The following is a 71,777-nucleotide window of genomic DNA, read 5'->3' as shown; positions in this document are numbered from 1 at the left end:
TATTCTCGCTTAGGGCATTACATGCCGTAAATTTAATCCCGGTGGTCCACAACTTCTCCCAGTCAGCAAACATGATATTATATCCTATATCTTGTGCCCATTTTACCATTGCAGCAGCACCAACACTTTGAATTGTGCTTGGAAACATACTGGAAGCCACTATAGGTCTTTCAAGACTGGTGTTATGTGGTCTTGGCAGCTGCTCCCAGTCACCAGTCTAGCTGCCGCATTCTGGATTAGTTGTAGTTTCCGGGTCACCTTCAAAGGTAGCCCCACGTAGAGCGCATTGCAGTAGTCCAAGCGGACTGTTGGTTATGGACATAAGCTACATTTGTGTAGCCAGTTGCACGTTTCTATGAGTCAAATGAGAAGTGCAAGCTCAAATTTGAGTGAAATTCCTTCTGGGCGCCAAGGAGTCCCAGGGGCCCAGCCAGGAGGTGAGCCCTTCTCTATGGTTCCTCTTGGCTCTGGAAGCTAATAGTTTGGCCTGGCGGTAGTAATCTGGCTAAGTACACCCAACCACAGCTCAGAATTTGGCCAGAATATTCCTAGCCATTAAGACACCTCCTGATGTAATGTTTTCAGAGATGTTATCTTTCATGCCAGGCTCCTCCTTGGCACAAGCAGCTGCTTTGATTTATTTTGGCTCAGCTTCATCTGGGATGTAATTTGTGTTCCTTTCAATGGGATTCGTCCCCAAATCCTTCATGCTTCTGAAGGGCCACATTTGGAGGGGAAGTCATGACAGTTACCGGCACACTCTACCTTTCAAGCCGATTTCACCCCCGAAAGAACTCTAGATTGATAAGGGTGCTGGGAATTGTAGTTCCATGAGGGGAAACTACATGCCATTTTAGAGCAGACGCTCCTTTTCTAAACAGCCTTTTAAGCGAGTACCTTTATCCCATTCTGTTTTGGATTTGAAATGGTTTAGGATGCCTTTTAATTTGTCGAAGGTTGAAGTCCAACAGATACCCTGTACATATCTTGCCCGATCCTGTTACCCAGATGGTACAAGTGCTAAAATGTTGTGTTGCTGTTGTTGGGCCTGATGATGACGACATTTTAGAAGCCATAACTTCTAGTCCTAATTCCTAATTGCAACAGGGTGGCCGTCCTTAGCCTTTTAATTACCTGAAATGAAAGCGAGTTAATTGGCTCCAAGTAGGGAATGTTCTCCACAGACTCTCCTGAAGGCAAACTGCCTCCTCCAGAACATTCCACCTTCGCACTTAAAGCCCTCAAGACATTTTCTCCAACAGCACAATAAGGCTTTGGCCTTCCTGGTTTTCCAAAGGCCTTTGGTTCAAAGCAGCAGGAGCCTATCGATTTGAGTTCACACTTACAAAGAGATTCATGAATGCCAGGCACTTCCAGCCACAGTAGATTACACTACGCGGATTCTGCGAGGCATTTGATTCACCTCAGTCGAGGATACCTGACTCCTCAGCCTCACATTTGTAAAGCCAGGTTTAGCTATTTGTCCTGTTTGGATTTTCTGCCACCACCACTCCAGCTCACTCTGAATGCTTTCCAAACCTCCTAGAAGTTGGTAAAGAAGTCTTTGGCCTGAGCTGAAACAGGGCCGTCTTACGTATATCTGGTGCGTGGTGCAAAGATCCCTCTGGCACGCTGCCCTTTCCCAGAGTTGCTGACCTTTTTACGGTGCTTCTGGCAGCTTTGTGGGGCTGGAGGAGGTGGGCAGAGGCTGGAGGGCGGCTCCTCCGGTGGGGAAGAGGCAGAGGTTCAGGGCATGGCGCTGCTTCAGCGAGGCGGGCGAGGGCGGTGAGCTGATGGCTCGAGGCGCCGCATGCAGCCTCTGCCTCTTCGCTGGCGCCCTCCAGAACTTGGTGCCCTGATCTATTTAAGGGATAGGTAAAGGTAAAGGGACCCCTGACCATTAGGACCAGTTGTGGCTGACTCTGGGGTTGTGGCACTCATCTCGCTTTATTGGCCGAGGGAGCAGACATACAGCTTCCGGGTCATGTGGCCAGCCAGAGTGGTACCTATTTATCTACTTGTATTTTCATGTGCTTTTGAACTGCTAGGTTGGCAGGAGCAGGGACTGAGCAACGGGAGCTCACCCCGTCACGGGGATTTGAACCGCCGACCTTCTGATCAGCAAGCCCTAGGCTCTGTGCTTTAACCCACAGCGCCACCTGCGTCCCATTCAAGGGATAATATGTACCAAAAGGAAGGTGGATACTTATGCTGTGGCCATCATGGCATTTCCTGTTCCAAAGCCTTGAGAACAGTGGCGGAGCCTGTCTCCTTGTGCCCAGGACAGGTGATTGTTGGTGGGCCTCGGGTGGGAGGAAGGCAACGTGAGGAAGATGCGGCAGGAGAGGCAGGTGCCTTCCGTTCATTGTCCTCCTCAGACTGCTCCCTCCCTCCCTCCCTCTTGGCCAGTCCAGTCACAGGCCATGAGGAGAAGGAGGAACCCCAAATCCCATAAAGAGGAACACGAAGAACTTCCAAGATTAAGCTAAGCCAAAACAAAGCAAAGCGGTTTCCTGAGCCATGACGTCGCCTGACATGAAAGATAGCATCTTACAATTGGGTTACATGCTCTGGGAGGGTGGCCTGGAGCATTCTGGTAAAGTCTAGACTGGACTGAGGTGGGGTATACTGAGCCAAATTAGTGACGCCATGCCAAACTGTTGCCCGAAAGGTCCAGAGAGAAACTGTATAAAAGGCTTTTCCACCAGTGCCTTGAAACATCTCCTCTCTCCTGTCACTTGGCTTCTCCATCACTTGGTAAGTTGTCTTGAACTAAATTTCTTCTGAGAGGAGAGAGGGAAGGAACTGTTTGATTATGGAACAAAATAATTTTGAAATTTGGTTGGACTCAATTAGCTGTCAACTGAGAGACAAGAAGCAGTTTTGGGAAGAAGAACTCAAATCTCTACATCCTAGGAGTTGTGTTACTGGGATTGTTTAGGGCTCAACAGAAAATTTTAACCTAGAGTTGTATTGGGGCTTTTAGAAATGCGAAACTTTCATGTTTCTGGGTACTTTCATGTTTGGAGCCAGCTAGGAAAAGAAGATAGCAACCATGGTCCTGAGTGGTTTTGCAAAACCTTGCCTAGTGTCCCTGTTCCCTGTCTTTCTGGAGAAAGCTGCTCTGGCCATGGTCACACCTGCTGCCCATGTAGCATCTCGACTGGATTTTTGAGGCTCACTCTATGCAGGGCTGCCTTGTTCCAGCCACACTGACCCTTTCCTGCATGAGGCAGGTCTGGCAGAGCCAGGTGCTCCCCTGAAACCCTGGAAAGGGAATCCTTCTTTCTGGTGAAGAGAGGTGGGGAACCTCTGGCCCTCCAGACATTGCCAAACTACAGCCCTCGTCTCCTCTGCTTCCTGCAGCTGCTGAGATTTGTAGTTCAGATTCAAAGCGTTCCCCATTCCTGCTCTACGGACGAGGAGGAGGAGTTTGGATTCGATATCCCGCTTTATCACTCCCCTTCAGGAGTCTCAAAGCGGCTCTCATTCTCCTTTCCCTTCCTCCCCCACAACAAACACTCTGTGAGGTGAGTGGGGCTGAGAGACTCCAAAGAAGTGTGACTGGCCCAAGGTGACCCAGCAGCTGCATGTGGAGGAGCGGAGACGCGAACCCGGTTCCCCAGATTACGAGACTACCGCTCTTAACCACTGCACCACACTGGACGACTCTCTGCTAGACGGTCTGACGCATTAAAAGGAGCTCCCTGTCTTCTGAATGTAATGCTGGGTACAGACGTTGTTGCCTCACTTCAAATAATGTATCGGAGAGTGGAAAAGGACAGGGAAGATGATCAGGGGGATGGAGCTATGAAGAGAGTTTGCAGTGTTTGGGAGTTTTTAGTTTTGGGGGAAAGGGAGTAAGAGTCATGATGATAGGAGTTCATAATACCAGGCAGGGCATGAGGAAGTTGAACAGAGAAAGGTTTTTCTTCCTCTATCATAACACTAGAATTCCTGGACAGCCAATGAAGCTGAAATGTTGGAAAATTTGGACAGAAAGGACTTATTCACACAGAACAGAGTCAAACTGTGCAAGTCTTTCCCATGGGAGGCAGTGAAGGACAGTGTGATGGCCTGGGATTGGGACTCAGAGGCTGAACCTGAGGAATCCCAGCCTGCACAGGATTCCCGCCTCCAGAACCAGCTGAGCAAGGGCCGGGGCCTGAGCCTGAAGGGTCCTCACCTGTGCTGGATCCTCAGGTGCGAGCACCAGCCGAGTCTGCTCTGCCCTCTGAGGTGATGGAGGACCCATTGCCTGCAGGTGCTCCACTCTCAGCCCCGTCAGGGGAAGAGGAGGTGGCCTCTGGGTCCGGTAACCCTCCAGCCTCTCCTGAGCTGCAGAGGCTCAGGGCAGAGAGGCGGAGGGAACTAAGTTCCTGCAGGAGGAGTGCTCGCCTCCAGGCCAGGAGAGGCGGGTCACCTTGAAGGGCCATTAGAATCTTGTTCTCTATATGATCCCAAAAACTCTTTTAGGCATTTTCTCCTCTCTCAGATGTTACAGTAAAAATGGGCCTCTCTCTCTGGAATGTCTGACTTAGGCGGGTAGATAAGAGCAAAGTTGAATGGGTGTTATCGTAACCCCAGATAGGGGGAGACTGAAAAGGAGGAGGGGAACTGAAAAGGAGGAGGGTAACACAAGAAACAACGCCCCATCTTATTGCTATTAGTGTAAAGCACAGGTTTTACATGTGAACACGTGTCTATGCTTCTAAGGGGTATAAAAAGTGGGTGCACCCTTACTGGGTGTGCAGGTTGCGAGCTTATCGCCCTGTACCTTTGTTCTGCATATATTTTTATTAAAATCCTGCAAGGACGTTTTGCCGCTTTGTGTGAATCTGTGCTCCGGGGACCCAATAGCAAAATGTTGGAAAAGGTCCAACAACTTGTGGACCGGGGCCGCCCTATGTCTCGGGGCAGATAAAAGCCAGTCAGCCTCAGTCCCAGGTTGCAGGAACAATGTTGTTGCTAGCCTGTTCCTGCCTGCACCCTGCCCTGCTCTTCTGCCAGAGTTCCTGACCCCACCTGACTCCCTGCCTTGGACCCAGCTACAGCTTTGACGGACAGCCTCCATACCTCACCATCAGCCTTGGGCTGGACTCGGATCTCGCCTCTCGGTTAGCCCCCAGGACCAGCACAGACAGCAACGTGGATGGCTTTCAAAGAGGATTAGAAAATTTTTAAAAAGAGGAGGAGGAGGAGGAGAGGGCTATTGATGACTACCTGTCACCAATGTTATGCTTTCCCTGCACAACTGGGGCCAGCAATGCTTCTGAACATTAGCCGCTGGAAACCACAGCAATTAAGCAACGTTAATTCAAACTCTTATTTCTTTAGGAATCCACATATTTCTGAAATTAACTATGAAAATGTCTCGTTTCAGATTTCAAAACTTCCTCCAAGATGTCCAGTATCAGCCCCTATCTGCTGCAGCAATTGCCACCCATGGATGGAACTGTTACTATTACTGTCATAACTCCAACAGGAACATACGTTATCCGGGTTTAACCTCTTCCGCTCTGAGGATTCCCTTCTGCTGCCTCCTTGGACGCTCCAGGTGACCTCATGTTCTGAAGAGAAGGCAGAGTTTCAGCGTCACTCACAATACGGACCCAACTGAGAATCCTACACATTCCCCATCCTAAAGGGAAGCTCCAAGCGGAAAACGGAGATGACAAACCTGGATATGATTTGCTTTCTTTTCAGGGCAGGAAGTCAGGAATGATGAGCATCCGGGATCCAAAGCAAAGACGGTCTCAGGTGCTCATCTTTTCTGACACCTGCAGCTGCCAATGCCTCACCTTTGCTCAGTTGCCCTTGACTGTTCCTTTGCACATCTCCCTTCTTCCTCTGCTGTCTCTCCGCCATTTATGCCCAGCAACCCTCCATTCTCTGAATAAGGAGAGCCTCAGGATCTGCACATCTTTCAGTGAGTTCCTAACTGGGAACTTCTTAGCCATGTGGGCCAGGACAAAAGGAAAGTCTGGGGAGAGCCACCCATCAGTCTTCCTTCCTTCCTTCCTTCCTTCCTCCCTCCCTCCCTCCCTCCCTCCCTCCCTCCCTCCCTCCCTCCCTCCCTCCCTCCCTCCCTCCTTCCTTCTTTCCGCTTGACCACCTCTCTTTAGAGATATTTTGTTTTACTCAGAATGGGATCTATTTATTTTTCTTCTCCCGCTTAAACTGCTGACCACAGAGAAGCTTCCCTCCTTTCTTCTCCTCTATTAAAGCTTCATTGCAGCATCACAGATGAGTCTTGTCTTCTGCCTTCCTGGAACTCAGTCCACCGTCACCAAACCCCCAAAGCCCCACCCCAAACCCGTGTCCTGTGATGTGTGAATGACCCGTGCCCTGCCCCCCCCCATCAGTGATATCCCTAAAGACCAACTCCCAGGAAGTCCATTAAACTCCCAAGAAGTCCACTGTTAAAGCTTCAGTGCAGCATCACAGACGTGTCTTGTTGATGGGAGTGGGTTTTGGGGCAGCAGTGAGCTTGACAGGTGGGCTCCCTGTGTCTGTTCTGCACCTGAGCAACAGCCTCAATGCGCAATGTGGCCTCTCTTGCAACCTTCTTCTGGGATCTGCAGTCACCTTGGCAGTTCTCTAAGACATTGAGCACTTCTGGGGGCAAAGACATCACTTTGCCAGGACCCGGCTGCTACAAAACCCACCTGAGGACCAGGACACGTCCCAGGCAGGAGCCCCTCTGACTTTTAGGTGCCTGAGATCACAACCTCTATCCAGAGGCCGATGGTCCGGCCAAGATCACCAAAACACAAGAAACTTCTGTATGTATTACTTCTTCTTTTTTGATCATAATTTTTATTAGTTTTCAATTACAATCCATTAATAGGTTTGTTACAACAATTGTAGAGTTGGAATTACCCAAAGGTAATTCCAGTCCAACCCCAGAAAAGCCATCCAGCCTCTGCTTAAAAATCTCCAATGAAGCAGAGTCCACAAACTTCTGAGGGTGTTTGGTCCACTGTCCAAAGCCTCTTACATTGGGAAGTAGAACTGGGCCCGAAAACCTGTAAAAAATGGAGTTGACGAACCCGGGCGTAGTACCATGGGAATCATAAGACTTACTCCAACGTTGGCACTGGACATCTTGGAGGAAAGTTGGGGAATCTGAAATAAATCATTTTCAAGACATATGTTCACAAATATGTGGGAACAAAGGGAAATCAGTCATTAGCCCTCAGATTGCCAAACAGATGAAAATGTATTTGACTGTTGGGCATTATTTTAAGCAAGGACAGGTAGTATTAAAAGTATTATTATTATTATTGGTATAAAAATCCCTGAGGCCAGTTCTCTGCTTGTTCTCCTTCTCTCCCTGCTGAAATCCAGCGTTCTTCTCAGGCTGGGCTTTCCAGAAGCTTCTTCTTCCTTTAGACCATCAAGAAGAGCCTTGACCCAACAGCAGGGAGGGGAGGCATTGGCCAAAGTGCCAGCTCCACTTTTCAAAAGCCCTATTAGAAATGAAATTTCTGTCTGAGCCCAAAACAATGCCAGCGGCACCGGGAAATACATGCAAACCTTTGAAGGCCTCTTCCCAAATCTGATTTCTATGTGGAACTAAGTAGGAAGGCATGCTGAAAAGAAAAGCCCCCAATAAATATCTGCCCCATGGTCTATCATTTTATTAAAAAAAAATATTTAGGGGTACCCTCATTCTGTCTGAGACTCTGGAAACACAGTGACAGGAAATGAGGCCGCCATCAGGGGTAGCAATGGAACTGACGATTCACCGTGTTAGAGAAGAAACCAAAAATTTCTTCTCCCTTTAGATTCACAAAATGTTTAGGGGTATGCGTCCCCCTGCTTCCCCCCAGGAAAAAAGCACTGCCCATGGTCAATCACTTCCTACCTTCCCTGGTCTAAGGTAAAGGGAACCCTGACCATTAGGTCCAGTCGTGACCGACTCTGGGGTTGCGGCGCTCATCTCACTCTATAGGCCGAGGGAGCCGCCGTTTGCCCGCAGGCAGCTTTCAGGTCATGTGGCCAGCATGACTAAGCTGCTTCTGGCAAACCAGAGCAGCACACGGAAACACCATTTACCTTCCCGCCGAAGCGGTACCTATTTATCTACTTGCACTTTGAGGTGCTTTCGAACTGCTAGCTTGGCAGGAGCCGGGACCGAGCAACGGGAGCTCACCCCGTCATGGGGATTCAAACCGCTGACCTTCTGACTGGCAAGTCCTAGGCTCTGTGGTTTAACCCACAGCGCCACCCGTGTCCCAGTTCCCTGCTCTACGAATCAATTTAAAGGTAAAGGGACCCCTGACTGTTAACTCCAGTCATGGACGACTCTGGGGTTGTGGCGCTCATCTTGCTTTACCGGCCGAGGGAGCTGGCGTTTGTCCACAGACTGTTTTTCTGAGGATCCATGTGGATCCATGCTTTGTAACCATGGAGGAGGGAAGGAAGGGGAACCATGGATCCTCTGCTCACAACTGCAGCAGATCCCCCCCGCCACCCGCAGGCATTCGCTCCATAACATGCACAGACATTTCCCCTTTGTTTCTAGGAGGAAAAAAGTGTGTTATGGTGCAAAAAATACGGTATGTCCGGCACGTGGTGCAAAGATCCCTCCGGCATGCCCCCTTTCCCAGAGTTGCTGACCTTTTTACGGTGCTTCTGGCAGCTTTGTGGGGCTGGAGGAGGTGGGCAGAGGCTGGAGGGCGGCTCCTCTGATGGGAAAGAGGCAGAGGTTCTGGGCATGGCGCTGCTTCAGTGAGGCGGGTGAGGGCGGTGAGCTGATGCCTGGAGGTGCCGCGCCCAGCCTCTGCCTCTACCCTGGCATCCTGCAGTACTTGCCTGACAGAGGCACGATGAGCGTTGAACTAAGATTCTGATCTATTTAAGGGGTAGGTAAAGGTAAAGTGACCCCTGACCATTAGGTCCAGTCGTGGTCGACTCTGGGGTTGCGGTGCTCATCTCACTTTATTGGCCGAGGGAGCCAGCATACAGCTTCCGGGTCATGTGGCCAGCATGACTAAGCCACTTCTGGCGAACTAGAACAGTGCACAGAAATGCCGTTTACCTTCCCGCCAGAGTGGTACCTATTTATCTACTTGCACTTGACGTGCTTTTGAACTGCTAGGTTGGCAGGAGCAGGGACCGAGCAACGGGTGCTCACCCTGTCACGGTGATTTGAACCCCCGACCTTCTGATCGGCAAGCCCTAGGCTCTGTGGTTTAGACCACAGCGCCGCCTGAACTGATTTACTTAAAAGGAACTTGTGGAAAAGCCCTACGTGCTGAGCCCATTTATACAGTTTCTCTCTGCAATTGGAGCAAATTCTTTGGTGCAGCATCACTAATTTGGCTAAGTATGGTCCACCTCCACTTTTTGGGCTGAACATTCCTCGCCACTGAGACTCCATCCGACTGCAATGTCATGTGTTCCAATAAATTAGCTGTCCTGTCAGCCTCCTCCTTCCCTCAAGGCACCGCTTTGCTTTCTTTTAACTCGGGTTCACCTTGGGTAATGTTCTTCGCGTTCCTTTTAACGGAATTTGGGGCATTTTCTTGACTCAACCCTCCTTATGACCTATGTCTTTGCACCTCCTTGGCCCAAGCAGCTGCTTTGATTTATTTTGGCTCAGCTTCATCTGGGATGTAATTTGTGTTCCTTTCAATGGGATTCGTCCCAAAATCCTTCATGCTTCTGAAGGGCCACATTTGGAGGGGAAGTCATGACAGTTACAGGCACACTATACCTTTCAAGCAGATTTCACCCCCGAAATAACTCTAGATTGATAAGGGTGCTGGGAATTGTAGTTCTGTAAGGGGGAAACTACATGCCGTTTTAGAGCACACGGTCCTTTTCTAAACAGCCTTTTAAGCAGGTACTTTATCCCATTCTTTTTTGGATTTGAAATGGTTTTGATAAATAGGATGCCTTTTAATTTGTCAAAGGTTACCCTGTACATTTCTTGTCCGATTGTGTTATCCAGATTTGTTTCTTCCATACAGAAGCAATTCTACAAGTGCTAAAATGTTGTGCTGCTGTTATTGAGCCTGATGATGACGACATTTAGAAGCCATAACTTCTAGTCCTAATTCCTAATTGCAACAGGGTGGCCGTCTGTAGCCTTTTAATTACCTGAAATGGTATGTTCTCCACAGACTCTCCTGAAGGCAAACTGCCTGCTCCAGAACATTCCACGTTCGCACTTAAAGCCCTCAAGACATTTTCTCCAACAGAGCAATAAGGCTTTGGCCTTCCTGGTTTTGCAAAGGCCTTTGGTTCAAAGCAGCAGGAGCCTATCGATTTGAGTTCACACTTACAAAGAGATTCATGAATGCCAGGCACTTCCAGCCACAGTAGATTACACTACGCGGATTCTGCGAGCATTTGATTCACCTCAGCCGAGGATACCTGACTCCTCAGCCTCACATTTGTAAAGCCAGGTTTAGCTATTTGTCCTGTTTGGATTTTCTGCCACCACCACTCCAGCTCATTCTGAATGCTTTCCAAACCTCCAAGAAGTTGGTAAAGAAGTCTTTGGCATGAGCTGAAACAGGGCTGTCTTACGTACTGTATTTTTCGCTCTATAACACGCACCAGACCTTAACACGCACGTAGTTTTTAGAGGAGGAAAACAAGAAAAAAAATATTCTAAACAAAATAGTGGATATATGATTTTTGTGGTTCATGCTGTGGCCACAGACATGTGATTTGACAGTGAATTTGGAGTAGCCCAATGCAAAAATCCTGAGGATCCATGTGGATCCATGCTTTGTAACCACGGAGGAGGGAAGGAAGGGGAACCATGGATCCTCTGCTCACGACTGCAGCAGATCCCCCCCGCCACCCGCAGGCATTCGCTCCATAACACGCACAGACATTTCCCCTTACTTTCAAGGAGGAAAAAAGTGTGTTATGGTGTAAAAAATACGGTATGTCCAGCACGTGGTGCAAAGATCCCTCCGACATGCCCCCTTTCCCAGAGTTGCTGACCTTTTTACGGTGCTTCTGGCAGCTTTGTGGGGCTGGAGGAGGTGGGCAGAGGCTGGAGGGCGGCTCCTCCGGTGGGGAAGAGGCAGAGGTTCTGGGCATGGCACTGCTTCAGCGAGGCGGGCGAGGGCGGTGAGCCGAAGCCTGGAGGTGCCGCGCCCAGCCTCTGCCTCTACCCTGGCATCCTGCAGTACTTGCCTGTATGGGCAAGATGTCCCTGAGCTGAAATTCAATGACAGAGGCACGATGAACGTTGAACTAAGATTCTGATCTATTTAAGGGGTAGGTAAAGGTAAAGGGACCCCTGATCATTAGGTCCAGTCATGGCCGACTCTGGGGTTGCAGTGCTCATCTCGCTTATTGGCCGAGGGAGCCAGTGTACAGCTTCCAGGTCATGTGGACAGCATGACTAAGCCGATTCTGGCGAACCAGAGCAGCGCACGGAAACACCGTTTACCTTCCCGTCGGAGTGGTACCTATTTATCTACTTGCACTTTGACGTGCTTTCGAACTGCTGGGTTGGCAGGAGCAGGGACCGAGCAACGGGAGCTCACCCCGTCGCGGGGATTTGAACCGCCAGCCTTCTGTTTTGTTTTTTAAAAAATAATATTTATTACTTTTAAACACTACTAAAAAGGAAAAAAAAAGAAGAGAAAAACAACAACACAATACAATGTATAAATATTACACAACACAACATTAACACAATAAACTAAACCAAACAAAGCAAAAACAATTTAAAACACACATCATACCATTTCAATATCTTATCTTTCATTCACTTGTTTCAACAACCTCCTCACACCTCCCTTTTTGTATTCCACTTCTATTAATTGTTTCAGCAATTCCTTTCCATCTTCCTCCATTTTCTGTCATATAATTGTCTTAACATATTTTAACCTTATTTTCCCTTTAATACTCTAATAATCTATTTGTGCTTAATTCCTTATAACATTTCTACTAAAGCCATATAACTTCATTCCAACATTTGTCTAACACTCATTAATTTTACAATATTTCTATAAATAGTCTTTAAACTTTTTCCAATCTTCTTCCACCGTCTCTTCTCCCTGGTCTCGGATTCTGCCAGTCATTTCTGCCAATTCCATATAGTCCATCAACCTGGTAATCTTCTGTCCGATGCTCTTAACTCTTTTCCAAGTCCCTTCTGCAAGTCTTCTTCGTAATTATACATGCACTTTGTCTTCTACTGATCTTATTTTTATTTTTCTCCCTTTGAGGCTGTAGAGTAGATCTCAGGGAAACTCCCACCTTGAGATGATTTTATTCCTTCTCGACAGGGCAACCAAATCTCCGTAGTTAAACCTAAGATCCAAAAGATATTTCGGGACGTCTTTCAAAATTTTATCTCTTGACGGTTGTTCTTCTAGGTTCTTCTGGTAGTTCCAACGGTCTCTTATTTTGTTCTTCTCTTTTCCCCCTCCTCTTCCAAGTCTGAAGGCCCTCACAATTTTAATCTCTTCTTGACCCAAGTCCAGGTCCCCCAAATCAGCAAATTCCTGTGTGAGGAAATCTATCAAACTTTCCTTCTCCAGTTCAGGTAGGGCTCTGATCCTCAAAATCTGATTTTCTTTAAATTCAATCATAGAAGGCATCAACTTATGGTCATCAAATTGCATCTGTAAGGCTGGGACTCTCTCTCTCTCCAATTGTGTCACTTTAGGTTCAACGGCAACAACTTTCTCCCTAGCCTTCTCCACAGTTTGCCATGTCAAAGTAGATTCCTGTATCAATTTCTGAATAGTTTCTGTATTGATGTTCACTTTTTGTCCCAAATTATCGATTTTGGTAGTTACCACATCCACCTTCTTGTTAAGCTGTTCCAGTGAGTCATTTATCTTACTTAATGCAACCGCTAAGGCCTCTTCTGTCGACATTCTTAACCGATTCAAGGTCAGTCCCAGAATCTCACAGCTTTTTATCTTGCAGCTGGAAATTCCCCCAGATCAGCTCTTGTAACAGTTTCAAAGGCTTCCTCTAGAGGGAAACAGTTTCTATTTGTATTAGTCCTTTTAGACACAGTTCAAACAATAAAATTTTCAGTTACTTTTACTCCTTTTTAAACGCAGACGGAGACAGTGGAAACAATGTATTTCTCTTATTTGACTAGCTGTCAAAGGCTTCCTCTAGAGGGAAACAGTTTCTATTTGTATTAGTCCTTTTAAACACAGTTCAAACAATAAAGTTAGTTTCAATTTTCAGTTACTTTTACTCCTTTTTAAACACAGATGGAGACAGTGGAAACAATGTATTTCTCTTATTTGACTAGCTGTCAGTGAACGTTCTAATCACAGTCAATGAGCATTCCAAAAGACGTCAGTCCTGCTGGCAGCCCGTTTCCAGGATCGGAACGGTGGTATTTTAACTCTGGTCGCTCTCTCCTGCAGGTATACTCAGTCCAAAACTTTTCCCCCTCTTCTCCTGCCACCAAGCGGGGTTTAGTCCTTTACAATAGGCTTTCTGTGATGGCCTGGGAATCCGATTCAGAGGCTGAACCGGAGGAATCCCAGCCTGCACAGGAGTCCCCGCCTCCAGGGCCGGCTGAACTGGGGCAGGGCCTTGATTCTGAAGCGCCTGCACTTGTGCCGGATCCTCAGGAGCAGGCACCAAGTGAATCCACTCTGGCTCCAGAGGTGGTTGAGGACTCAGTGCCTACAGGTGAGTCTCCCCCTGGGCCCGTTAACCCTTCAGCCTCTCCTGAACTGCAGAGGCTCAGGGCAGAGAGGCGAAGGGAACTGGTTTCTCTCGGGAGGAGTGCTCGCCTTAAGGCCAGGAGAGGCGGGTCTCCTGGGGGCCGGGACCGCCCCTGGCCTCAGAGAAGATAAAGGCCAGTCAGCTTGGTCCCAGGTTGCGGGAGCAACTTCGTTGATGAGCTGTTTCGGCCAGAGTTCCTGTCCTTGCCCGGCTTCTCGCTGTGGACCCCGCTTCGCCCGTGGAGGACTGTCTGCCAACCCTCAACTCAGGTCCTGGACCTTGCCCCATGGTAACCTCCCCCCTGGACCAGCACACTTTCCAAGACTTCAGCTTGCATCCTCATTGCTTCAGTCTATTTACAAAAGGGGAAGGTGGACTTCCTGTTTTGGACCTCCCCGTTTCGACACCAAATTAAGACGTTTAAAAATCCAATTCTCCACTCTACTCACGGGTAGTTGCTTTAAGATCAAATTGTCCACAGGAAAAAGTCAGCGCTCTCCGGCAACAGCCATTCGGCTTCACCGTGGAAGAAGCACTGAATTCAAAGCACTGCGCCGCTCACCCCACGTCGCTCCGGATCCCCGAAACCAGGTTTCCCCGCGAGTAGGGGAGGCGCAAAAGGTGCCAGCCGAATCCCACGTTCACAGGTTTCACCCGCCTGTGATTTTTAGTGGGTCTCCGCCTTCGCCGTGGCGGCCAGACCCGGATTTCCACGAGGCAAATTCCTCCCGATCAGAGAAATTCCGCCATTACCGGAGGTGCCAACCCGGAGGTGCCAACCTTCTGATTGGCAAGCCCTAGGCTCTGTGCTTTAACCCACAGTGCCACCCGCGTCCCATTCAAGGGATAATATGTACCAAAAGGAAGGTGGATACTTATGCTGTGGCCATCATGGCATTTCCTGTTCCGAAGCCTTGAGAGCAGTGGCGGAGCATGTCTCTTTGTGCCCAGGACGGGTTATTGTCGGTGGGCTTCGGGTGGGAGGAAGGCAACAAGAGGAAGATGCGGCAGGAGAGGCAGGTGTCTTCCATTCATTGTCCTCAGACTGCTCCCTCCCTGCCTCTTGGCCAGTCCAGTCACAGGCCATGAGGAGGAGGAGGAACCCCAAATCCCATAAAGAGGAACACAAAGAACTTCCTAGATTAAGCTAAGCCAAAACAAAGCAAAGCAGTTTCCTGAGCCAACAAGTCGCCTGACATGAAAGATTACATCTTACAACATAGTAAGATAGGGTTACATGGTCTGGGAGGGAGGCCAGGGGCATTCTGGTAAAGTCTACACATGACTGAGGTGGGGTATACTTAGCCAAATTAGTGGCGCCATTCCAAACTGTTTCCTTAAATGTCCAGAGAGAAACTGTATAAAAGGCTTTTCCACCAGTGCCTTGAAACATCTCCTTTCTCCTGTCACTTGGCTTCTCCATCACTTGGTAAGTTGTCTTGAACTGAATCTCTTCTTAGAGAAGGAAGGAACTGTTTGATTATGGAACAAAATAATTTTGAAATTTGGTTTGACTTAATTATCTGTCAACTGAGAGACAAGAAGCAGTTTTGGGAAGAAGAACTTAAATCTCTACATCCTAGGAGTTGTGCTACTGGGATTGTTTAGAGCTCAACAGAAAATTTTAACCTAGAGTTGTATTGGGGCTTTTAGAAATGCGAAACTGGGTACTTTCATGGTTGGATCCAGCTAGGAAAAGAAGATAGCAGCTGTGGTCCTGAGTGGTTTTGCAAAACCTTGCCTAGTGTCCCTGTTCCCTGTCTTTCTGGAGAAAACTGCTCTGGCCATGGTCACATCTGCTCAAGGGACGACCCTCTGCTAGATGGTCACAGGCATTAAAAGGAGCTCCCTGTCTTCTGAATGTAATGCTGGCTACAGATCAGGTTGCCTGACCTCAAAAAATATATTGGAGCGTGGAAAAGTGCAGCCCTAATGATCAAGGGATTGCAGAATGTTTGCAGTTTTGGGAACTTTTTAGTTGAGAAGAACAGTGAAGAAGGGTCAAAATGGCAGGGAGGGCAGGTAGAATCTTTCAGCATTTCCAATTTCAAAATCCTTATTGAATTTATTATGCCTCATTCACCCTACTATCCCAAGCCAGGCTACAGCAATTATACAACGTTAATTCAAACTCTTATTTCTTTAGGAATCCACATATTTCTGAAATTATCTATGAAAATGTCTCGTTTCAGATTTCAAAGCTTCCTCCAAGATGTTCAGAATCAGCCCCTATCTGCTGCAGCAATTGCCATCCATGGATGGAACTAATACTATTGTTACTAATATTCCTATTACTGTTACTATCATAACTCCAACAGGAAGCTACGTAATCCAGGATTAACCTCTTCCTCTCTGAGTATTCCCTTCTGCTGCCTCCTTGGACACTCCAGGTGACCTCATGTTCTGAAGAGAAGGCAGAGTTTCAGCGTCACTCACAATACGGACCCAACTGAGAATCCTCCACATTCCCCATCCTAAAGGGAAGCTCCAAGCGGAAAACGGAGATGACAAACCCAGATATGATTTGCTGTCTTTTCAGGGCAGGAAGTCAGGAATGATGAGCATCCGGGATCCAAAGCAAAGATGGTCTCAGGTGCTCATCTTTTCTGTCACCTGCAGCTGCCAATGCCTCACCTTTGCTCAGTTGCCCTTGACTGTTCCTTTGCACATCTCCCTTCTTCCTCTGCTGTCTCTCCTCCATTTATGCCCAGCAACCCTCCGTTCTCTGAATAAGGAGAGCCTCAGGATCTGCACATCTTCCAGTGAGTTCCTAACTGGGAACTTCTTAGCCATGTGGGCCAGGACAAAAGGAAAGTCTGGGGAGAACCAACCACCCACCAGTCTTCCTTCCTTCCTTCCTTCCTTCCTTCCTTCCTTCCTTCCTTCCTTCCTTCCTTGTGCTTGACTACCTCTCTTTAGAGATATTTTGTTTTCTCACAATCTGTACCACCTCAATAGTGAATGTGCTCTTTACTCAGAATGGGATCTATTTATTTTTCTTCTCCCGCTTAAACTGCTGACCACAGAGAAGGTTCCCTCCTTTCTTCTCCTCTATTAAAGCTTCACTGCAGCATCACAGATGAGTCTTGTCTTCTGCCTTCCTGGATATTGGTCCACCGTCACCAAAATCCCCAAACCCTCACCCCAAACCCGTGTCCTGTGATGTGTGAATGACCCGTGCCCTGCCCCGCCATCAGTGATATCCCTAAAGACCAACTCCCAGGAAGTCCATTAAACTCCCAGGAGGTCCACTGTTAAAGCTCCAGTGCAGCATCACAGATGTGTCTTGTTGATGGGAGTGGGTTTTAGGGCAGCAGCGAGCTTGACAGGTGGGCTCCCTGTGTCTGTTCTGCACCTGAGCACAGCCTCAATGTGCAATATGACCTCTCTTGCAACCTTCTTCTGGGATCTGCAGTCACCTTGGAAGTTCTTTAAGACATTGAGCACTTCTGGGGGCAAAGACATCACTTTGCCAGGACCCGGCTGCTTCAAAACCCACCTGAGGACCAGGATACGTCCCAGGCAGGAGCACCTCTGACTTTTTGGCCCCTGAGATTACAACCTCTATCCAGGTTTGCCACATCACTTTTCAGACTGGGGCCCTTCTTTTAGGATAAGTATTTTGGACTCTTTACAGCAGGGTTCGAAAATTAAGGGATAGGATTTTTTCTCAAAACATGAGTAGCCCTTGTAGTATTCCAGAAGTGAATCCTTAGCCACAAGGAACAGAAATCAAACCAGAGGCTGATGGTCCAGCCAAGATGACCAAAACACGAGAAACTTCTGTATGTATTACTTCTTTTTTGATAATAATTTTTATTAGTTTTCAATTACAATCCATTAATAGGTTTGTTACAACAATACCTGTCAGGGAACTGCCATCGGAGCTCAGGGGGGTGGAGATGCTCTCGGATGCTGGGGAGGGAACCAGCAGGGAAAGAGGGAGAGCTTCCGCTGAGGAAGGAGGGAAGGAGGAGGAGTCGGAGGGAAGGCTCAGGGACGCTTCCAGCGAGACCAGTGGAGAGAGCTCAGGACCTCCCCTTGGGACGCCCACTCTGCGCAGAAAGCTTTTATGTTGGAAAAAGTTCAGGAAACGCCCACTGACGGATTCTGTCAGTGATTAAGACAGCCACGAAGTAAGGGCTGTCCGGTTAGGGAAAGTTTTAGCCAACTACTCAACTTGGAGCGGTTTGGCGCTTACGCACAAGCAACCCATTATCCCATTACAGCAATCCGTCAGTTTCCGACGTTGTTTGTGCGGAGGGGGGCATCATGAGCAAAACAGGAGGAGTCGGCGGAGCAGAGGGAGCCAGGGAAGGACCAACTCTGGAGGAGAAGCAGAGATTTGGAACAACAGCTGGCTCTACTAGCGGCGCGGCTCGATGAAAGGCGGGCTCAGGATGCACAGGGGAAACCCACCCCCATTGCAAGAAAGGTACCGGGACTGGTGCATAAGTTCGGGGGCGATCCAAGGGACTACCAGGCATTTAAGACAGAGGTGCAGTATGCACTGGACCTGCAGTATGATGACTTTGTGGACGAGGGGGCGAGAGTAGCCTTTGTGATCGGACACCTGGAGGCGGGGGCCAGAGAGTGGGTTAGACCACTGATGGCATCGGATAACGCTACCTTAAAAGACTTGAGGAAGTTTTTTTCTGCCATGGACTTGATGTTTTCCAGCCAAATTGAGCAGAGCGTTGTACGCAGGCAGTTGATGGCGTGCAAACAAGGGAATCAATCAGTCAGAGAGTACTGGTCGCGATTTGCCATGCTTATACACCGACTGGGGTGGGATCTGACTTCGGAACCGATTCAGATGTTATTTGAGGAAGGCCTAGCCCCCGCAGTGAAAGACGAACTTTCCCGCGTGCCCCGTCTGCAGTCGATGGATCAGCTGACCAATGCTGCACTGGCGATTGGAGCGCGGCAGGAAGCTCGGGCTCTAGAGAAGCGGGAAGGCAGAGGAGAGCGTTGGAATGACTTCCGCATTCCTGAAATAGCCGAGCAGCCTTCCCCGCCAGTGGAGCCAATGGAGATCGGAGGGCGCCCGCGGGGGGGGGGGTTTCAAACTCCAGCGAAGTGCGAAAGAAGGAGGGTTAAACCGCCAAGAAGTGCTTCCTCTGCCAACAGCCAGGGCATTTTGCCAGGGTCTGCCCTCAAAGAAAAGCATGGCAAGGAATGGTGGGGGCGGCTGGGAGTGAGGAGGAGGGGCTTAAAGAGCAGGGAAAAGCCAACGCTTGGCTGCCGACAGGGCACAGCAGCCAGGCAAACGACCAGTAAACGTGCCCAAGCCAGAGCCCCCCCGAGCAGCCATCGCCATAGAAGTGGTGCTAGAGCTACCCAATGGCCACCCACTCAAGATAAAGGCTCTGCTGGACTCAGGCAGTTCTTGCAATTTCCTCAGCAAGGAATTTGCGTTAGAGCACCAGCTGCAGACTCTGCCTCTAGGTAATCCCTTGCAAGTCACGACCATTGATGGGAGGGAACTCCTGGGAGGAGAGGTGGCACACCAAACGGCTCCCATGAGAATGAGGGTTGCCAGGCACACTGAAATCATTGCCTTTCACGTAGCCACCCTGGCGGGGCCACCCATCATACTGGGAATGAGCTGGCTGGCGCTACATGATCCGTTAGTGGGATGGCACCAGCGGACGGTCTCATTCGGGTCGGCCCACTGCTTGGAACACTGCCACGGGGGGCGGGGGGGGGGAATCCCGAGGGTGGCAATAGCCAGAGTGGCAGGGATGGCGGTGGGGGAGAAGGGGCAGGTACCACCGCAGTACGCTGACCTGCAAGATGTCTTCAGTGAGAAAGAAGCGGATAGACTGCCCCCTCATAGGCCCTTTGACTGTCAAATCAACCTACTCCCAGGAGCCCAGCTGCCAGTGGGCAAACTGTACGCCATGTCGGACAGGGAGATGCAGGAATTGAGGGAATTTATAGACAAGAACCTAAAAAGAAGTTTCATAAGGGAATCAAGGGCGGTGGGAGGCAGTCCGGTGTTCTTTGTAGACAAGAAAGACACAAATAAGCCCAGTCTGGTAGTGGACTTTAGGGCCGTTAATTCGGTGTCAGAACCAGTGGCCTTCCCCATGCCCAGGATTGACGACATTTTGACCAGGGTGAGGAAGGGAAAGATTTTCACCAAGCTGGACCTAAGGGGGGCGTACAATCTGATCAGGATGAGGGAGGGCGATGAATGGAAAACCACCATGTTCACCCCTCTGGGGGCCTTCGAGTACCTCGTTATGCCTTTTGGATTACAAGGGGGTTCGGCGTGTTTTCAATCTTTCATGCATCACGTTTTGGTACTGTGATGGCCTGGGATTCCGATTCAGAGGCTGAACCAGAGGAATCCCAGCCTGCACAGAAGTCCCCGCCTCCAGGGCCGGCTGAATTGGGACAGGGCCTGGATTCTGAAGTGCCTGCACCTGTGTTAGATCCTCAGGAGCAGGCACCAGGTGATCCCACTCTGGCTCCAGAGGTGGTTGAGGACTCAGTGCCTGCAGGTGAGTCTCCCCCTGGGCCCAGTAACCCTTTAGCCTCTCCTGAACTGCAGAGACTCAGGGCAGAGAGGCGAAGGGAATTGGTTGCTCCCAGGAGGAGTGCTCGCCTTAAGGCCAAGAGAGGCGGGTCTCCTGGGGGCCGGGACCACCCCTAGCCTCAGAACAGATAAAGGCCAGTCGGCCCGGTCCCAGGTTGTGGGAGCAACGTCGTTGTTGAGTTCCTGTTCCTGCCCGGACCCAGACCTGACTCTTCAGTGCCCCTGTCCCCGCCCGGCTTCCTGTTTCGGACCTCGCCCCGCTCCTTGTGGACTGATTCCAGGCTAGTGACCCAGGACCGGACTCTGACTTCGCCTATGGTAACCTCCCCCCCGGGATCAGCACAGGTACCCCTGCTGTACAAGAATTGCGTAGCCTTCTTAGATGACGTGTTGATTTACTCAGAGGACGAGGAGCAGCACGTCAGAGATGTCCGGGAAGTGCTAAGCAGGTTACAGGCGCACCAGCTGTGGGTCAAACTGGAGAAGTGCCAGTTCCACACTCGAGAGGTGGAGTTCCTGGGGTACCGGTTGTCAGACCAGGGCCTAACCATGGATCCGGGCAAGGTACAAGCGGTACTGGAATGGAAAACACCCAAAACCCGGAAGGACGTGCAGAGGTTCCTGGGTTTTGGAAACTTCTATCGGAAGTTCATCAAAAACTTTGCCCACTTAACTGCACCCATCACCGATTGCCTCAGTAGTTAGAAGAAATTCGTCTGGACGGAAGAGGCGCAGCAATCTTTTGAAAGGCTAAAGAAGGCGTTCGCTTTGGAAGAGCAGCTCTTGCACATGGATCTGCAGAAGCCAATGAGGCTGGAGACCGATGCATCGGACAGAGCGGTGAGGGCAGTATTGCTTCAGCCGGGGGGAAATCAGTCCGACTGGAGACCGTGTGCCTTCTTCTCCAGGAAATTGAACAAGTCGGAGCGGAACTACACGGTGTATGACCGGGAGCTGCTGGCTATTTATGAGGCGTTTCAACGCTGGAGACATTTGCTAATAGGGGCACAACACAAGATCCAGGTGTGCACGGACCATAAGAACCAGGAATACTGGAGGAGAGCAAGGGTACTCAACCAGAGACAGTTGCGGTGGGCGCAGGAGTTTTCCAAGTTCCATTTTGAGATTCGTTATGTACCGGGGGAGGAAAACGTCAGAGCAGACGCCCTCTCCCGGAAGCCAGAATATATGCAGGGAGAGGGAGCGCCGGAAGAACGACATGTGATACCCGAGGACCGATGGGTGTGTGGGGGAGTGCTGGTAGGGCGACGGGAGCTTGCAGAGGGGACGGTAGACGACGAGTACGCCCAAAACAAGCTCAGGGAGCTCAGGGGGGCAGGAGGAAACTCGGGGGGGGGGTTGAGGAAAGGGATGGGGCACCGTATTACCAGAGGGCATTGTATATACCAGAGGGGGAGTTGAGGAGTAGAGTACTCAAACAATTACACGACAGCCCCACGGCGGGACATTTTGGTCAACACAAAACCATGTTGCTGGTCACCAGGCAGTTCTGGTGGCCAAAGGTGAGGGAAGATGTACGAGAATACATAAGGGGGTGTGACCGCTGCCAGCAAGCCAAGGGGGAGAGGGCGGCACCAGCGGGGTTACTGGAACCATTACCCACACCAGAAAGACCATGGGAGGCAGTGTCCATAGATTTTATGACCGATTTGCCCAAATCAAGGGGCAAAACGGCCGTCATGGTAGTAGTAGACTTGTTAACTAAGATGTGCCATTTTATCGCTTGCTCGCATGCGGTGACGGCAGAGGAATCCGCCAAGCTGTTTGTGGAACACATTTTCAGGCTGCATGGCGCCCCCTTGAGGGTTGTCTCTGATAGAGGAAAACAATTCACGTCCAGGTTCTGGAGGAAGCTCATGAGCCTACTACATGTCGAGGTCAATTTCTCGACGGCCAGGCACCCGGAGACCAACGGGCAGGCGGAAAGAGCGAACAGTATACTCCAACAATACTTGCAGTGCTACGTCAACAAGAGGGAGAATGACTGGGTAGAGAAATTAGCTTTGGCCGAATTTGCCTACAATAACGCGGAGCATGTGTCCACGGGCATGAGCCCGTTTATGGCCAATTAGGGTTGTCACCCCAGGGCCTTTCCAGGAGGAGGGGAGGAGAGATGGAGTGTACCAGCGGCGGAACAGTTTGTGGAAGAAATGGAAGCACTACACCAACAGCTTAAGATGAACTTGGAGAGGGCCAAGGAAGTGTACAAAAGGCAGGCAGATAGGAGCCGGAGGGAAGGAGAGACCATAAGGGTTGGGGACCGGGTGTGGTTGTCAACCCAAGGGTTACCGTTCAAGGGAGGTTGCAAGAAATTAAGGCCAAAGTGACTGGGACCCTTCGAGGTAACACAGCAGGTGAATCCGGTGGCCTTTAGGCTCAAATTGCCTGACAACATGAAACTACACCCGGTATTCCATAGATCATTACTTTCACCATACAGGGAAGGGCGGGAATTTCAGGGACGAGAGGGAGAGGTTCCCGCGTCCCCACAGGTAGAAGAGAGGGAGCGCAGCAGTCACGCAGCGGAGATACTAGATTCAAGGTGGAAGAGGAAACAGGTGGAGTATCTAGTGGTTTGGGAGGGGGAGCCTGAGTCGGAAAATGCATGGGTGCCAGCGGAAACCATCAAGGATGAGTTTCTCCTGGAAGAGTTTCACCGCAGGTTCCCAAGGAGGCCCAGACCCTTAGCGAGATTCTGGGAGGAGCAATTTGGCACCACAGATGATGAAGAGGATTTTGCGGGTTTTCCAGCCTCTGGGCAGGACGGAGGAGAAGTATCTGAAGGGTTGGAATCGGATTGGGAAGATTCTCCAGTGGGAAGAGATAGTAGTAGGTGGAGAGCAGTGTTCGAGTCATCAGAAGATGGGGAAGATTCCTTCCGGGGGTTCCCAGCATCACCGGCCAAAGAAAGGGGACGGACCGGGGGTGAGGGGGGTCCTGGAGGGGAGGTGGATGTCAGGGAACTGCCATCGGAGCTCAGGGTGTGGAGAGGCTCTCGGATGCTGGGGAGGGAACCAGCAGGGAAAGAGGGAGAGCTTCCGCTGAGGAAGGAGGGAAGGAGTCGGAGTCAGAGGGAAGTCTCAGGGACCCTTCCAGCGAGACCAGTGGAGAGAGCTCAGGACCTCCCCTTGGGACGCCCACTCTGCGCAGAAAGCTGTCGCGCAGGGAATCCAGGCGGAGACTCTCTGTCAAGGAGCTTTTATGTTGGAAAAAGTTCAGGAAACGCCCACTGATGGATTCTGCCAGTGATTAAGACAGCCACGAAGTAAGGGCTGTCCGGTTAGGGAAAGTTTTAGCCAACTACTCAACTTGGAGCGGTTTGGCACTTACGCACAAGCAACCCCTTATCCCATTACAATACCAATTTGTAATATATTAATACCAATAGTTCAAATACCGAATTATATAATTTAGATAAGGTGGGCCCCCACGTGCTAGAATTGATGGCTTGATTACATAACAGAAACCTTAGCTAAAATCTTGTGTGAGTCTTGTGTGTTCCTTTCACTAATATACTCATTTTTATACACACTTTCTCCAAAAAACACATTTTAAATTCATTGTAGCGCAGAATCATAGAATTGTGGAGTTGGAATTACCCAAAGGTAATTCCAGTCCAACCCCGGAAAAGCCATCCAGCCTCTGCTTTAAAATCTCCAATGAAGCAGAGTCCACAAACTTCTGAGGGCGTTTGGTCCACTGTCGAAAACCTATTACATTGGGATGTAGAACTGGGCCCGAAAACCTGTAAAAAATGGAGGTGACGAACCAGGGCGTAGTACCATGGGAATCATAAGACTTGCTCCCACGTTGGCACTGGACATCTTGGAGGAAAGTTGGGGAATCTGAAATAAATCATTTTCAAGAATATGTTCACAAATATGTGGAAACAGAGGGAAATTAGTCATTAGCCTTCAGATTGCCAAACAGATGAAAATGTATTTGATGGTTGGGCATTATTTTAAACAAGGACAGGTAGTAACTTAAAAGTTACTCTCCCTGTCTGTGCTGAAATCCAGCGTTCTTCTCAGGCTGGGCTTGCAAGAAGCTTCCTTTTCCTTTAGACCATCAAGAAGAGCCTTGACCCAACAGCATGGATGGGAGGCATTGGCCGAAGTGCCAGTTCCACTTTTCAAAAGCCCTCTTAGAAGTGGGATTTCTGTCTGAGCCCAAAACACTGCCAGCGGCACCGGGAAATACATGTAAACCTTTGAAGGCCTCTTCCCAAATCTGATTTCTATGTGGAACTAAGTAAGAAGGCATGTTGAACAGAAAAGCCCCCAATAAATATCTGCCCCATGGTCTATCATTTTATTAAAAAATATATATTGAGGGGTATCCTGATTCTGTCTGAGACTCTGGAAACACAGTGACAGGAAATGAGGCCGCCATCAGGGGTAGCAATGGAACTGACGATTCACCGTGTTAGAGAATAAACTAAAAATTTCTTCTCCCTTTAGATTCACAAAATGTTTAGGGGTATGCGTCCCCCTGCTTCCCCCCAGGAAAAAAGCACTGCCCATCAGGTCAATCACTTCCTACTTTCCCTGGTCTAAGGTAAAGGGAACCCTGACCATTAGGTCCAGTCGTGACCGACTCTGGGGTTGCGGCGCTCATCTCGCTCTATTTCTATAAATAGTCTTTAAACTTTTTCCAATCTTCTTCCACCGTCTCTTCTCCCTGGTCTCGGATTCTGCCAGTCATTTCTGCCAATTCCATATAGTCCATCAAGCTGGTAATCTTCTGTCCGATGCTCTTAACTCTTTTCCAAGTCCCTTCTGCAAGTCTTCTTCGTAATTATACATGCACTTTGTCTTCTACTGATCTTATTTTTATTTTTCTCCCTTTGAGGCTGTAGAGTAGATCTCAGGGAAACTCCCACCTTGAGATGATTTTATTCCTTCTCGACAGGGCAACCAAATCTCCGTAGTTAAACCTAAGATCCAAAAGATATTTTGGGACGTCTTTCAAAATTTTATCTCTTGACTGTTGTTCTTCTAGGTTCTTCTGGTAGTTCCAACAGTCTCTTATTTTGTTCTTCTCTTTTCCCCCTCCTCTTCCAAGTCTGAAGGCCCTCACAATTTTAATCTCTTCTTGACCCAAGTCCAGGTCCCCCAAATCTATCAAACTTTCCTTCTCCAGTTCAGGTAGGGCTCTGATCCTCAAAATCTGATTTTATTTAAATTCAATCATAGAAGGCATCAATTTATGGTCATCAAGTTGCATCTGTAAGGCTGGGACTCTCTCTCTCTCCAGTTGTGTCACTTTAGGTTCAACGGCAACAACTTTCTCCCTAGCCTTCTTGGCAGTTTGCCATGTCAAAGTAGATTCCTGTATCAATTTCTGAATAGTTTCTGTATTGATGTTCACTTTTTGTCCCAAATTATCGATTTTGGTAGTTACCACATCCACCTTCTTGTTAAGCTGTTCCAGTGAGTCATTTATCTTACTTAATGCAACCGCTAAGGCCTCTTCTGTCGACATTCTTAACCGATTCAAGGTCAGTCCCAGAATCTCACAGCTTTTTATCTTGCAGCTGGAAATTCCCCCAGCTCAGCTCTTGTAACAGTTTCAAAGGCTTCCTCTAGAGGGAAACAGTTTCTATTTGTATTAGTTCTTTTAAACACAGTTCAAACAATAAAATTTTCAGTTACTTTTACTCCTTTTTAAACGCAGACGGAGACAGTGGAAACAATGTATTTCTCTTATTTGACTAGCTGTCAGTGAACGTTCTAATCACAGTCAATGAGCATTCCGAAACACGTCAGTCCTGCTGGCAGCCCGTGGAGGACTGTCTGCCAACCCTCAACTCAGGTCCTGGACCTTGCCCCGCGGTAACCTCCCCCCTGGACCAGCACACTTTCCAAGACTTCAGCTTGCATCCTCATTGCTTCAGTCTATTTACAAAAGGGGAAGGTGGACTTCTTGTTTTGGACCTCCCCATTTCGACACCAAATTAAGACGTTTAAAAATCCAATTCTACGCTCTACTCATGGGTAGTTGCTTTAAGATCAAATTGCCCACAGGAAAAAGTCAGCGCTCTCCGGCAACAGCCACGCGGCTTTGCTCCGTGGAAGAAGCAGTCAATTCGAAGCACTGCGCCGCTCACCCCACGTCACTCCGGATCCCCGAAACCGGGTTTCCCCGCGAGTAGGGGAGGCGCAAAAGGTGCCAGTTGAATCCCATGTTCACAGGCTTCACCCGCCTGTGATTTTTAGTGGGTCTCCGCCTTCGCCGTGGCGGCCAGACCGGGATTTCCACGAGGCAAATTCTTCCCAATCAGAGGAATTCCGCCATTACCTTCTGATCGGCAAGCCCTAGGCTCTGTACCAAAAGGAAGGTGGATACTTATGCTGTGGCCATCATGGCAGTTCCTGTGAAGAAGAAGAGAAGAGTTTGGATTTGATATCCCGCCTTTCACTCCCCTTAGGAGTCTCCAAGCGGCTCACATTCTCCTTTCCCTTCCTGTCCCACAACAAACACTCTGTGAGGTGACTGGGGCTGAGAGACTTCAGAGAAGTGTGATTGGCCCAAGGTCACCCAGCAGCTGCAGGTGGAGGAGCGGAGACACAAACCCGGTTCCCCAGATTACGAGACTACCGCTGTGAGTTTCCGAAGCCTCGAGAGCAGTGGCGGAGCCTGTCTCCTTGTGCCCAGGACGGGTGATTGTCGGTGGGCCTCGGGTGGGAGGAAGGCAACGAGAGGAAGATGCGGCAGGAGAGGCAGGTGCCTTCCATTCATTGTCCTCCTCAGACTGCTCCCTCCCTCCCTCTTGGCCAGTCCAGTCACAGGCCATGAGGAGAAGGACGAACCCCAAATCCCATAAAGAGGAACACAAAGAACTTCCAAGATTAAGCTAAGCCAAAACAAAGCAAAGCAGTTTCCTGAGCCAAGACGTCGTCTGACATGAAAGATTACATCTTACAACATAGTAAGATAGGGTTACATGGCCTGGGAGGGAGGCCAGGGGCATTCTGGTAAAGTCTAGACTGGACTGAGGTGGGGTATACTTAGCCAAATTAGTGGCGCCATGCAAACTGTTGCCGGAAAAGTCCAGAGAGAAACTGTATAAAAGGCTTTTCCACCAGTGCCTTGAAACTTCTCCTCTCTCCTGTCACTTGGCTTCTCCATCACTTGGTAAGTTGTCTTTAACTGAATCGCTTCTTAGAGAAGGAAGGAACTGTTTGATTATGGAACAGAGATCTTTTTGAAATTTGGTTTGACTCAATTAGCTGCCAATTGAGAGACAAGAAGCAGTTTTGGGAAGAAGAACTCAAATCTCTACATCCTAGGAGTTGTGCTACTGGGATTGTTTAGAGCTCAACAGAAAATTTTAACCTAGAGTTGTATTGGGGCTTTTAGAAATGTGAAACTGGGTACTTTCATGGTTGGAGGTCCAGCTAGGAAAAGAAGATAGCAGCCATGGTCCTGAGTGGTTTTGCAAAACCTTGCCTAGTGTCCCTGTTCCCTGTCTTTCTGGAGAAAGCTGCTCTGGCCATGGTCACACCTGCTGCCCATGTAGCATCTGAACTGGATTTTTGAGGCTCACTCTATGCAGGGCTGCCTTGTTCCAGCCACACTGACCCTTTCCTGCATGAGGCAGGTCTGGCAGAGACAGGTGCTCCCCTGAAACCCTGGAAACCTGGCCCTCCAGACATTGACAAACTACAACCCTCGTCTCCTCTGCTTCCTGCAGCTGCTGAGATTTGTAGTTCAGATTCAAAGCGTTCCCCATTCCTGCTCGAGGGACAAAACTCTGCTAGATGGTCACAGGCATTAAAAGGAGCTCCCTGTCTTCTGAATTTAATGCAGGGTACAGATCTGGTCTCCTAACCTCAAAAAATATATTGGAGAGTGGAAAAGGGCAGCCCTAATGATCAAGGGATTGCAGAATGTTTGCAGTTTTGGGGAATCTTTAGTTGAGAAGGAAAGCGAAGAAGGGTCAAAAAGGCGGGGAGGGGAGGTAGAATCTTTTAGCATTTCCAATTTCAAAATCCTTATTGAATTTATTATGCCTCATTCACCCTAATATCCCAGGCCAGGCTACGGCAATTAAACAACGTTAATTCAAACTCTTATTTCTTTAGGAATCCACATATTTCTGAAATTATCTATGAAAATGTCTCATTTCAGATTAAAAAGCTTCCTCCAATATGTCCAGTATCAGCCCCTTTCTTCTGCAGTAATTGCCACCCATGGATGGAACTATTACTATTTGTCTTGATATTACTATTACTGTCATACCTCAAACAGGAAGATACGTTATGCGGGTTTAACCTCTTACTCTCTGAGGATTCCCTTCTGCTGCCTCCTTGGATGCTCCAGGTGACCTCATGTTCTGAAGAGAAGGCAGAGTTTCAGCGTCCCTCACAATACGGACCCAACTGAGAATCCTCCACATTCCCCACCCTAAAGGGAAGCTCCAAGTGGAAAACGGAGATGACAAACCTGGATATGATTTGCTTTCTTTTCAGGGCAGGAAGTCGGGAATGATGAGCATCCGGGATCCAAAGCGAATATGGTCTCAGGTGCTCATCTTTTCTGACACCTGCAGCTGCCAATGCCTCACCTTTGCTCAGTTGCCCTTGGCTGTTCCTTTGCACATCTCCCTTCTTCCTCTGCTGTCTCTCCTCCATTTATGCCCAGCAACCCTCCGTTCTCTGAATAAGGAGAGCCTCAGGATCTGCACATCTTCCTGGGAGTTCCTAACTGGGAACTTTTTAGCCATCTGGGCCGGGACAAAGGGAAAGTCTGGGGAGAACCAACCACCCACCTTCCTTCCTTCCTTCCTTCCTTCCTTCCTTCCTTCCTTCCTTCCTTCCTTCCTTCCTTGTGCTGGACCACCTCTCTTTAGAGATATTTTATTTTCTCTCAATATGTATCAACTCAATAGTGAATGTGCTCTTTACTCGGAATGGGATCTATTTATTTTTCTCCTCCCGCTTAAACTGCTGACCACAGAGAAGGTTCCCTCCTTTCTTCTCTATTAAAGCTTCATTGCAGCATCTCAGATGTGTCTTGTCTTCTGCCTTCCTGGATATTGGTCCACTGTTGCCAAAACCCCCAAAGCCTCACCCCAAACCCGTGTCCTGTGATGTGTGAATGACCCGTGTCCTGCCCTCCCCATCAGTGATATCCCCAAAGATAAACTCCCAGGAAGTCCATGCCAAGCAGGCAGCGCTTGAGATGAAGGAGGAATTCCCAGCCACTCTTTGTGCCATTCCAGGCTCTGCAGTCCTGCTGAGTTCAACCCAAAGAGTACCTTTAACCTCAACTAGGAATCAGGCAGAAAGTCATTTCAGTTTGTATTTATGTAGCCTTATTAGACTTTACCGATTGGTGGGCTCTGCGTTGCTCCCGGATGGGAGGAAGGAAGTCAAATGACACCGAGGGTTGGTTCAGAGAAAGAGTTCTTTATTTCTGCTCTCCGGAGCAGCAGAAAGCACATGTGTGGTCAGTCCACAGCAAGTCCAAAGAAATGAGAAATTTCATGCAGTATATATATCCTCCAGGCTCCCTCTCCCCCCTTCCCCAGGAATCTAAGCACATCAGCTTGTACATGCAGGTTGACATCACAGATGTTCCTGCTCCGGCACTCTTAACCATAAAAGGGTTTTCCTTCCTGTACTCCTGACCATAAAAGGGTATTCCTGTTCCTACTCTTATCTTGGAGCACAAGGTCACCAACTCCAAGAACACACACTGGCGCTGTTCCCAGACTAGGTCTGTGCGTCAGAGTGTGGTCAGGACCTAAGATAAGACCTAGACATGTCATCTACTGGTACAGTCAAGGCCATCCTTGCCGTCATGAACTGATAAAGGAGAGGGCTCTGAGCATGGCCGGGTTTTTGTTTATACATTGACTCAGAGCTCAAGTTAATGGATTTTAGCTAAGGAAAAATAGGGATTTTGGTGCCTGTTTCAAACTGCCTACACAGTCAGTTTTGGGTTTGGGAAATCCATTCCTTCATTTAAAAGCGAATCTATCTAACTCACAGCCACCCTCCGGAATTTGCACTTATTTGAATCTATGATGCAGTTCCCCATCCAAACATTATTTATTAAAAAAGAGCATCTGTTAAGGGATAAGTGGGCACAACAATGAATTTATTAGTGCAGATTTGCAGATTAGTTGCGCTGCAGAAGGCATGCTGGGGAGACCAAACATTGCAAGGAACGCAAAATAACTTTTGCTAGGTTTTAATAACAAAAACAAAAACTCCTTTTACAATATATCAATAAGCATGACCCGTCCACCAGGGTACTGAGAGAGCTAGGTGCTGCTCTTTATATACGATACCCAACAGCTTAATTACATAACTTGACAGACCTGCTCTACTGCTTCACAGCTGTGAAACTAGGTCACTTTATTTGCTCTGGCCCTTAAAGGAATACACATCTTGTGGAACAATAATGAACCTTCGAATTTAAAGAGGCCATTCAACACAGATAGCATACAATAATGTATGGTACCAGGGGAATTTTGTATATTATTCAAAATGTTTTCACTAGGAGAAGTTTGCAAGTTTCACAAGGAGGTTTATAAAAATTGAAAACTGCTGCAGACCTGTAGAGAGCCGGATTTTCATTTTAAAAGAATGGGGAACAGAGAGAAGCAAAGCCGACAGATTAAACTCAACCAGTTTTCCTGGGCCAAAAGTACAGCATATTCCCATCGTTTAATGTGCACGATGGGAGTGGTTTTTGGGGCAGCAGTGAGCTTGACAGGTGGGCTCCCTGTGTCTGTTCTGCTCCTGAGCAGCAGCCTCAATGCACAATATGGCCTCTCTTGCAACCTTCTTCTGGGATCTGCAGTCATCTTGGCAGTTCTTTAAGACACTGAGCACTTCTGGGGGCAAAGACATCGCTTTGCCATGACCCGGCTGCTTCAAAACCCACCTGAGGACCAGGACACGTCCCAGGCAGGAGCACCTCTGCCTGCATGGCTAAATTCCTGCTTTCTGGACCAAACTCAGGAATTGCATATATGCAGGGCTCACCTAAATATTGTTGCATGGCGTTCCGATCTCTAAGCGGCGCCAGATTCAAAGGGGTACAAGCGCTGAACTAGGGACTGTGTTTCTTTTGGAAACGAGGGACAGTGGAGACTGCAGTGTCTTTATGACATATGGTTTATTTGCACATATATACCACCTGAGCCGATGATGGAGGGGTCTACAGCACAGACATCTCAACAGGTTCTTCCTTCTCCCATAGTTACATCACCGCTAGATTCAAACATGCTCCTTAAGTGTGGCTCTGACCATCTGTCCAGCTTGCTGCATTTTACAGACTGCAATCTTTTTGCAGAAAGTCAGTCCTCAACTCTATACAGTGGTGCCTCGCAAGACGAAAATAATCCGTTCCGCGAGTCTCTTCGTCTTGCGGTTTTTTCATCTTGCGAAGAAACCCTATTAGCGGCTTAGCGGATTAGCGCTATTAGCGGATTAGCGGTTTAGCGGCTTAGCGGCTAAAAGGCTATTAGCGGCTTAGAAAAAGGGGGGGAAGCAAAAAACCCCGCAAGACTCGCAAGACGTTTTCGTCTTGCGAAGCAAGCCCATAGGGAAATTCGTCTTGCAAAGCGCATCGAAAAACGGAAAACCCTTTCGTCTAGTGGGTTTTTCTTCTTGCGAGGCATTCGTCTTGCGGGGCACCACTGTAGTTCATCTCAAATTCTCCTTTGTCTTCAAAACTAACTCTGGGTTGAGGGAGGGGCCCCTCCCATTTTCCATTTGGCACAGAGGCCTCACTCTCTCTGACTTTCCCAAAGTATCAGCATTTTCTGTTCCTCTTTGGCTAGTGGCTGAGTTCCCAGGTGATTTCCTGAACATGGGAAGCTGGTGTCAGTGGTGTTCGCTTTCTGATAGATAGAGAGGAATCATCAGAAGGGGAGGGGAAGAGCCAGAGAGTGGTAGGAAGCTGATTCCTTTGCCCAGTCAAAGTGAGATAAGGCTATCTCACTCAGGAATGCAGCCTGACAGTTCTGAAAGTAACACAGAGCTGAAAGAACAGGACGCAACAGAGGAGAGAGAGGAGAAAGCAGGACCAGAGACTCCGAAAAGTTGGTGATTGAGTCATTTAGCAGAAAAGCGCCTGACAGGAAAAAGGAGGGAGAAGAGGTGGCGAATACATTCATACCTCGGGTTACAGCCGCTTCAGGTCGCTTTTTTTGGGTTGCGGACCACGGAAACCCGGAAGTACTGGAATGAGTAACTTCCGGGTTTCGGCGGTCACGCATGCGCAGAAGCGCTAAATCGAGCTTTGCGCATGCGCAGAAGCACCGAATCACAACCCGTGCATGCGCAGACGTGAGTTACGAATGCTGTGGGTTGCGAACATGCTTCCCGCACGGATCACGTTCGCAACCCGAGCGTCCACTGTAACTTGCTTCACCCGGAAAAAGAAACTTGTTCCGTCAACGGACTCTGAGAGTGATGAATGAGTTAATGAAGCTCAGACCGCTGAACCCTGGAATTGCTGAATAAAACCGAAGTAATAAATCTTTCAGAGGCTGATTGTTGTGTGGGAGAGACTACAAACCTGACAGCTGGTTGGATCTGCATTTTTACACTGCTAAAGCCATTTCCCGTTCCCTGGGGTACCGACTAGGATTACCCAAAGATGGAAGAGTTTCCTGGATCGCACAAAGGGGAATGCATTGGGACGCGTTCTTGCCAACAGTAAAAGCAAGAGCCGCTTTGATTGGTCCTCCCAAATCGTTGGTTGTGCAGCTGGGCAAGAATGATTTGGCCTTTCGAAAAGGCGTGGACTTGATTTGGAATATCCTTAAGGACTTTGATGAGCTGGCCTCCCTTTCCCCAGACATTACATTCTTTCAGTCGGCCCTTTTGGAGAGGCGTGTGTGGTGCAACAGTCATTGCCCAGCTGCTGTTAACAGGGCCAGGAAACTTGTGAACCGAGCGGTTGCTCGAATAGTAGTGGCGCTGAAGGGTCGGGTGATTGAGCACCCCGCCATAAAAGCCAGCGACGTGGCCCTATACTGAGAAGATGGCATGCATCTTTCCAATCACGGAAACGATGTGTGGTTGGCCGATGTGACTGAGGGTATTAGGAATTGGTTGCAGGAGTGAAGGTTTTGGTGGCGAGCGTTTGGCTTGAGTGGCGCTTAGGCATTGGAGTATTCGGTTGAAGGGGAGGGGAGGTAGTGGCCATCACCTACCCCTCCTAATTCAAGGGTATTCCATTAAAGGAATCTGGGGGGGGGGTCTCCGTCCAAAGCCCCAGACGGGGGACTAGGGCCATGGCACAAGCCCTAGCAGTGACCCTGCAGGAGTTCCTAGTTGATGTGCATCAGCAGAGCTCCCCCTACTGGTGGTTAACCCTTCCAAGACTCCTGCAGATGGGCAGCAGTCAGATATAGTCGTGTGGTTTCCAGTGCCTAAGCCAAAACCCCTCACATTCTGTAACCAATAAAGTCGTGGCCTTTTTCTCCCATTAACCAAAAATACTGTTTCGTGTGTCTTTATTCCAGTTCCTGGGAGGGTTTGGGACCTTGCCATGCAAACCCAGTGTGCATTTCAGAGGGTAGTGTGTTTCAGTTCTGATATCATCTTGGAAAATATGAGTTTTCATAGATTCACCTTGAAATGCCAGCTAAATTGATCCACCCCTTCATCCCTGGCAAGGGCAAAAAGTATTCTCAGAAGAGTCCTCTTTCTCTTGATTTCATCAGGACTGGACACACTGGAACACTGAGACTGGCCGGGGGCATTTCACGAAATGAGGAGCAAGACATAGGAAGCTTTGAGAAAAACACGCAAGAGGCCTCTGTGATGCTGCAGTGAAGCTTTAATGGATAGGAAGGAAGGAGGGAACATTCTCTGTGATCAACAGTTCAGGTAGGAGAAGAGAAACAAGTACATTCCAAACCAAGGAAGGGGAAAGTCCACATTCAAAGGGGGGATATGTGGGGAAACCAATGAACCCATAAATGGAGGTGGTTGTATTGGAAAAGTGGAAGGCTGGAAGCTTCTCCCCAGACCTTCCCTTTAGCCCAGCTGGCTAAAAAGGCAGACCTTGAGGGTCCCCTGATTCTGACTCAGCAAACAGACGAAGGCTTGGCATCAGCACAGGGAACATGCACAGGCAGCAGAGGAAGAATGACCGAGTCATGTGTTGCAGAGGAAAGTTTCAGCATGGCAGCCCTGGACATCAGAAAAGATGGATTTGGATCATGGATGCTGAGCATTTCTGACTTTTTGGCCCCTGAGATCACAATCTCTATCCAGAATTGCCACATTACATTTCAGATTGGGGCGCTTCTTTTAGGATAAATATTTTGGACTCTTTACAGTAGGGTCTGCAAAATCAGGTATTGGAATTTTTCTCAAAATATGAGTAGTCCTTGTAGTATTCCAGAAGTGAATCTTTAGCCACAAGGAACACAAATCAACGCAGAGGCTGATGGTCTGGTCAAGGTCACTGAAACAGGAAAAACTTCTGTATATACTTCTAGATATACTTTTTTTGGGGGTATGATTACATAACAGAAACTTTAGCTAAAATCTTGCATGATTTTTGTATGCTCTTTTCAGTAATATACTCATTTTTATACACACTGTCTCCTAAGAAACACATTTTTAAATCGTTGCGGTGCAGAATCATAGAATTGGAGAATCATAGAATTGTAGAGTTGGAATTACCCCAAGGGTTATCCACTCCAACCCTGGAAAAGCAGGAATCTCAACTATGACAGGGTCCATTCAACTTCTGCTTAAAATTCTCCAATGAAAGAGAGTCCAGAAACTCCTGAGGGTGTTTGGTCCACTGTCGAAAACCTCTTACATTGGGAAGTGGAACTGGGGCCAAAAACCTTTAAAAAGTGGACTTGGCCAAAAAGAGCGTAGTATCCTGGGTTGTGGCATGGGAATCGTAAGACTTGCTCCAACGTTGGCACTGGACATCTTGGAGGAATGTTGGGGAATCTGAAATAAATAATTTTCAAGACATATGTTCACAAATATGTGGAAACAGAGGGAAATTAGTCATTAGCCTTCAGATTGCCAAACAGATGAAAATGTATTTAACTGTTGGGCATTACTTTAAGCAAGGGCTGGTAATCTCCCCAATACTTAAAAGTATTATTATTATTGGTATTAGAGCCCAGCTCTCTGTGCCTGTTCTCATTCTCTTCCTGTCTGTGCTGAAATCCAGTGTTCTTCTCAGGCTGGGCTTGCAAGAAGTTTTCTCTTCCTTTAGACCATCAAGAAGAGTGTTGACCCACAAACACTTCCTACCTTCCCTGCTCTGCAAATTAATTTATTTAAAAGGAACTTACCAAAAGCTGAAGAAGCTGAGCAGCCAAAGAGATCTTCAAAAGCACTGGTGGAAAAGCCCTACGCGCTGAGCCCTTTTATACAGTTTCTCTCTGCTCTTGGAGCAAATACTTTGGTGCAGCATCACTAATTTGGCTAAGTATACTCCACCTCCACGTTTTTGCCAGACTGCCCCTAGCCACTGGGACTCCATCCGACTCTAAGGTTATGTGTTCCAAGACGTTATTGGTCATTCCAGCCTCCTGCTTGGCTTTCTTTTGACTCGGCTTCAATTTGCACCTACGAACACACTGGATGTTGCAATTGCAGGTGAAACACATATTCTGCCTGAAAAGACTCTGGTCCCTATAGATGGCTAAAGGTGCTGGGAATCATAGCTCTGTGAGGGGTGAGCTACATTTCCCAGAATTCTTTGGAAGACAATGTTCCATGATTCCTGGAACTGTCAACGTTTGAGGCCTTTAGGCTGTTACAATGACCCTGTAATTGTTTGTAGCAGAGATTATTGGTGAGCAGGCCTTTGAGTAGATAGAGAGGGAAGGACTTTATTTAAATGAGAGGGGCCTGGATTACTTCTTGTCCTGGACTCCTGGCTGCTTGGACACCTCAGCTCACTTGTGTCACCTTCCTCTTGTCAGACTTTCACAGGGGACACCCTCTCAGACCAACTCAGCCCCTGGCTCCCTTCTTCTGATCTTCCCCAAATAACTAATGGGGTCTCGAAATCCTGGTCTGTTTCCTCCAGTTTTTCCTGGTCTCTTCCTCCCTGCACCATCCTCATTGATTTCCTTTATTCCCACAGACTCCTCTCAGCTGACTCTGCCCCCAAGTACCTGGAACTTCCAGCCAATCAGGGTCTGTGGTGACAAAGAGCAATGAAGATCCACGGACCTGATTCTGGCCCTGCTTAATCGATTCTCAATGCATTCCTCTCTCCCTGCATTCACAGGACCTCTCACCAAGGACTTCTACTGCAAACAATCGCATACAATAGTACCGGTGGTCACACAACATTTTGCCCTCACAATGCTGCCGTTCCCAACACCCCTAAGAGTCTACAGTGCCCAGAGTTCTATGAAGGGGGAAAGATGCTTCAGATGTGTTTTAAAGAAGTTGTCTGTATGTAGGTTATGCTCCACAGATGATGCTTCTGAAGCCTGAAGGAGTCAAGAAAACACCCTGAAGTCCATTAAAATGAAACACAGAGAACATCATCCAAGGTGAAGCTGAGCCTAAATTAAGCTAAGCAGGTTCCCGAGCCAAGGTGTAACCTGACCTGCAAGATACCTTTCGGAACATAGTATGGGAAGGTTGAATATTGTCCTGGTCTTGTGGTAACAGCTTAGGAATGCTTGTCCCTTCAACCTCTCAATTTTAGATATCCCAGTTTCTAACTTTTTCCAAATGTGAATTCAGCTCCCTTCGTGTCTACAGCAGTTTTTTATTTATTTATTTATTTATTTTTTAAGCCTTGTGGAAATTCATAAGCATCAGTGCAAAATTCTCCCAATTCCCCACATTTCAGCATGGAATTTTGCAACCAAAGTCCACTGATCTAATCCACATTTGTATGTTAAGCTAATTCACTAATCTCTTCATTTTATGCACCCTTTCATCTTAACATATGGGGTTTTTCTTTCTTTCAAAATATTGTTTGCTTCAGGAACAGCATCACACCTTCATACAAGTGCGTATTTCGAAGGGTGCAGTGTTTTGACTGTTATGTCAATTTGCAAATTGTGAATTGGAAAGATTCTCTTTTAAATGCAAACTCAACTCAACCCCCCTAACCCCATTCCTGGCAAGGGTAAAAAGTACTCTCAGAAGAGTCCTCTTTCTGCTGACCTCATCACAACTGGACACCTTGGAACTGCAGAAACAGCTTCCAAGGAGTAGCTGGGAATCCCTCCTTCCAAATGAGCAGTGCCTTTCTTGGCAGGGACTTTCAGGCATCAACCTGGGATCAACAGGTCAAGCAGGAGAAGAGATTCAACATTAAGAGATTAAAGGAAAGCAAAACACTCATAAAAGTGTTCGCAGGCGGCCAAAAAGGCCCCAGGCAAGAGCCTCTCGGTGGAAGATGTGCAGATCTTCTGCCAATTCTGACTCAGTGACCTGAGACTTGCTTGGCATAAATGGAGGATACACTCAGCACAGGACAAAGGAAGATTTGCAAGGGGAAAGAATGTGTTACAGAGCAAAGATGACATGTTGGCAGCCGTGGATAGTTTGTGTAGTGGGCGCTCAGCATTTCGGACTTCCTAGCCCTCAAGAGCACAAACCATACGCAGGTTTCTTGACTCAGTTGTCAGTTTGGGGCTTTACATTAGGATCAGAAAAGCAGACAATTCTCAGCTGGGCGCATCTGGTCAGTCACATGACTGCCCTGCATTCTGTTCAAAACGTGAGACCATCCAAAATATCAAGCAGCAGAAGTGAATCCTCAACGACGGAATCGTGGCAGCTTGACACTGAATCTGAATTTGTTTATTATAGCTATAATATCCTCTGTTGGGGGGTGTTCCACTGGCATCTCTGAAGAGGGAGCTAAATTGTTGATACTGGACATCTTGCAAGAATCTTGGATACTCTGAAATGATACGTTTTCAAGGATACTTTCAGAAACACGTGAAAACAGGGGAAATCAGACATTATCTCTCAGATAACCAGAGAAATATTTGTCAGACAGGGAGGAGTCAGTTCCCCTTACTTTTCAGCTTTTATATTGAGATTCCTTTATAATGACTTAAAGAATGCATATCCAGGAAGGAGACAGTTCAGATAACGAGAGATATAAAAGATTAATTTAATCTTGATTTTTAATTGTTGCAGCCAGGCCTGGGACAGTAAGGTGAATGATGTAAAACATTAAATTGCTGACCCCCCTACCCCTTTTGACAAGTTGTGTCTCTCTGACCCTTCTCCCTCTCCCTCTGAAATTTGAGAGACTTCTCTCCCGCTCTGGCCCTGCAGGATCCTTCCTCTTCTGGGGTCAGACTGTTGGTCCCCCTAGCTGAGTGTTGTTTCTACAGCAGGGATGGGGACAGGTAGCCTTCCAGAGCTTGTGGAACTACAACTCCCAGCAGCCCTAGCAGCCATCATTGGCCAAGGCCAGAGGGGGTGGGAGTTGTTTTACATCTGGAGAACCCCAGGTTCCCCAGCCCTGCTAAGCTGTGAGTGGGATGGACGTCCCAGGAGTTCAGCTGAGCCTCTTTCCCTGTCGGACCTGCCTCACCCAAGAAAAGGCAAGTGTTTGTGGAGCAAAGCAGCCCTGCCTAAGTGCTCCTCAGTCCCCCCCTTTGAGATGCAACGTGGGCATATCCTGTGACAACGGCACAGCACCTTTCTCAGAGGAAGAAGAGGAAGGGGCACTGGCCTGAGATTCCCAGAGGAGGGAAAATGGGTCCAGGGATCTTCCCATTACACAGAGCTGCTCTTTCAAACAAAGCACAACCAGATCCTGAACAGGACATCTTCCCCTTGCCAAGTTCTGATCTCTTAGGAGAAAGAGACCTCCACCCCCTTTTCACCCTCATCTAACTCCATCCCAGAGAGGGCCCAGCTCCACATTTCAGAAGCCCTATTAGAAGTGGGATTTCTGTTTGAGCCCAAAACAATGCCAGTGGCACAGGGAATTGCATGTGAAGACATGAAGGTCTCTTCCCAAATCTGATTTCCATGTGAAGCTAAGCAGGAAGGCATCTTGAGCCCCCCCAGTAAATAACTGCCCCATAGTCAATCTGTTGCTATATTCTTTGCTCTAGTAATCAATTTACTTAAAAGGAGCTTACCAAAAGCTGAAGAAGCTGAGCGGCCGAAGAGAAGAGATCTTCAAAAGCGCTGGTGGAAAAGCCCTACACACTGAGCCCTTTTATACAGTTTCTCTCTGCACCTGGAGCAAATACTTTGGTGCAGCATCACTCATTTGGCAAAGTATAGCCCACCTCCACTTTTTGGCCAGTCTGCCCCTAGCCATTGGAACTCCATCCAACTGCAATGTAATGTTTTCCAAGAAGTTATTGGTCTTGTCAGCCTCCTGCTTGGCTTTCTTTTGACCCGGCTTCAATTTGGGTGATGTTCATTGTGTTCCTTTTAAATGTAATTTGGGGCATTTACTTGACTCAGCCCTGATTACGCCTCTGCACCTATGAACACACTCGTTGTCGCAATCGCATATGAAGACCATTTTCTGCCTCAGAGGACTCTGTACCTATAGATGGCTACGGGTGCTGGGAATCATAGCTCTGTGAGGGGTAAGCTACATCTCCCAGATTTCTTTGGGAGGAAAACGTTCTGGGATTTCCGCCATGAGCTATGATTAGCCAAATTAGTGGTGCTGAAGCAAGATATTTGCTCCAGGCGCAGAGAGAAACTGTAAAAGGGCTCTCAGCGCGTAGGGCTTTTCCACCAGTGCTTTTGAGGATCTCCCTTCTTCCCCTCATCTTCTTCAGCTTTTGGTAAGCTCCTTTTAAGTAAATGGATTACTAGAGCAAAGAAGTTTGCAACTGATTGTCTATGGGGCAGTTATTTGGACAGAAAGGACTTTTTCACACAGAACAGAATCATACTGTGCCAGTCTCTCCCATGGTCACACGACATTTTGCCCTCACAATGCTGCCGTTCCCAACACCCCGAAGAGTCTACAGTGCCCAGAGTTGTAAGAAGGGGAAAAGATGCTTCAGATGTGTTTTAAAGAAGTTGTCTGTATGTAGGTTATGCTCCACAGATGATGCTTCTGAAGCCTGAAGGAGTCAAGAAAACACCCTGAACTCCATTAAAAGGAACACAGAGAACATCATCCAAGGTGAAGCTGAGCCCAAATTAAGCAAAGCATCTTCCCAAGCCAAGGTGTAACCTGACCTGCAAGATACCTTTCGGAACATAGTATGGGAAGGTTGAATATTGTCCTGGTCTTGTGGTAACAGCTTAGGAATGCTTGTCCCTTCAACCTGTCAATTTTAGATATTCCAGTTTCTCGCTGTTTCCAAATGTGAATTCAGCTCCCTTCGTGTCTGCAGCAGTTTGTTATTTATTTATTTTTTAAGCTTTGTGAAAATTCATAAGCATCATGAAAAATTCTCCCAATTCCCAACATTTCAGCATGGAATTTTGCAACCAAAGTCCCCTGATCTCATCCACATTTGTATGTTAAGCTAATTCACTAATCTCTTCATTTTATGCACTCTTTCATCTTGACATATGGATTTTTTCTTTCTTTCAAAATATTGCTTGCTTGGAGAACAGCATCACACCTTCATACAAGTGTGTATTTTGAAGGGTGACATGTTTTGGCTGTTATGTCAATTTGCAAATTGTGAATTGAAAAGATTCTCTTTTAAATGCAAACTCAACTCAACCCCCCTAACCCCATTCCTGGCAAGGGTAAAAAGTACTCTCAGAAGAGTCCTCTTTCTGCTGACTTCATCACAACTGGACACCTTGGAACTGCAGAAACAGCTTCCAAGGAGTAGCTGGGAATCCCTCCTTCCAACTGAGCGGTGCATGTCTTGGCAGGGACTTTCAGGCAGGAGAAGCTGATAGGGGTCAGCACAGAGGGGTGTCGGACAGGATCAGACACATATCAAGGAGACATATTTGCGATTGACAGTTGCCCTTCATGAAAGGTGAGCTGAGAACCGGTAAAGCAGGAGAAAAACACGCAAGAGGCCTCTGTGATGCTGCAGTGAAGCTTTAATGGCTAGCAAGGAAGGAGGGAACATTCTCTGGGATCAACAGGTCAAGCAGGAGAAGAGATTCAACATTAAGAGATTAAAGAAACCAAAACACTCATAAAAGTGTTCACAGCCGGCCAAAAAGGCCCCAGGCCAGAACCTCTTGGTGGAAGATGTGCAGATCTTCTGCCAATTCTGACTCAGTGACCTGAGACTTGCTTGGCATAAATGGAGGATACACTCAGCAGAGGATGAAGGAAGATTTGCAAGGGGAAAGAATGTGTTACAGAGCAAAGATGACATGTCAGCAGCCATCAATAGTTTTGCGTAGTGGGCGCTCAGCATTTCGGACTTCCTGGCCCTCAAGAGCACAAACCATACGCAGGTTTCTTTACTCAGTTGTCAGTTTGGGGCTTTACATTGCGAAGGGTATAACGTTATGCAACGTTACCATATTCGTCAACAACTTGTAAGTGAAGAAGTAGCTGCATCATCGCATAGTCATCATCATCATAATCATCACTTGCAAGACTCATGGATAATCTGAAATGATACATTTTCAAGGATACTTTCAGAAACACGTGAATGGGGGAAATCAGACATTATCTCTCAGATAACCAAAGAAATGCAAGATCAATTTAATATTAGTTCTTAAATTGTTGCAACCAGGCCTGGGACAGTAAGGTGAATGATGTAAAACATTAAAATGCTGACCCCCCTACCCCTTTTGACAAGTTGTGTCTCTCTGACCCTTCTCCCTCTCCCTCTGAAATTTGAGAGACTTCTCTCCCGCTCTGGCCCTGCAGGATCCTTCCTCTTCTGGGGTCAGACTGTTGGTCCCCCTAGCTGAGTGTTGTTTCTACAGCAGGGATGGGGACAGGTAGCCTTCCAGAGCTTGTGGAACTACAACTCCCAGCAGCCCTAGCAGCCATCATTGGCCAAGGCCAGAGGGGGTGGGAGTTGTTTTACATCTGGAGAACCCCAGGTTCCCTAGCCCTGCTAAGCTGTGAGTGGGATGGACGTCCCAGGAGTTCAGCTGAGCCTCTTTCCCTGTCGGACCTGCCTCACCCAAGAAAAGGCAAGTGGAGCAAAGGAGCCCTGCCTAAAGTGCTCCTCAGTCCGTCCCCCCCTTTGAGATGCAACGTGGGCATATCCTGTGACAACGGCACAGCACCTTTCTCAGAGGAAGAAGAGGAAGGGGCACTGGCCTGAGATTCCCAGAGGAGGGAAAATGGGTCCAGGGATCTTCCCATTACACAGAGCTGCTCTTTCAAACAAAGCACAACCAGATCCAGAACAGGACATCTTCCCCTTGCCAAGTTCTGATCTCTTAGGAGAAAGAGACCCCACCCCCTTTTCACCCTCATCTAACTCCATCCCAGAGAGGGCCCAGCTCCACATTTCAGAAGCCCTATTAGAAGTGGGATTTCTGTTTGAGCCCAAAACAATGCCAGTGGCACAGGGAATTGCATGTGAAGACCTGAAGGTCTCTTCCCCAATCTGATTTCCATGTGAAACTAAGCTGGAAGGCATCTTGAAAAAAAACAAAAACCCAGTACATAACTGCCCCATAGTCAATCTGTTGCTATATTCTTTGCTCTAGTAATCACTTTACTTAAAAGGAGCTTACCAAAAGCTGAAGAAGCTGAGCAGCCGAAGAGAAGAGATCTTCAAAAGCGCTGGTGGAAAAGCCCTACGCGCTGAGCCCTTTTATGCAGGTTCTCTCTGCACCTGGAACAAATATCTTGCTTCAGTACCACTAATTTAGCTAATTAATTCTACAAGCTACGATATGTGTTCCAAGTGCAGAGAGAAACTGTCTGCCTCTGAGTTGTCACCTCCTGCAAACCCCTGTTGTAAAACTAGACCATCTTCCTCTTCCTTCTCCCTGGAAGGGTCAAGATGGGGAGGCCGTCTCTACCACTGCTCCCCCTCCTCTGCCCACCCCCTGCTGCTTCAACGGATGCTCACGATGTCCTCATGTTCTGCAGAGAAGGCAGAGTTTCAATATCACTCACAATACGGACCCTATTGAGAATCACCCACATTCCCGTCCCTTTACTGTTTTCTTGCCCATCTTCCTCTGCTATCTCTCCTCCATTTATGCCCAGCAACCCTCAGTTCTCTGAGTCTGAATAAGGAGAACCTCAGGATCTGCACATCTTCCAGGGAGTTCCTAACTGAGAACTTTTTAGCCAGCTGGGCCAGGACAAAAGGGAGGTCTAGAACCAACTTCCTTCCTTCCTTCCTTCCTTCCTTCCTTCCTTCCTTCCTTCCTTCCTTCCTTCCTTCCTTGTGCTTGTCCAATACGAACCCCTCTCTTTATAGATATTTTGTTTTCTCATAATCGGCATCATCTCAATAGTGAATGTGCTCTTTACTCGGAATGGGATCTTTTTATTTTTCTTCTCCCACTCAAACTGCTCATCACAGAGAAGGTTCACTCATTTCTGCTTCTCTATTAAAGCTTCAGAGCAGCATCACAGATGTGTCTTGTTCACTTTTCTTCTGCCTTCCGGGATCTTGGTTGACCGCTGCCAAAATCCCCAAACCCATGTCCTGTGTTGTGTCAGTTACTCATGTCCTGTACCCATCAGTGACATCCCCAAAGATAAACTCCCTGGAAGTCCATGCGAAGCACACAAGGTTTCCAAATCCTGGTCTGTTTCCTCCAGTTTTTCCTGGTCTCTTCCTCCCTGAACCATCCTCAATGACTTCCTTTATTCCCACAGGCTCCTCTCAGCTGACTCTGTCCCCAAGTACCTGGAACTTCCAGCCAATCAGGGTCTGTGGTCACAAAGAGCAATGAAGATCCACGGACCTGATTCTGGCCCTGCTTAATCGATTCTCAGTGCATTCCTCTCCCCCTGCATTCACAGGACCTCTCACCAAGGACTTCTACTCCACACAATCACACACAATAGTACTGGTGGTCACACAGCATTTGGCCCTCACAATGCTGCTGTTCCCAACACCCCGAAGAGTCTACAGTGCCCAGAGTTTGATGAAGGGGAAAAGATGCTTCAGATGTGTTTTAAAGAAGTCGTTGTATGTAGGTTATGCTCCACAGATGATGCTTCTGAAGCCTGAAGGAGTCAAGAGAACACCCTGAATTCCATTAAAAGGAACACAGAGAACATCATCCAAGGTGAAGCTGAGCCCAAATTAAGCAGAGCACATTCCTGAGCCAAGCTGTAACCTGACCTGCAAGATACCTTTTGGAACATAGTATGTGGAAAAGACCCTGATGTTGGGAAAGATTTAGGGCACAAGGAGAAGGGGACGACCGAGGACAAGATGGTTGGACAGTGTTCTCGAAGCTACAAACATGAGTCTGACCAAACTGCGGGAGGCAGTGGAAGACAGGAGTGCCTGGCGTGCTCTGGTCCAGGGGGGTCACGAAGAGTCGAACACGACTAAACGACTAAACAACAACAACAATGTGGAGGTTGAATATTGTCCTGGTCTTGTGGTAACAGCTTAGGAATGCTTGTCCCTTCAACCTGTCAATTTTAGATATCCCAGTTTCTCACTGCTCCAAGATTGAAGTGGCATGCAACAATATTTAAGTGAGCCCTGCATATACACAATTCCTTTGTCTGGTCTAGAAAGCAGGAATTTAGCCATACAGGCAGAAGTGCTCCTGTCTGGGATGTTTCCTGGTCCTCAGGTGGGTTTCGAAGCTGAGAGGATTCCATGGGAATAATGGAAGTTGGCGAGGAAGGTGGGACGATTAGGAAAAATAAAAAAGCTGTGGGGAAAACTGAGACCAGGATTTGGAGACTCTCTGTGTTCTTCATACTTGCTTGGGGAAGATCAGTGCAAGGGAGCTGAGTTGGTATGAGAGGGGTGCCCTGTGTGGAGTTCTGGCAAGAGGAAGGCGACATATGTTGGCTGATGCATCCAAGCAGCCAGGAGTACAATGACAAGAAATAACCCCGGCCCCTCTGAATTAAACAAAGTCCTTCCTTCTGTCTCCACTCACAGGACTGCTCCCAATTATTTGGGCTACAGATGCTTGCGGGGTCATTGTAACAGCATAAGGCCTCGAATGTTTTTTCAAGAACATTTTCATTGATTTTTTTTTAATGCATTGAACACTAAACCTCTATCTCATCTATACAAAAATACAAACACAATCATACAGGAAAAAGAAAAAGAAAGACTAACTAAAAAGGCTCTTTATGTCCTCTTCCTCCTCCTCATCATTTTTAATTTGTATACCGCCTTTCTATCTTACAATACTGAAGGCGGTTTACAAGCTGAAGAAACAAAAAATGTACATCTCATAACAATCTAATGCAATGCAAAAATGCGATAATAAAACATAACTTTACAATAGGCAACCTCCATGAAAAAAGGAACATTCAACAACCATTAGAATAGTATAAAATAATAATATCAACATATAAAAGTTAAACAGAAATCCACTCAACAGTTATAATACTGTAATATCTAAACCTTAATCAATAAAACAACGGCAAGACACAGTACATAAAACAATACAATACACATTGAGAATCAGAGGGTGGAGCAAGGCAGGTGGAAAGAGGCCTTGCCTGATGGAGTCTCTCCCCTCATGTCCTACATGTCATACCATTCATCCCCACAGGCAGAAGCTCTCACCTGGCTCCTTGCCTGTTCTCCCACCCAGAGAGATGCTTCCTAGCTTGCCGGCCCTACAAAGACGCTCCGCCCCCCAGCTAGCTGTCTCCTTCCTGGATGGGCATTCTTGAAGTCGTCATAAAGGAATCTCAATCTAAAAGCTGAAAAGAAAGAAGAACTCCCTCCTCCCTGTCTGACAATTATTTCTTTGGTTATGTGAGAGAGATATTGGGCATTTGAAACATGCCACAGAGTGCGTGCAGAGTAGACCACACAGATGGAATCACTGAAGAGACGCAGAGAGATCTTTGCAAGGTTTAATAACAAAAACTCCTCAAACATACATCTTAAAAAGGTAAAGGGACCCCTGAGCATTAGGTCCAGTCGTGGCCGACTCTGGGGTTGTGGCGCTCATCTCGCTAAATGGGCCGAGGGAGCCGGCGTACAGCTTCCGGGTCATGTGGCCAGCAGGACTAAGCCTCTTTTGGCAAACCAGAGCAGCACACGGAAACGCCGGAAACTTCCGCCGGAGCGATACCTATTGATCTACTTGCACTTTGACGTGCTTTCGAACTGCTAGGTTGGCAGGAGCTGGGACCGAGCAACGGGAGCTCACCCCGTCATGGGGATTCAAACCACTGACCTTCTGATCAGCAAGTCCTAGGCTCGGTGGTTTAACCCACAGCGCCACCCGCGTCCCCTAACAATACACCTTACATAGTGGTTATAATCATTACCCATCCATCCACCAGGGAGCAGATTAAGGTACATATAGCACATTATATACCATTCTCAACTGCTGACACAGCTATTTACAGTGACTTATCAGCACCTGCTACATGTAAGAACTAGGTCAGAATATGCACTGGGGCTTTTAAAGTGGTACCCATTCTGTGGAACAATAATCAACCCTAATGAGGCATCTAATCATAAGCCTGCATTTTTTATCAAAGCTTATATATTTCAATCAGGGCCTGTATCTTAAAGATTTTCAAATGTTTCATGCCAGGCAAAAGACCAGCTGCCTAAAAGGCCTTGGCAATGTTTTTCCTCCTAGACAAGGGGCCCCCTGATTTATAGCAGAAAACAATTCTCAAAGTCGTAAAAAAGGAAATTACAGGCTGAGAGCAGACACTGATCCTACATGTTACAGAAGATAAAAAAGCAGAGATAAACATAATTAGGAATGAGTAAATAATAAAATGATACCATGTGCCTCCCAGTAAAATGAGCCATATCTTCTTCCTAAGGTTAAAAAGGCCAAGAGCAATGGAGAGGCATCTAGCTGGCAGAAAAAGAGAGCATTTTAAGGAAATCTTTTAAAGCTGTTTCTTTTTTTTTTAAACTGAGAGAGTTAAAGGGCAATAAATGTTGGGAAGAGCTAATGGGAAAGCAGCTGGCTGGAAAGGAGGGGTGAAAGGAGGGGTGTAAACTGAAGAGGCTTCTTTTGAAGCTGTTTTTTACTGAGTTCCTTTTTTACTTTACAAAGGCCTTATTCCTTTTAAAAGGCTACCTATGATAATGTATTAAATATATTGGCTTAAATGTAATTATGCAAAGGATTTAAGAAATGCTAGATTCTTATTTCATATAGTTGTAAGAGTTTTAACTATCCTGAAATTAAGTCAGCCACCAGCCTAGCCCCCTGCCAGACAGGAGACGCCATAGAGCACTCCTGATATATAGTTGTCAGGCTTTTTGTTTAGAAACCTTCAAATGAAGGAGATCTTTCAATGTTGATGGGAACTCAAGATCCTTGACATCTGTTGAAGATAAAAATTCAAGATTAACTATCTGTTTTGGAAGGCAATAGGGCAAGGAGGGCAAGAGGTGAGCTGGTAATTAAGATTCCTTGTTGAGACACATGTAAGATATATTACTACTTATTTGTCATTTATAGATGGAAGAATATATAGCTCTTTGTGTTCCATAAAAGGACAGAAGGAAGTGGGTGTATCTTTTGTGATTGGTTCTAGCAAACAGCCAATAGGAATTTCAACCAGGCTGATTGGACAGAGGCAGCCACAGGAGGAGCAAGGGGGCTGGATTAAGGAAATATAAGTGCTGGCCAGAATGGCAGGAGGCCAGGCCAGAGCTTGGTAACCATACCACTGTGCCTCTCATTTATTTGTCTGACAAATAAATTATTATTTTAATTTCTCTATTGCTGCATTGAATATTTCATTCCAGCTAAGCGTTAACCACAAGCAGGGTGCTACACTAACATTAAAAAAACTATTCAACAAGATAATGTCTGATTTTCCCCGTTTTCCCATGTTTCTGAAAGTATCCTTGAAAATGTATCATTACATAAAATGTAAAGGTAAAGGTACCCCTGCCCGTACGGGCCAGTCTTGCCAGACTCTAGGGTTGTGCGCTCATCTCACTCTAGAGGTCAGGAACCAGTGCTGTCTGCAGACACTTCCGGGTCACGTGGCCAGCGTGACAAAGCTGCTCCGGCGAACAGGCACCAGAGCAGCACACGCAAATGCTGTTTACCTTCCTGCTATACAGCGGTACCTATTTATCTACTTGCACCTAAGGGTGCTTTCGAACTGCTGGGTGGGCAGGAGCTGGAACCGAACGACGGGAGCTCACCCTGCCGTGAGGATTCGAAGCGCCGACCATGCGATCGGCAAGTCCTAGGCGCTGAGGTTTTACACACAGCGCCACCCGCGTCCCTATCATTACATATCATCAGTAATTTGGCTAAGTATACCCCACCTCAGTTAACTCTAGATTATACCAAAATGTTCCTAGCCATCTTCCCACAACATCGAACCTTCACATACTATGTTCCGAAAGGTATCTTGCAGTTCAGGTTACACCTTGGCTCGGGAAGCTGCTTTGCTTAATTTGGGCTCAGCTTCACCTTGGATGATGTTCTCTGTGTTCCTTTTAATGGAGTTCAGGGTGTTTTCTTGACTCCTTCAGGCTTCAGAAGCATCATCTGTGGAGCATAACCTACATACAGACAACTTCTTTAAAACACATCTGAAGCATCTTTTCCCCTTCTTACAACTCTGGGCACTGTAGACTCTTCGGGGTGTTGGGAACGGCAGCATTGTGAGGGCAAAATGTCGTGTGACCATGGGAGAGACTGGCACAGTATGACTCTGTTCTGTGTGAAAAAGTCCTTTCTGTCCAAATAACTGCCCCATAGACAATCAGTTGCAAACTTCTTTGCTCTAGTCATCCATTTACTTAAAAGGAGCTTACCAAAAGCTGAAGAAGATGAGGGGAAGAAGGGAGATCCTCAAAAGCGCTGGTGGAAAAGCCCTACGCGCTGAGAGCCCTTTTACAGTTTCTCTCTGCGCCTGGAGCAAATATCTTGCTTCAGCACCACTAATTTGGCTAATCATAGCTCATGGCGGAAATCCCAGAACGTTTTCCTCCCAAAGAAATCTGGGAGATGTAGCTTACGCCTCACAGAGCTATGATTCCCAGCACCCGTAGCCATCTATAGGTACAGAGTCCTCTGAGGCAGAAAATGGTCTTCATATGCGATTGCGACAACGAGTGTGTTCATAGGTGCAGAGGCGTAATCAGGGCTGAGTCAAGTAAATGCCCCAAATTACATTTAAAAGGAACACAATGAGCATCACCCAAATTGAAGCCGGGTCAAAAGAAAGCCAAGCAGGAGGCTGACAAGACCAATAACTTCTTGGAAAACATTACATTGCAGTTGGATGGAGTTCCAATGGCTAGGGGCAGACTGGCCAAAAAGTGGAGGTGGGCTATACTTTGCCAAATGAGTGATGCTGCACCAAAGTATTTGCTCCAGGTGCAGAGAGAAACTGTATAAAAGGGCTCAGTGTGTAGGGCTTTTCCACCAGCGCTTTTGAAGATCTCTTCTCTTCGGCCGCTCAGCTTCTTCAGCTTTTGGTAAGCTCCTTTTAAGTAAATTGATTACTAGAGCAAAGAATATAGCAACAGATTGACTATGGGGCAGTTATTTACTGGGGGGGGGGGTCTCAAGATGCCTTCCTGCTTAGTTTCACATGGAAATCAGATTTGGGAAGAGACCTTCATGTCTTCACATGCAATTCCCTGAGCCACTGGCATTGTTTTGGGCTCAAACAGAAATCCCACTTCTAATAGGGCTTCTGAAATGTGGAGCTGGGCCCTCTCTGGGATGGAGTTAGATGAGGGTGAAAAGGGGGTGGAGGTCTCTTTCTCCTAAGAGATCAGAACTTGGCAAGGGGAAGATGTCCTGTTCAGGATCTGGTTGTGCTTTGTTTGAAAGAGCAGCTCTGTGTAATGGGAAGATCCCTGGACCCATTTTCCCTCCTCTGGGAATCTCAGGCCAGTGCCCCTTCCTCTTCTTCCTCTGAGAAAGGTGCTGTGCCGTTGTCACAGGATATGCCCATGTTGCATCTCAAAGGGGGGGACTGAGGAGCACTTAGGCAGGGCTGCTTTGCTCCACAAACACTTGCCTTTTCTTGGGTGAGGCAGGTCCGACAGGGAAAGAGGCTCAGCTGAACTCCTGGGACGTCCATCCCACTCACAGCTTAGCAGGGCTGGGGAACCTGGGGTTCTCCAGATGTAAAACAATTCCCACCCCCTCTGGCCTTGGCCAATGTTGGCTGCTAGGGCTGCTGGGAGTTGTAGTTCCACATGCTCTGGAAGGCTACCTGTCCCCATCCCTGCTGTAGAAACAACACTCAGCTAGGGGGACCAACAGTCTGACCCCAGAAGAGGAAGGATCCTGCAGGGCCAGAGCGGGAGAGAAGTCTCTCAAATTTCAGAGGGAGAGGGAGAAGGGTCAAAGAGACACAACTTGTCAAAAGGGGTAGGTGGGTCAGCAATTTAATGTTTTACATCATTCACCTTACTGTCCCAGGCCTGGCTGCAACAATTAAAAATCAAGATTAAATTAATCTTTTATATCTCTCGTTATCTGAACTGTCTCCTTCCTGGATATGCATTCTTTAAGTCATTATAAAGGAATCTCAATATAAAAGCTGAAAAGTAAGGGGAACTGACTCCTCCCTGTCTGACAAATATTTCTCTGGTTATCTGAGAGATAATGTCTGATTTCCCCTGTTTTCACGTGTTTCTGAAAGTATCCTTGAAAACGTATCATTTCAGAGTATCCAAGATTCTTGCAAGATGTCCAGTATCAACAATTTAGCTCCCTCTTCGGAGATGCCAGTGGAACACCCCCCAACAGAGGATATTATAGCTATAATAAACAAATTCAGATTCAGTGTCAAGCTGCCACGATTCCGTCGTTGAGGATTCACTTCTGCTGCTTGATATTTTGGATGGTCTCACGTTTTGAACAGAATGCAGGGCAGTCATGTGACTGACCAGATGCGCCCAGTTGAGAATCGTCTGCTTTTCTGATCCTAATGTAAAGCCCCAAACTGATAACTGAGTCAAGAAACCTGCGTATGGTTTGTGCTCTTGAGGGCCAGGAAGTCCGAAATGCTGAGCGCCCACTATGCAAACTATCCACGGCTGCCAAAATGTCATCTTTGCTCTGTAACACATTCTTTCCCCTTGCAAATCTTCCTTCATCCTCTGCTGAGTGTATCCTCCATTTATGCCAAGCAAGTCTCAGGTCACTGAGTCAGAATTGGCAGAAGATCTGCACATCTTCCACCAAGAGGTTCTGGCCTGGGGCCTTTTTGGCCGGCTGTGAACACTTTTATGAGTGTTTTGGTTTCCTTTAATCTCTTAATGTTGAATCTCTTCTCCTGCTTGACCTGTTGATCCCAGAGAATGTTCCCTCCTTCCTTGCTAGCCATTAAAGCTTCACTGCAGCATCACAGAGGCCTCTTGCGTGTTTTTCTCCTGCTTTACTGGTTCTCAGCTCACCTTTCATGAAGGGCAACTGTCAATCACAAATATGTCTCCTTGATATGTGTCTGATCCTGTCCGACACCCACCTGTGCTGACGCCTATTAGCTTCTCATGCCTGAAAGTCCCTGCCAAGACAGGCACTGCTCATTTGGAAGGAGGGATTCCCAGCTACTCCTTGGAAGCTGTTTCTGCAGTTCCAAGGTGTCCAGTTGTGATGAAGTCAGCAGAAAGAGGACTCTTCTGAGAGTACTTTTTACCCTTGCCAGGAATGGGGTTAGGGGGGTTGAGTTGAGTTTGCATTTAAAAGAGAATCTTTCCAATTCACAATTTGCAAATTGACATAACAGTCAAAACACTGCACCCTTCGAAATACGCACTTGTATGAAGGTGTGATGCTGTTCCTGAAGCAAGCAATATTTTGAAAGAAAGAAAAACCCCATATGTTAAGATGAAAGGGTGCATAAAATGAAGAGATTAGTGAATTAGCTTAACATACAAATGTGGATTAGATCAGTGGACTTTGGTTGCAAAATTCCATGCTGAAATGTGGGGAATTGGGAGAATTTTTCACTGATGCTTATGAATTTCCACAAGGCTTAAAAAATAAATAAATAAATAAAAAACTGCTGTAGACACGAAGGGAGCTGAATTCACATTTGGAAAAAGTTAGAAACTGGGATATCTAAAATTGAGAGGTTGAAGGGACAAGCATTCCTAAGCTGTTACCACAAGATCAGGACAATATTCAACCTTCCCATACTATGTTCCGAAAGGTATCTTGCAGGTCAGGTTACACCTTGGCTCGGGAACCTGCTTAGCTTAATTTAGGCTCAGCTTCACCTTGGATGATGTTCTCTGTGTTTCATTTTAATGGAGTTCAGGGTGTTCTCTTGACTCCTTCAGTCTTCAGCAGCAGCATCTCCTTCCCTCTCTCAAAGCCCTGCTCACCAATAATCTCTGCTCCAAACGTTTGCAGGGTCATTGTAGCAGCATAAAGGCCTTGAACACTGACAGTTCCAGGAATCACGGAACATTATCCTCCCCAAGAATTCTGGGAAATGTAGATCATGCCTCACAGAGCTATGATTCCCAGCACCCTTAGCCATCTTTAGGGACCACTGTCTTTTGAGGCAGAAAATGTACTTTACCTGCAAACTCCTACCACAACCCCACACTGTATGCTGTCACCTGAGTCCTTTTGTACTCAAATTTACTTGCCATATCTGCCCAGTAACACGGATAAGAAAGTCACCAGATTTAGCCAGGTGGGGCATGAGTCAGCATTACCAACTTATGTGGAATTAACCCAACAAACACTTTCCCTAATGCTGCCCTCCTTTAGTTTTTTGCCACCCCCACCCCCAGTTTACTCTAAATGCTTTCCAAACCTCTTAGTAGTTGGTGTAAGAAGCATGAGCTAGACACCAGAACGAGAGACAAAATGAACTTTGAATTAATGTTTCGATCTATTAAAGGGACAATATGTACAGGAAGGAATGTGGATATTTATACTAGGGTCTTCATGGTACCTGATTAGAGTTTCTGAAGCCTCAGGAGACACTGTTGCTGACCCCAGTCACCAAGTGTGTTCACCCTCTGGCCATGTTGCGTGGCGAGTTCCCACCTCCCCCACGGAAATAAAGACACAGGACACCAGTATTTTAGGTTAATGGGCAAAATTAGGCCACAACTTTATTGATTACAGGAATTGAGCGGTATTGGCTTAGGCATTGGTCCTATCGACTAACTGGCTTCAGCCTGATTGCTAGAAGACCGGCAAGGGTTAACCACCAGTAGGGGGAGTCCTGCCGATGTACATCAAAAAGGAGTTCCCCCGGGGTCACCGCTCGGGGGGGCGTGTCTTAGGCCCTCACCTCCATAGGCTTCAGACAGGGACACGCCCCCCGGAATCCTTTACCAGGCTACCCTTCAATTTGGGGGAAGGTGATGGCTCTTCCTTCCCTGCTTGCATCTGCATATCATTTTTTTTTTTAAAAAATGAATTTTTATTAATTTATATCAAAAGAAAAAACAAACAAAAAACATATTAGTTTCACATCAAAATTTCACAACATATTCCTTTTTAGGACTTCCTCCAGCTTATCCGTAAATCATCCGTAGTTATAATTTAAATTGCGCATTTCTTAATTTTGTATTGACATTGTTTATATCTTTCTTTCTATTCCCTTTAGACAATATTTCATAGTCTTTCACAGTGCTTCTTTAAATCCCGTTAGCGTTATCTGTCCCTCACTTATATGTTCCAGATATTCCACAAATTTTCCCCAGTCCTCGATGAACTTTTGGTCTCTTAAGTATCTAATCTTTCCTGTCAATTTGTCCAGCTCCATATAGTCCAACAACTTCATTCTCCATTCTTCCACAGTCGGTATTTCTTGCTGTTTCCATTTCTGGGCCAGTAACACTCTTGCTGCTGTTACTGCATATTGGAAAAATTTACCACCTCTTCTTTTTATCTCGTTTCCTAATATCCTTAACAGAAAGACTTCTGGTTTCTTTATAAATGTATATTTTAAAATCTTCTTCAATTCATTATATATTTTTCCCCAGAAGTCTTTCACTTTCTTACATTCCCACCACATATGATAAAAAGAACCTTCTTTATCTTTGTGCATCTGCATATCAATACCCTTACCAATGCCTAACCGCCAATGCCGAGGAAGTTGTTACGATTTGCTGCGAGGTAGGCGAAAAACCAAATGGCTGCTGCCAATTTGCCAAGTTGAAAAAATTCCTACCAGGCCCCTCGACGGCGACCAACCGAAGTCCATAGCAATGTCAAAGAGCCAAACCTAAAGGGTGGGAGGGTGGGACCCCGGAGCAGCTGGGGCGCTGGAGCGGAGAAAGAGGGAAATCCTCAGTAAGATGGACAGGAAAAGTGGCTTCCAGGTGGAAAAATCAAAATTGGAAACAGAATTGTTAGAATCCAATACTAAAAAATTGTCAAAAATGTATAACTTGCTGTTGAAATGGAATACGCAGGATGAAACAGTGAAATCAGCTATGATTAAGTGGGCACAAGACTTTGGTCATAACATTATGTTTGCTGACTGGGAAAAGTTGTGGACCACCGGGATGAAATTTACGGCATGGAATGCCCTAAGAGAAAATATTATGAAAATGATTTATAGGTGGTACATGACCCCAGTCAAGCTTGCAAAAATTTATCATTTGCCTGATAATAAATGCTGGAAATGTAAAGAAAATGAAGGCACATTCTTTCACCTTTGGTGGACGTGCCCTAAGATTAAGGCGTTCTGGGAAATGGTATATAATGAATTGAAAAAGGTATTTAAATATACCTTTCTGAAGAAACCAGAGGCCTTTCTCTTGGGTATTGTTGGCCAAACGGTGCCAAAGAAGGACAGAACATTCTTTATGTATGCTACAACAGCAGCAAGAATACTCATTGCAAAGTATTGGAAGACACAAGACCTACCCACCTTGGAAGAATGGCAGATGAAGGTGAGACTATATGGGACTGGCAGAAATGACTGGCAGAATCCGAGACCAGGGAAAAGAGACAGCGGAAGAAGATTGAAAGAAATTTAAGGACTATCTCAAGAAATACTGTAAAATTAATGAATGTTAGAATGACGTTGGTTTAGAAATTGTGTGGTTTCCAGCTGGATTGGATAAGTAGTAAGAAAAGAAGGGTTAAAAATTAAACGAAATTAAGGGGAAGGATTTGCTGAATTAATATAACAGAAATTGGAATACAGAGAGGGGAGGTATGGGGAAGTCGGGAAAGTAAGGTATAAGAAAAAAAGGGAATGAAATTATACTTGTTTTTTTCCATTATTGTCTTGTCTTGTTTTTATATAACTATTGAAAAACCTAATAATTTTTTTTATAAAAAAAGAGGGAAATCCTCAGCTGCAGCCGGCTCTAAATAGCATGGGCCATGCCTCCCGGGCCAGCCGATTGGCTGGCAAGGGACATGACGCGCCTGAGGATTCCCTGCTCTGTGGGGACTGCAAGCCAGCCCCTGCACATGTGGGGGGAGGGCATGAAGCCCACAACCCCACCTCCTCTCCAGCTCGGAAGTGGCTTTCCCTAAACCCCCACGTTGGCCATATAGTCCTGCACCCACTCCCACCCAGACCAGTGTGGATGAATTGACTTGATCCAGGCTCCTCCCAATTAAATAAGTTTTCTCTTCTCTCTCACCTCCCAAGACTGCTCAAGAAGGACTTCTGCTACGCATGCTTGCAGGGTATTTTAACAGTACAAGGCCTCAAATGTTCACAGCATATTTTCCCATCAAAGGATTTTGGGAAATGCAGTTTACCCCTCACAGAGCTACGATTCCCAGCTGTCTGACAGAGCCCATTGTTTTTAAAGGGGAAAACTGTGCTGTGAATGTGCTCGAAAGGTATGATGTGTGTACCTCTGTGGCCAGGATAACATGTGCTCCAAATATTACGCTAAAGGAGCATGAATGATTCAGGAAACACCCCAAGTCCCATTAAGAGGAATATCCAAGATGAAGTTGCGGAAAAACAAAGCTAAACGGCTTCCTGAGCAAAGGGGTGGCTGACATGAAAGGTAATTTATTGGAACATGCTACATTTAGTCCTCCTAGTGGTGCAGCAAGAAAACTGCTAGCACATTGAGTTCCTAGACATTAGTGCATAGGTAGGCAAACTAAGGCCCGGGGCCCAGATCCGGCCCAATCGCCTTCTAAATCCAGCCCACAGACGGTCCGGGAATCAGCATGTTTTTACATGAGTAGAATGTGTCCTTTTATTTAAAATGCATCTCTGGGTTATTTGTGGGGCCGGCCTGGTGTTTTTACATGAGTAGAATGTGTCCTTTTATTTAAAATGCATCTCTGGGTTATTTGTGGAGCCTGTCTGGTGTTTTTACATGAGTAGAATGTGTCCTTTTATTTAAAATGCATCTCTGGGTTATTTGTGGAGCCTGTCTGGTGTTTTTACATGAGTAGAATGTGTCCTTTTATTTAAAATGCATCTCTGGGTTATTTGTGGAGCCTGTCTGGTGTTTTTACATGAGTAGAATGTGTCCTTTTATTTAAAATGCATCTCTGGGTTATTTGTGGGGCCTGCCTGGTGTTTTTAGATGAGTAGAATGTGTGCTTTTATTTAAAATGCACCTCTGGGTTATTTGTGGGGCATAGGAATTCGTTCATTTTTTCCCTTCAAAATATAGTCCGGCCCCCACAAGGTCTGAGGGACAGTGGACCAGCCCTCTGCTGAAAAAGTTTGCTGTGACCTCTGCATTAGCACATAGAATCGTGGGATTGTGGAGTTGGAAGGGACCCCAAAAAGCCATCTAGTCCAGCCCCCCAGGGAATCTCAACACATAGTCCCTCATCCAATCTGAAACCATACAGGACCCAGCTTAGCTTTGCAAAGTAATTAATTGGTTGGGGACCTGCATCACAAATTCATAAAAGGTAAAGGACCCCTGACAGTTAAGTCCAGTCGCAAACGACTCTGGGGTTGCAGCGCTCATCTAGCTTTACAGGCCGAGGGAGCCGGCGTTTGTCCGCAGACAGTTTTTCCGGGTCATGTGGCCAGCATGACTAAGCGGGAGCAGTACCTACCGTATTTTTCGCTCTATAACACGCACCAGACCATAACACGCACATAGTTTTTAGAGGAGGAAAATCCATAGGCATGCCACCCGTAGGCATTCCCTCCATAACACGCACAGACATTTCCCCTTACTTTCTAGGAGGAAAAAAGTGAGTGTTATGGTGCAAAAAATGTGGTATTTATCTACTTGCACTTTTTGGGGTGCTTTCGAACTGCTAGGTTGGCAGAAGCAGGGACCGAGCAACAGGAGCTCACCCCGTCGCGGGTATTCAAACCGCCGACCTCCTGATCGGCAAGCCCTAGGCTCAGTGGTTTAGACCACAGCACCACCCTCGTCCCCAGAAATTCATACAAATGTGCAATTCGAAGGCTGGTGTTTTTCCAGTTCTCATACCATTTTTGGAAACTGAATCTGAATCTGTTGAATGGTCTCTTTAAATTTGAAGGTTCATTATTGTTTCACAAGATGTGTATCTCTTTAAGGGCCAGAGTAAATAATGTGACCTAGTTTTACAGCTGTGAAGCAGTGTAGCAGGTGGTAATTAAGCTGTTGGGTATGGTATTTTACATGGGTTCTTTGAAGAAAATATGTTGGCATGGGGTCACTAATTTGACTACCTTTAACCCACCTAGATTCACTTGATGTTCCTAGCAATTCAGATGCAACTTGACTCCAGTGTTATGTGTTTGGATGAATTACTGTCATGTCAGCATCCCCCTTTGCTTAGCAAGCTGTTTTTGGGGTGGTTTTTTTGCTTGGCTTCCCTTTGCATGATGTTCTTCATGTTCCTTCTAATGGAATTTGGTGAGTGTTATTGTCTCCCTGAATAAGAATAATGGTAATAATTATTTTAATTTTGTTTTTTTCTACCCCATCCTCTGATTGGGTCGCCTCAGTCACTCTGGGCAGCTTCCAGCATATACAGAAACATAATAGAACATCAAGGGACGTGGGTGGCGCTGTGGGTTAAACCACAGAGCCTAGGACTTGCCAATCAGAAGGTCAGCGGTTTGAATCTCTGCAACGGGGTGAGCTCCCATTGCTCGGTCCCTGCTCCTGCCAACCTAGCAGTTTGAAAGAACATCAAGTGCAAGTAGATAAATAGGTACTGCTCCGGCGGGAAGGTAAATGGCGTTTCTGTTCGCTGCTCTGGTTTGCCAGAAGCGGCTTAGTCATGCTGGCCACATGACCCGGAAGCTGTACGCTGGCTCCCTCGGCCAGTAAAGCGAGATGAGCACCACAACGCCAGAGTCGGCCACGACTGGACCTAATGGTCAGGGGTCCCTTTACCTTAAGAGAACATCAAACATTAAAAACATCCCTATAGCCTTCAGATATCTTCTAAATTCAGACAGTTCTGTATTTCCTTGACATCTGATGGGAGGGCATTCCACAGGGCGGGAATATAATAATAATAATTTCTTAATATCCCACCCATCTTGCTGGGTTTCCCCAGCCACTCTGGGTGGATTACAATATATATAAAAACACAACAAAGCCTGAACTTCAGAGCTGAACTTCAGACCGGACTATATAGTGAGAAAAAAGAAAAAAGAACCCCTATGCCCCACAAATAACCCAAAGATGCATTTTAAATAGAAGACACATTCTACTCACGTAAAAACATGCTGATTCCCGGACCGTCCGAGGGCCGGATTTAGAAGGCAATTGGGCCGGATACGGCCCCCGGGCCTTACTTTGCCTACCCATGTGTCAGGGAACTGCCATCGCAACTAGCGGAGGAGGCGAGGCTCCACAGCAATGCTAGAGAGGGGCCAAGCAGGGAGAGAGGCAGGTCTCCGGCTACGCCAGGGATAGATGGGGGGCCGATGGGGGAAGCAGAGAGGAGGCTCCAGGACTCTTCGCAGGAGACCAGCGAGGAGAGCACAGGTCCTCCGCTGCCCACACCCACCCTGCGCAGAAGACTTCCGCGCAGGGAAAGTAGGCGGCGACTTGGCGTCAAAGAGCTTCTTTGCTGGAAGAGGTTCAAGAAACGCCCACTGACAGATTCTGCCAGCGACTGAACAGCCACAGAGTGGATGGCTGTCCAGCGAGAAACAGTTTAACCAGGCAACCTAGCCCAGAGAGGCGGTAACTTAGGCACAAGCAACCCCTAAAGCCATTACACCATGGTTTTACCTATCGGTGTGCCCATCCTGTTTTCTCCTCTCACTAAACTACGGAACTCCCTCCCACAGGAGACAGCGACGGCCACCAATTTGGATGGCTTTGAAAGGCAATGAGGCAGTTTCGTGGAGGATAATAAGGCTATCAATGGCCCTTAAAGATCTACAGTGAATAATAATAATAATAATAATAATAATAATAATTTATTCATAGCCCACCCATCAGGCTGGGTTTCCCCAGCCACTCTGAGCGGCTTCCAACAAAAGATTAAAATACAATAATTCATCAAATATTAAAACCTTCCCTAAACAGAATTCTGTGAAGGGGGAAAAGTGCTTTAAATGTGTTTCAACAATGAAGTTTGTCTGTAGCCGTGATGCTCCACATATGACGCTTCAGAAACATGAAGGCTTAAGAAAAACCCCAAATCCCATAAAGAGAAACACGAAGAACTTCCAAGATGAAGCTGAGCCAAAAGAAAGCAAAGCAGTTTCCTGAGCCAAGGGGCCGCCTGACATGAAAGATTACATCTTACAACAAATTGTACAACATCTTACAACAAATAGTATTAAGAAATTATTATTATTATATTCCCGCCCTGTGGAATGCCCTCCCAACAGATGTACAAATTGGGTTACATGGTCTGGGAGGGTGGCCAGGGGCATTCTGGTAAAGTCTAGACTTGATTGAGGTGGGGGATACTTAGCCAAATTAGTGACGCCATGCCAAACTGTTGCCCAAAAAGTCCAGAGAGAAACTGTATAAAAGGCTTTTCCACCAGGGCCTTGAAACATCTCCTCTCTCCTGTCACTTGGCTACTCCATCACTTGGTAAGTTGTCTTTAACTGAATTTCTTCTTAGAGTGGAGAAGAAAGGAACTGTTTGATTATGGAACAAAATAATTTTGAAATTTGGTTGGACTCAATTAGCTGTCAATTGAGAGACAAGAAGCAGTTTTGGGAAGAAGAACTCAAATCTCTACATCCAAGGAGTTGTGCTACTGGGATTGTTTAGAGCTCAACAGAAAATTCTAACCTAGAGTTGTATTGGGGCTTTTAGAAATGCGAAACTGGGTACTTTCATGGTTGGATCCAGCTAGGAAAAGAAGATAGCAGCCGTGGTCCTGAGTGGTTTTGCAAAACCTTGCCTAGTGTCCCTGTTCCCTGTCTTTCTGGAGAAAACTGCTCTGGCCATGGTCAGACCAGCTGCCCATGTAGCATCTCGACTGGATTTTTGAGGCTCACTCTACGCAGGGCGGCCTCGTTCCAGCCACACTGACCCTTTCCTGCCTGAGACAGGTCTGGCAGAGCCAGGTGCTCCCCTGAAACCCTGGAAAGGGAATCCTTCTTTCTGGTGAAGAGAGGTGGGGAACCTCTGGCCCTCCAGACATTGCCAAACTACAGCCCTCGTCTCCTCTGCTTCCTGCAGCTGCTGAGATTTGTAGTTCAGATTCAAAGCGTTCCCCATTCCTGCTCTACGGACGACCCTCTGCTAGATGGTCAGATGCATTAAAAGGAGCTCCCTATCTTCTGAATGTAATGCTGAATGTGGGAAGGGGTATTGCTGGCTACCAGCCACCATGGTTATGCTTTCCCCTCCACAATTGGAGGCAATAATATTTCTCATTTGTCTGATCCAGCCAGCTCTTCTTAGGTTCTTTTTAAAATTGTTGTTTAACCTGTCACCCACCCCTTTCCCTTGCGTCCCAGGGCAGGCTACAACATTAAACACTTATTTCGATGGGAATCCACATCTTTCTGAAAGTATCCTTGAAAATGTTCTCATTTCAGGTTCTCCAAGACTCCTCCAAGATGACCACTGTCATCATGGGATTCACCCCTATGGGGCTGATGATGTCAGGCACGGGACCAATTTCCCTTCCTTTTCGTTTTCTAAGATTGGCTGATGACGTCATGATGTTTTGAGGATTTGCTTCTGCTGCTTAATTGGATATCCCAGATGTTCTCATGTTTAGAAGAGAATGCAGTTTTAATGTCACTCAGAATATGGACCCTAGAATAGCCCACGTTCCCCACCCTAAAGGAAAGCCCCCAGCTGGAAACTGACATAACAAACCTGGAGATGGTTCGTAATCTCAGAGGCCAGCCAGGTCTTTTCTGACATCCGTGACATCTTTTCTGACATCCGTAGCCGCCCACACCTCATCTTTGCTCTGTCCCACTTTACTCTTTCCTTACCCGTTTTCCTTCCAGCTCTGCTGACTGTGTATCTTTCCTCCATTTGCGCCAGCCAAGCAACCCTCAAGAGCTGCACATCTTCCACTGAGGATTCCCGTCTGGGGCCCTTTTTAGCCGGCTGGGCCAGGGCAAAGGGAAGGATGAGATGCATTCCCTATGCAACCGTGAGATGAATCTTTACAGAGCCCCTGGGAAGGCAGCTCAGTTTGCAGGACTGTAGGAAGGTCCGTTAATTGGGGAGAAGGAGTTTGACCAGAATGAGGGATCAGAAAGGGGTGGCAGGCAGGACGCAGGCTTGTCATGGAGAAACAGGCGCCCCCTTTGCAGCTGGAATCAGACAAAGCTGCCCAGATGCACAGACAGCAGGAAAATTGTTTTGCGGGTATCATCCTTAAAAGCCTGCCGGTGTGCGTGTCAACTGTCGGGACATTTCCATAGCTTCTGTTCAGTTATGAACCTGCTCCCTCGCTCCTGTATCCTGGAATCTGGACTTCTGAGCTTGCGCTAATAGCCTGAATAAAGATGCTTTTCTTCCTTCCTTCCTCTTTTTTAAAAAAGCGTTTATTAATTTTCCAATATGAACATCCAATTAACATATCAAATCCAATCCAATAAAGATAAAAAACTAAAATAAAAAAGTCCAATTGTCTTCCAAATTGTAATCTTTTTTTTTTTTTGACTTCCCACGGTCTGAATTCCAAAGCGTTTTCCACATCGTCATAGTCCTGCCTCTTGTCGCCAGTTTTTTCACAATTCCATATCACAATTTTATCCGCCTTTCTTCCTTTCAAGGAAGAGTCGGGGCGTGTTTTGGGATGGGAGCCCAACGTCAGCCTTGTCTCCAGTCCTCCCAGTCCTCCCTGGAGACGCTGCTGGTTTGCAAGACATGTGCTCTGCCAATGGAGTTGGATGCTCCTACTCAACTGGGCTGGTTTCCCTTGTTCATTAGTCGGTGCGCTCATTAGCGCTTCTGAGGCATGAGATACACCTTTAAAAGCAATAGTAATGATACATAACAGCTCAGTCTCGGGCAGGCAGCTCGGCACCTTTGATTGCAGAGGGTCCCTTGCCAAGGAAGAATTTCCTCAGCTGTTTGTTTCTGAGGGGAAATTATGTTGTTCTCTAAAAATGGGGTCGGTATGGAAAGTGTCTCCTGAAAGCAGACAGTTCAAAAAAAGGGGGGAAACCCCCCGTCCTTGGGAATACTGCTGGCCTCACACTCTGAGGCTGATCAGTTACTTCTAAATTATCAACTCATGGTTCGGGGATTAATTAGGGTTGCCGTGGGGGCCACTAGGGGGGAGCATTGGAAGATGGCTGACAATACCATCTCTCCGACCCACACAGGGTAATTAAGAGGCTGTTATGGGAGTAGGTAGCCTCCCTTGTTGCCCCAAGGAAATGGGGAACACTGCCCTTGCCTGCTGTGCCCATAAATCACCCCCTAATTCGAAAGAAGGGGGTGAGGGCCCTAGGCAGAATGCCCCCGTGTGGACCTCGGCTCTCCTGGACGCTGTCTCGGATCGCACACTAGTTGCAGCAGTTTGGAATAATTAATTACAAAAGAAGCAAATGCACATATTTCAAGTGAAAAAGGGGAGTGAAGTCTGCTAATTTAGGTGACTTCTGTGAAAGAAGACGACGGGCTGGAGAAACAGGAATATTCTACTGCTGCATTGTTCTCGGACCAACCAGATTGCTGCATTCTGAATCCTATTGTTCTAGGACCAATCAGACTGCTGCCTTTTGGATCCTATTGTTGTAGGACCAATCAGACTGCTGCCTTTTGGATCCTATTGTTGTAGGACCAATCAGACTGCTGCAGTTTGGATCCTATTTGACTCATTACATAACAGCCATGTTTGCACAAGATGATTCTAAGCAATTCTTTACCTTAACATTAGCAATGATTGATTCCCTTTTTATTCTTTATTTGCCTCTCATAAACAAACAGACGACAGACAGACAGACAGACAGACAGACAGACAGACAGACAGCCATATGCCTGCTAGGCTACTGAGCATAGAAGCGAAGCTGATCGCTTAGGGTGATAAAACAAACCTCAAGAACATTGCAAGGTACACAGGATGTAGCTAGCGGCTGTGAACATATCCATATACCTGTTGGTTAAGCACCTGTCTTTATCAAATAAGAAACTGACTTGGCCTTACATGAAGGAACAGTCAGCGGTTAGGGCAGGCATAGGCAAACTCGGCTCTCCAGATGTTCTAAATTATCAACTTCTAAATTATCAACTCATGGTTTGGGGATTAATTAGGGTTGCCGTATTCCCAAAAGTGAAAATCTGGACAGAGCTGTTGAGCTGCTTTTTTTGTGGGGAGTTTCAAAGTTGTTGAGGTGTTTCTTGTTTGTTTTGTTTGAACACCTGGAAAAGCTCTGGGGGCTTTATTATTATTATTATTAAACTTGCCATACGTCTAGATTTCCCCGGACATTCAGCAAGAATCTGCCCAGAGGACATTTTGCTTAGCGATTCCCAGACGTATGGCAGCCCTAGAATAAGAAGGCAGCAAAAATGGATTTTGTGGTCATGAAAAAACAAATGGTTTGAGCCTGGAAGGATAAATACCTACTGACTTAATATTAATTTATTCATTTCATGAGATTACTCTACTGCTGGATTGTAATAAAAAAATTAATAAAGCCGGAGGGGACAAGGGTTATCAAGCGAATGGCTGCTACCTGAAATCTTCCGTTTTCCCTCCCTCTTTTTTTTACCTCAGAAAGGTCGCCACCAGAGGCAACATGGCTGCCCAGCCTCCTTTTTACCCCCTCAGTGCCTCAGAGCAGACACCTAGGAGAAGACTGGCTCTTCTATTCTTCTAGCAGATTAGAATACAAGCGATCAAATAAAACACATATAGTTTGCGGTTGTGGTTGTATTCTGAGGCGTGGAGAACAACAGCAGCAAAAATTAAACAAGGGTCCATAGTGGTGGTGGCCTTTATCAAACAAATGGCTCCCACTTCAAACCCTCCTGCAAAAAAAATAGAGCCTCTTCTGTTTTCCCTCTTGCCCCCATTTTTTTACCTCAGGAATGTCAGCCCACAAAAGTGTGGCTGCTCCAGCCTACATTTCCACCCTCAGTCCTTCAGAGGAGCCATAAGAGAGAGCGGAAATGATGGCTCCCCTCAGCCTGAAATGAGCCACTTCCCCTCACAAGGGCTGAAATGGCCTCAGATGTGCAGTGAAGAAGTCACAAAGAGTCCTATCGTGGTGGTAAGGACCCTCTGCCTCCCTGTGGGAAGCGGAAGCGGCCCTTTGGCTATGGGGCTCAAGATGGCGGCTGGAATCCATTACTGTATAAAGGAAAGGCTCTGGGCCTCAGTCGTTTGCCACGGGGAACAGAGAGATGTTCCCTAAGAGGCTGGTGTCTCTCCTTCTGGGGAAGTCAGAGAACTCCTCTAAAGGCCCATACATACCCTCCAACGTTTCTCCAATGAAAATAGGGACATCCTATTCCATTATTATTATTATTATTATTATTATTATTATTATTATTATGCCTCTCCCATCTGACTGGGTTGCCTCAGCAGTTCTCGCTGGCTTCCAACATATATAAACATTCGACTTTAAAAAACCTCCCTATACAGAGCTGCCTTTAGATGTCTCCTAAATGTTGCACAGTTCCTTATCTTCCTGGCTCAAGGGTTGCATAACTCCATACCCATGAGCCACAAGATATGGGCGTAAGAGATGCATTGAAGAAGGCACAGAGAGTCCCATAGTCATGGGAAGAGCCTTTTGCCTCTGTGGGAAGCTGAAGCGGCCCTTTTGCTGTGGGCTCAAGATGGCCGCTGGAATCCACTGTAAAGGAAAGGCTCTGGGCCTCAGCCATTTGTCACAGGGACTAGAGAGCTGTTTCCTAAAAGGCTCTTGTCTCTCCTTCAGCGGAAAACAGAGAACCGCTCTGAAGCCCCACAGCAATGCTACACGGAAAGGACTAGTGGCTCCAAGCCGTTGCTCTTCCGAGGAAAATGGCCGCCTGCTTCTCCCTCAGCAGATAGTTTTCTTGCAGCATCAGCAGAACGTCTGACAACCATATGTCAGGAGTGCTCTGATGGTGTTTCCTGCTTGGCAGGGGGTTGGACTCGATGGCCCTGGTGGTCTCTTCCAACTCTAGGATTCTATGAAAAGCAATAGTAATAATACATAACAGCTCAGTCTCGGGCAGGCAGCTCGGCACCTTTGATTGCAGAGGGTGCCTTGCCAAGGAAGCATTTCCTCAGCTGTTCGTTTCTGAGGGGAAATTATGTTGTTCTCTAAAAATGGGGTCAGTATGGAAAGTGTCTCCTGAAAGCAGACAGTTCAAAAAATAGGGGAAACCCCAAGTCCTGGGAAATACTGCTGGCCTCACACTCTGAGGCTGATCAGTTACTTCTAAATTATCAACTCATGGTTTGGGGATTAATTACGGTTGCCATATTCCCAAAAGTGAAAATCTGGACAGAGCTGTTGAGCTGCTTTTTTTGTGGGGAGTTTCAAAGTTGTTGAGGTGTTTCTTGTTTGTTTTGTTTGAACACCTGGAAAAGCTCTGGGGGCTTTATTATTATTATTATTAAACTTGCCATACGTCTAGATTTCCCCGGACATTCGGCAAGAATCTGCCCAGAGGACATTTTGCTTAGCCATTCCCAGACGTATGGCAGCCCTAGAATAAGTGAGGCATCTGATCAAGGCCTGTATTTTAAAATGAGCTTGAAGATATATTTGCAAATGTTTGTATGTTTCATGCCAGGCAGAAACCAGCTGGCTAAGTACTTTGTCAGTTGTTTATCTTCCTGCTCAAGGGCCCCCCTGATTTATAGCAGTAGCAGGAGACAAGTTTCTCAAAGTTGTAAAAGGGAAATGCAGGCTGGGAGCAAATGTTACACTGACCCTACAAATTACAGAATACAATCAAGCTGCAAAAACACTAATTAACAGTTGGTAAATAGTAAGATTTATTGTTTAACAGAAAATAATACCATGTGCCTCTCATCAGAGCCTAGCCATATTTTCCTAAGGGCAATAAATTTTGGGAAAAGCTAATGGGAAAAGCAGCTGGCTGGGAAAGGAGGGTGTAAACTGAAGAGGCTTCTTTTTGAAGCTGTTTTTTACTGAGTTCTTTTTTTTACTTTGCAAAGTCTTTTTTTCTCTAAAAAGCTATCTATGTTATGTATGAGATTTGTTGGCTTAATGTAATTATGCAAAGGATTTAGAAAGTAAGAAATGTTAGATTCTTATGTTAGATTCTTATTTCATTGATGGTGTGTGAGAATGTGAACCCAAGATCTCTGTTTAGATAGAATTTAATACCATGAGCCATCTGTTTTAGCCATTTGTTTTGGATTGCAGGGGCAACAGGGGCAAAAGGTGATCTGGTAATTAAGGTGCCTTGTCGAGGCAAATGTAAGATATATGGCTACTTGTCTGCCATTTATGGATAGAAAGAAATATAGCTCTTATAAAAGGTAATAGGAAATGGGTGTATCTTTTATGATTAGTTCTAGCAAACAGCCAATAGGAATTTCAACCAGGCTGATTGGACAGAGGCAGCCAAAGGAGGAGCAAGGGGGCTGGGCTGAGGAAATATAAGTGCTGGCCATCAGGGCTGGAGTGGGCAGAGCTTTGGTAACCATAAACCACTGTGCCTATCATTTATTTGTCTGACAAATAAATTATTATTTTAATTTCTCTATTGCTGCGTTGAATATTTCATTCCAGCTAAGCGTTAACCACAAGCAGGGTGCTAGACAAGAAGGCAGCAAAAATGGATTTTGCAGGTCCTTGTGGTCATGAAAACACATATGCTTTGAGCCTGGGAGGGTAAATACCTACTTACTTAATATTAATTTATTCATTTCATGAGGTTACTATACTGCTGGATTGTAATTTAAAAATTAATAAAGCCGGAGGGGACAAGGGTTATCAAGCGAATGGCTGCTACCTGAAATCTTCCGTTTTCCCTCCCTTTTTTTTTTTACCTCAGGAAGGTCGCCACCAGAGGCAACATGGCTGCCCAGCCTCCTTTTTATCCCCTCAGTGCCTCATATCAGACACATGGAAGGAGGCTGACTCCTCTATTCTTCTGGCAGATTAGAACCCAAGCGATCAAATAAAACACATATAGTTTGCGGTTGTGGTTGTTTTCTGAGGCGTGGAGAACAACAGCAGCAAAAATTAAACAAGGGTCCATAGTGGTGGTGGCATTTGTCAAACAAATGGCTCCCACTTCAAACCCTCCTGCAAAAAAATCGAGTCTTTTCTGTTTTCCCTCTTCCCCCCATTTTTTAACCTCAGCAATGTCAGCCCACAAAAGTGTGGCTGCTCCAGCCTACATTTCCCCCCTCAGTCCTTCAGAGGAGCCATAAGAGAGAGGGAAACTGATGGCTCCCCTCGGCCTTTTTGGTCCCTGAAATGAGCCACTTCCCCTCACAAGGGCTGAAATGGCCTCAGATGTGCAGTGAAGAAGTCACAAAGAGTCCTATCGTGGTGGTAAGGACCCTCTGCCTCCCTTTGGCTGTGGGGCTCAAGATGGCGGCTGGAATCCATTACTGTATAAAGGAAAGGCTCTAGGCCTCAGTTGTTTGTCACAGGGACTAGAGAGCTGTTTCCTAAAAGGCTCTTGTCTCTCCTTCAGCGGAAAACAGAGAACCGCTCTGAAGCCCCACAGCAATGCTACACGGAAAGGACTAGTGGCTCCAAGCCGTTGCTCTTCGGAGGAAAATGGCCGCCTGCTTCTCCCTCAGCAGATAGTTATATTGCAGCATCAGCAGAACGTCTTTACTGCAGAGTGGTCTTAAATTACGTATCGCTGACCACAAGCTTTCTCATTTCTATGCCCCTAAACCAGTCATTGGCAAACTCGGCCCTACAGATGTTTAGGGACTACAACTCCCACCATCCCTAGCTCACAGGACCAGTGGTCAGGGATGATGGGAGTTGTAGTCCCAAAACATCTGGAGAGCCGAGTTTGCCTATGCCTTCCTTCATGTAAGGCCAAGTCAGTTTCTTATCTGATAAAGACAGGTGCTTAACCAACAGGTATATGGATATGTTCATGTTCACAGCCGCTAGCTACATCCTGTGTACCTTGCAATGTGTACCTTGCAAAGCTCTTGAGGTTTAATTTATCACCCTAAGCGATCAGCTTCGCTTCTATGCTCAGTAGCCTAGCAGGCATATGTCTGTCTGTCTGTCTGTCTGTCTGTCTGTCTGTCTGTTTGTTTGTTTGTTTGTTTTATGAGAGGCAAATAAAGAATAAAAAGAGAATCAATAATTGCTAATGTTAAGGTAAAGAATTGCTTAGAAGCATCTTGTGCAAACATGGCCAAGCTATGGATTACTGAAATGTGTGTGCTCAAATAAATGTTTGAATAAAACATAAACAACGAAGAGGCAACAATATATCATTTCTCACATCTTCTGAGAAGCAGGACCAGAGCGCAACAGCAAAGCTCTTCCCAGAGGCATAATGCAGAGGAGGAGAAGGCAGGCTCCATGGCCAGTAGCCATTGATAGCCTTATTATCCTCCACGAAACTGCCTCATCGCCTTTCAAAGTCATCCAAGTTGGCAGCCATCGCTGTCTCCTGTGGAAGGGAGTTCTGCAGTTTAATTATGTATTATGAATTCTTTTTTTCTCTTTTCTCTGGAGGCGTCTGCCTTTGGGGGGATTCCAGTAGCACAGGGTGGTGGCTGTCTTGATTAAGAACTGGGGCGGCATTCCAGTGGGATGAGAAAATGCCATTTCGCCCCGCGCCAATTTCCATAATGGTAAACAGCAGCTCCTGGGTATGAGGAGCAGAGCGCTGCCCTTCCTCTTCACCCTGTTCTCCTTTTTTAAAAATAATATTTATTAGTTTTAAACACTACAAAAAGGGAAATAAAAAATAAAAAATAAAAACAAACAAACAAACAATAGTTTGCCATGTCAAAGTAGATTCCTGTATCAATTTCTGAATAGTTTCTGTATTGATGTTCACCTTTTGTCCCCAATTATCAATTTTGGTAGTTACCACATCCACCTTCTTCTTAAGCTGTTCCAGTGAGCTACTTATCTTACTTAATGCCACCGCTAAGGCCTCTTCTATTGACATTCTTATCCGATTCAAGGTCAGTCCCAGAGTCTCACAGCTTTTTATCTTGCAGCTGGAAATTCCCCCAGATCAGCTCTTGTAACAGTTTCAAAAGCTTCCTCTAGAGGGAAACAGTTTCTATTTGTATTAGTCCTTTTAGACACAGTTCAAACAATAAAGTTAGTTTCAATTTTCAGTTACTTTTACTCCTTTTTAAACGCAGACAATGTATTTCTCTTATTTAACTAACTGTCAGTGAACGTTCTAGTCACGGTCAATGAGCATTCCAAAAGACGTCAGTCTTACTAGCAGCCCGTTTCCAGGTTCGGAGCAGTGGTGCTTTAACTTCCATCACACTCTCCTGCAAGTATATACAATCCAAAACTTCCCCCCTCTTCTCCTGCTTCCAAGGGGGATTTAATATTTTTTACTGATGGAAATTTAGTCCTTTACAATAGGCTTTCCAAGACTTTAGCTTGCAGCCTCTTTGCTTCAGTCTATTTACAAAAGGGGAAGGTGGACTTCCTGTTTTGAACCTCCCCGTTTCGGTGCCAAATTAAGATGTTTAAAAATCCAATTCTTCACTCTACTCACGGGTAGTTGCTTTAAGATCAAATTGTCCACAGGAAAAAGTCAGTGCTCCCCGGCAACAGCTATGCGGCTTTGCTCCGTGGAAAAAGCAATCAATTCAAAGCACCGCGCCACTCACCCCACGTCGCTCCGGATCCCCGAAACGGGGTTTCCCCGCGAGTAGGGGAGGTGCAAAAGGTGCCAGCCGAATCCCACATTCACAGGCTTCACCCACCTGTGAATTTTTGTGGGTCTATGACTTCGCTGTGGCGGCCAGACCCGGATTTCCACGAAGCAAATTCCTCCCGATCAGAGGAATTCTGCTATTACCGGAGGCGCCAACCCGGAAGTCCTCTTCACCCTGTTCTCATCTCGGCGCAGTCGAGAGATGAGAAAGAGATGCATTGAAGAAGGCACAGAGAATCCCAAAGTCATGGGAAGAGCCTTTTGCTCTTGTGGGAAGCGGAAGCGGCCCTTTTTCTGTGGGGCTGAAGATGGCCACTGAAATCCACTATAGAGGAAATGCTCTGGGCCTCAGCCATTTGCCAAAGGGACAAAATTGGGAAAGGAGTACGGCAAGGCTGTATATTGTCTCCCTGCTTATTTAACTTATATGCAGAATTCATCATGCGAAAGGCTGGGCTGGATGAATCCCTAGCCGGAATTAAGATCGCTGGAAGAAAGATCAACAACCTCAGATATGCAGATGACACAACCTTGATGGCAGAAAGTGAGGAGGAATTAAAGAACCTTTTATTGAGGGTGAAAGTAGAGCGCAAAATATGGTCTGAAGCTCAACATCAAAAAAACGAAGATCATGGCCACTGCGCCCATCACCTCCTGGCAAATAGAAGGGGAAGAAATGGAGGCAGTGAGAGATTTTACTTTCTTGGGCTCCATGATCACTGCAGATGGTGACAGGAGTCATGAAATTAAAAGACGCCTGCTTCTTGGGAGAAAGGTGATGGCAAACCTAGACAGCATCTTAAAAAGCAAATAGATCACCTTGCTGACAAAGGTCCGTATAGTTAAAGCTCTGGTTTTCCCAGTAGTGATGTATAGAAGTGAGCTGGACCATAAAGAAGGCTGATCGCCGAAGAATGGATGCTTTTGAATTCTGGTGCTGGAGGAGACTCTTGAGAGTCCCATGGACTGCAAGAAGATCAAACCTATCAATTCTGAAGGAAATCAGGTCTGAGTGTTCACTGGAAGGACAGATCCTGAAGCTGAGGCTCCAATACTTTGGCCACCTCAGGAGAAGAGAAGACTCCCTGGAAAAGACCCTGATGTTGGGAAAGATGGAGGGCACAAGGAGAAGGGGATGACGGAGGACGAGATGGTGGGACAGTGTTATCAAAGCTACCAGCCTGAGTCTGACCAAACTGCGGGAGGCCGTGGAAGACAGGAAGGCCTGGCGTGCTCTGGTCCAGGGGGTCATGAAGAGGTGGACAAGGGCCTTTTGCCCTTGTGAGAAGCGGAAGCGGCCCTTTTGCTGTGGGGCTGAAGATGGCCACTGAAATCCACTATAAAGGAAATGCTCTGGGCCAAAGCCATTTGCCAAAGGGACTAGAGAGCTGTTTCCTAAAAGACTCT

At 46.8% G+C, this 71,777-nt stretch overlaps 2 long non-coding RNA genes across 2 annotated transcripts; one reads left to right on the top strand and one right to left on the bottom strand.

Moving 5' to 3' along the window:
* Nucleotides 1-34,036: 34,036 nt before the first annotated feature.
* Nucleotides 34,037-43,431, bottom strand: LOC310833543. Its single transcript, XR_014558771.1, has 3 exons — nucleotides 42,844-43,431; nucleotides 37,499-38,131; nucleotides 34,037-34,086 (listed from the first exon to the last, which is right to left on the bottom strand). It is a non-coding gene; the product is annotated as an uncharacterized lncRNA (long non-coding RNA).
* Nucleotides 43,432-49,437: 6,006 nt separating this feature from the next.
* On the top strand, nucleotides 49,438-51,592 carry LOC310833114. The gene is made up of 2 exons (XR_014558566.1): nucleotides 49,438-49,703; nucleotides 50,910-51,592. It is a non-coding gene; the product is annotated as an uncharacterized lncRNA (long non-coding RNA).
* Nucleotides 51,593-71,777: the final 20,185 nt, after the last annotated feature.

This window comes from Podarcis gaigeae (assembly GCF_964106915.1).
Source record: "Podarcis gaigeae genome assembly, chromosome: 16".
Lineage (NCBI taxonomy): Eukaryota > Metazoa > Chordata > Lepidosauria > Squamata > Lacertidae > Podarcis > Podarcis gaigeae.
The sequence above is the reverse complement of the archived record's forward strand: the minus strand, read 5'-3'. Positions and strand labels throughout refer to the sequence as shown.